Genomic DNA, 72,089 nt, shown 5'->3' with positions numbered 1-72,089 from the left:
ATGTGGTTTTATGTGGACTCAGAAATGGGGCAATTGTCACGGTAGACATTCGTGAGAAAAGAGAAAGGCTTTCTGGTAGACTTATTTCACATCGTATATCTTCTATATCTTCAGATAAGAAAGTTGGAAGTTCTAACAAAGAATGGTTCAAGGTATTTTCTTCATTTTTGAAATTAAGAATTACGTAGGGACTAGATAGACTGTAAGGAACCCATAAATGGGTTCTGAGTATTGTAGAGAGAAGAACTGAGAAAATTAAAAAGAACACTTCTGTATTGATAAACTGAATCCCAAACATAGACCAAAGGAGAAAAATCTCCCCCTAGGGTTTCTCCTTACAACTGAGCCACTACTCTGTTTTTCGAAAACTAACCAATAGGGAACCTCTTTTCTAACTTTTCCTGCTATTTAAACTAATTTTCTAGCTCTAACAACTTTAACCTCCCAACATAGCTATTCAAATTTACTAACGATTCTATCTAACTAATGCTCTCTGACCCTATTAGAGACATAATAGGATTTCAAGAAATAATCGAAATAGTGCATAAGAAAATTTTGATGGTACCTGTATGTAAACGAATTAATTAAGAACACCTGCTCAGCTTAATCACAGAAACGAACCAGAAATGCAGCAACGATTCCAAATATATTGTAATGGCATAATTGATAATCTAAATTACATATTTTGTCCTTCCAGATATATTGTAATTAATTTTTTTTTCTGTAGTGATTAAAATGTGTTGGACAATAAAACTAGTTCGTTAGATTTTGAGTTTTTACTTGACCTACTGAGACTAATCTTAATTTCTTCCAACTTTAGCAGTTCCGTTGACAACCTTCACTGTGAGGACTGAATTAAAAAAATTAGACTATAAGGACTAATTTAAAAATTGGGTGAAACTGGAAGAACTATGTTTTCATAACAAGTTCTTCAAACCCCGAATGACTTTTGTATGCTTTGATGGAGTCTGTTCCCCTTTACATATTTAAAATTTTGACTTTTGTTAATTATTTTTTGTTTAACGTGCTTTAGTAGTAGTTTTTTCTGTATTTGTGAATCTACGTTTAAGCCCCTGTATAAATTTCTGATTTGGTGGAACTTGTTATTTCTTGTGCTGTAATCGTATTGAGATTTTCTATTCTATGACTGATGATTCACTTTGTGAATGTCATTACACTATTAGCTGTGGCTATTGTTTTTATGGTTACGCCCCTCCCCTTTTGCAGCTCTCTGGAGACATATATCCTTCTCAGACCGTTAGAATGCCTTCATCTATATCCTGGTTAGTCAGCCTTTTCCCTGCCAGTTGTCTTCTTGACTTATATATTGTTTTATCTGAATTTTATCTATTTTGACTAACTATTTTCCGTAATTATCTTGTGGATGTGAAACTAGTATGGTGTCACTTCAGTTTGATGATCAGTACTTCTTGGCTAGCTCCATGGATGGATCGGTTAGTTTATTCTTTAGGAAACTTATTGCCTATATTTATCGTTTATATCTGCTCTTACGTGGCATAGGATACTGATAGTTTGCAGTAGAATCTCATGATTAGGCATTTGTATGAATTTATTCCTAATATTTAAATTGAAGACTAATTATTGGTATTTGAAGAGCACTTAGTCTAATAGATCCTGTTTAATTGAATTTCTTTTTTATCTGGAAATTATCTTTTCTTAACCCCTTTGGTCACATCATTTGGTCTTTTTTGTCAGTATTGTAAGTTTCAAACATATTTGGCCTTATTTTTCTTTTTTGTCTGCAGTCTATTTTCTTCTTTTAAGAAGGGTAAAATAGATATATTAGTTAAGTTTTTAATGGTGTTAAAGATGGACTTGGATGGAAAAAATTTAGGGAGTTAAATGATTAAAACAAAAATATAGGGGGATAAGTGATTCGAAGGAAAACCATGAGTTTTTTTTTAAAAAAAAACGTTTCCTTTGATATAATGACCAATGAAGGCATTACAAACACAAACCAAATCTATTTACTATCACTCTTTATGATGGAACTCCTTTTATGTCACTACAACTGACAAGATGATGAAGGAAATGTTGCCAGAAATGTCTTGGTGGTAACCATTTTTTGCAGACTGCACATAATGGGAGAAATTACTTCTTCTTAATGACCTGTTCTTTTCCATTTTAGATGAGGCTCTACGACCGTCGCCTACTCCAGAGGGGTGCTGTTCAATCTTATGAAGGACATGTGAATTCCCATACTCGTATACAGCTTGATGTTGATCCATCCGAGAGATTTGTTATGTCAGGTGGAGAGGATTGCAAGCTACGGTTATGGAGTATCAAGTCTGGCGAACTGCTTTTTGAGGACAAGTTCTCTGATACAGTTCTCTCCACTGTGTGCTATCAAACACACAAAAATAGTGAGCACAATATGCTTTTGGCCTTTCTGCTTTCAATTTTTATAAATTCTCCTATATTTTTGCTATCTAACTTTATAAAAATAGGCGTGGTTTTACTGGTTGCTTATTTGAAACTGTATTATATGGGTGTATAGGTTTTAAAGCAGAGGAGGAAAACCAATACAAGCATGATTTTTCTCTGGGTGCATGGCTTGGATCAGATGAAGGACTATTTTATATGCACTGGTTATGAGTTTTAAGGGTCTTTCTGAACTACCATGTTTGACTTAGCATGAGGTGACCAAATAGCTTGTATATATACTGATATGGTGTAGTTCCTTATTAAAGGCTTTTATGGGATTAGAGTTAGCATTTTGATACAAGCAAATGGCATAGGTGACCAGTTACCATTCTAGAAATAGTGGTATTAAATATATATACACACACAAGGAAAACGAGGGGGGAGAAAAAACAAAGCATTTTGTGGTTATGGCTTTTTTGCACCAAAGTTTCTATGTTGACCATCTTGTGTGTGCTCTCTGAGAAACATCATGTACTGGCCAGCCGTAGTTGTGCTGTTAATTGGCTGTGGTTATTCTCCGATTTTTATTTATTTTTTAATTAAATTTTCAAAAACAAATGGGTTGCTACCAGATGAAACGTGGTACGTACAAATAAATTCTGCAAATTTTGTTTAAATAAATGTAGTAATAATTTGTTATTTATTTTAAGCGATAAATTATTCTAGCTATATTTTTTTTTATGTCTACATTACATGTTATTCTTTAATACCATTAGATCAGAATTTCAATAGGAGAGAAAAATGATAAAGATTAGTTGAGATTATAATATAACAGTGCTAAAAAATGACAGACAAAGTAGGCATGAAAAAAATGTGAGTTTTTTTATCACTGTAATCTTTATTTAATAATTAATTACCAAATTGACGTTGATTTGAAACTATTTCAAAAATTTAATCTCTCCAGAAAATATAACACTAATTTGTCCTTGTTTGACCGTTGACCATCAAGTCTATCCTTGATGGGTAGCCCTCTTCTTACTCGGGTATTTTTTGAAATTTTTTCTCTACCTGAGTAATCAAGGGGATACCCTATTATACTTCAAAGTTCTGGAAAAATATTTGAATTATTTACCCGGATAGAGAGGGGGTTACTCGGAATCATAGCTTTTTTAGATGAAGATGAAGAGGCAGAGGGCACTTTTCTTGCTTTTTCTTTTTCTTTTTCTTCTTCTACTTCTTCGTGATCATCATCATCATGATCTTCATTAACAGGCAAAAGAGGCATGGATTTTGGGTTGGACCAGGAATAGAAGGATGATCTTCTGGACCACTTAGATGCAATCAGAACCCTTCTTCTCTTATTGAAAGGACTCTCTTGTTTCTTCAATTCCTTCAAGGTGCTAGATCCGTGAATGACTTTGATTTTCCATCGAAATGGCTCGACAATCCCCTCCTGCATCGCTTACCATAAAGTCCAAAACATCCCCCATCAAAATCAAAATGTTTTAAAACACACATAAAGTCCAAAACGACGGAACATCGATGGTAAAGGTTGAACCCATCAAAATCTCCATTTTTTACTTCTTAAAATTCTTAAGAAAAAATGAAGCCCCACAAAGTGTGCTGAGATTACTGATTACCCTTGTCCTCTTCGTCTTCTCCTTCTCTTGGGTTTCCAATTAATAGGTTGCTAGTCATCAATTTGCATTGATTCCGGGGTTACCAGACGAAATTGCAGAGCTGTGTCTACTTCATGTTCCGTATCCATATCATTTTTCCAGAATTTTAAAATATACCAGGGTATCTCCTTGATCATTCGGGTAGGGAAAAATTTTCAAAACATATCCGGATAAGGAGGGGCTACCCGGATAGGCTTGATGGTCTCAAACATGGACAGATTGATGTTATGTTTTATAGAAAAGTTAAATTTTTGAAATAATTTAAAATCAAGATCAATTTGATAATTAATTATTAAATAAGGGTTACAATGATCAAAAAGCCAAAAAATGTGGGTAGAATAATTTATCTTATTTTAAATATAAATAAAAAATGAGTGCAAATGAAATATTTGGCTAATTTCTCAATTTAGTTATAAAATATATTATAGTCATTAATTTCTGAAATATGAGAATTGTTATATAGGTGGGATGATACGTAATCATTAATGTCAGATATTATGAAGGAGCTGCAAGAGGAAATCGTGGGCCGGAGCTGCAATAGGTATTACGTTTAATTTTCCCACTTATATATAAAGCGCGCACAAGATATTATATTAATGTCAGAAATTAATTTGACCAACCATGTTATATGCTCCTAAACTTGACCCTTTTTTTTTCCATTAAGAACCCAAAACAAAAAAAAAAATAAAGAAAGAAAGAGAAATTAATGGGTCGGTTTTTCTACGGTGAATTCAGATAAATTATTTGCATTGAGTTTAAAATAATGTCGTTTTGTGAGAAAAATTAAGGTATTTTTATAATTATAATTTATTTCAAGATTATAATAATATTTATTATTATAATCTTTTAATCTTTCAATTTAAAACGATATTTTTTTAAGAGTAAATATAAATAATTTATCTCTATTCACCTAAAACATTAAAGCCAAAGTTAATATATCTTGAATGATGATAGGAAAATATTTTTCTCATGTTGCATGAGATACATAAAAAAATGAGTGAGACCCACTAAGAAGAAGAGAAAAAAAAAAGTGGATCCTACTTACTTTTTGTATGTTGCATAAGACAATTTATGAGAAAAACATATCCCATAAAAAGGAAACCTAAATAACCAAATAAAGAAAACAGTCGTAAAAAGGAAAGCTGTCAAGGCACTTTGATTGCTTTTGTCAAAGCAGAATAGCAATTCCATCTTTTTGGTTTGACAAACATTCTCTAGCCTTACTCTTGCAAAACATTTGAGTCTTGGTAACAAAATAAAGTAACTAATTAAAGCGACAAGACCCCTTAAAACCAAAAGTTGAAAGCAAAACCATGTCCCACTGCGTTACCTACCTCTCTTTTAGCTATGCTGTCTAAGGTGAACCTATATTTTTTCATTATTTTGGGATAAAACAAAAGTTTACATGGGATGGGGGTGTGGTAGAAAATGTTGTAACATGATTTAAATTTAACAATGAATTTAGTAAATGGTACTATGTCACGGTTTTTGGAATGTGAATGTTTTGCATTCCATAAGATGCTAAAAGATAATTTATGATACACTGAGGAATCTTTGTAGCAATATTCCAAAATTTGAAATCATAATCAAAGGGGGGGCTAACAATAATAGAGCTTCTAAAAACCCAAAAACATGTACTAGACAAGCAAAGCAAAGTAAAAAGATCCAATAATTAGTGCAAATCAGTTAAGTGAGTTTCATGTGATAATTATTGATAAACAAACAAGAGGGTACTAACAAGAGGAAAGAGACACTGAATTATACATATAATAATTGAGTCAGCTCGTAATGGTTTGTTTCAGGTTTAAAGAAAAGAGACAAAGGATACTATGGGAGTCTAGAAAAAGTGATGAGGATATTTTGGGTAATTGAGGAAGAAGGATATTGACCTTTCGGACACTGCTTTAAATGCCAAATTCGTGTAACCTTTTCACGCAAAACAATGGTAGATGAGGTGGTGTTTCTTCCTACTTTTTATAACCCCAATTCTCCTTTCATTATTGTGTGCAATGAGCAACTCCTCGTCGTAAACAAAACCCCAAAACCTTCATTGCAACTTGAATCATTATGTCCCCTTCCCTCGGCGTTTTTATACTTTGGATTATTACCAATAGGTACATGGATGCCCCTTTTTAAATAAGCTTTAGAGGGTTTGGTCGAGCAGGGAAATCTATCTTCTCATGCAAAAATTTTACATGATGGTGACGTGAAAATTTATGTAAATTTTTTTTTGGACTTTTTTAATAAACATTAAATAGGTAGAATTTCATTAAAAAAATTTTAAAAAAGAGAAAATATATAAAAAAAAACTTTACATGGCAAAATCAAACAAAAATCTGATCATAAGAAGATTAATTCTACCTATTTAGTGTATTTTTTTCTGTTTTTTATTTTTAGTTATATGTTAGAAATAAATAAAATAAAATAAAAATTTTCCTTTTCAAATAAAATGACAAAAATAGTCTTCCTATTTAATTATTTTGTTAAACAAAAAACACCTTATTTTAATTCTTCCAATATTCCAGTTTTCAATCAAGTCATTCACAAAAACATTCCCAATTTAATTTTTTATCGATCCAAATTTTGTTCAATATCTTTGAGGAAGTTTGAATACATGTCGCCAATAAAATTATATGTGGCGTCATATATATACATATATGAACACAATTTTATCCCAAAATGAGCCTAATTTGGGCTTTATAAAGACTATTCGGATGATCCACTGGGGATAAATTTGGTGTTTTGGTGAAAAAATGATAAAAAATTGAGAAAAGGATAGAAAAGGAGAAAAATATGATGACCATTCTGAAAAGAAGCAACCATATATATACACATATGAACACAATGATGAGTACTCGAAATAGAATCTCATGTACACATATTCTCATGTTTAAATGATTGGTACGTGTGGTTCATTTTCATGACAATAATATGAACAGATTTGCACTGATCGATCATGTCAAACTGCATGCTTTTGAATCCCTAGCACTCCAAATCAATTCTTTACAAATGGACAAAATTGAACAAATAATAATAATATATATAACAAGGGAAGATAGCATAAACAAAACCTGAAAACCACAAACCTCTGGGTTGGAAACATTTTTTTATTTTTTTTTGTGGGGTTTTGCCCTGATATTGAATATTTACCTGTTTGAAATGGGGTTTGGACCACTAGGGACTTCATGCTCACTGTTATTGAAGATCTTGTTTTGCCATCGCAATGGAGGCCTTGGAGCTCTAGAGCTTCCTCTCTGTGGACCCTGCAGTAGATCAGGATCATTATTGATACCCTTTAAGGTTTGTTTCTGTGTACTGTCTTCTCTTGCTGAAGCAGCTACTATGGTATTCCTCTTCTTGGCACCATTATCTTTTGTAGAAGTTAAAGGGGAGAATAAGCTTCGTTCTGGGACAGCCATAGCAAAGTGAAAAGCTAAAAGCAAAGAGAAGAAGAAGAAGAAGAAGGTCATGCAAGTGGTAGAGGGAAATGCTACATCACCAGCCATGCAAAACCAAGTGCCTTATAAAAATCATCCAACAAGCGTAACTAGCTTAATTATTATGTAGGCTCTCAACAAAATAAAACGAACAAGAGTTGAGTATATATATATATATATATGTGAATTGTTTTGAAGCTAGAGATGACAAGGTAAATAAGTGTTTTGGGGAAGATATCTTATGTAAGTTGTAGATTTTGTAATGATAAAGAAGTTCAACTCAGAAAGAGAGAAAGAGAGATATATGAAAAGAGGAAAGAGTAGATTGGTGAACCCCTCCTTTGACAGTGTGTTGAGTGTTAGGTAACATAGCTTTATCAATATGTTCTGACGTATAAAGTTACTAGTAAATAAATGGATACTAATAACAAATAAGACATTTCCAATTCCTTATTAACTGAACTAAATTAGAGGAGTGGAAGAGTTAAAATTTTGCTATATAGGTTGAGACAGTCTCGGGTTAACTTTTTTTACTTAACCACAAATGTGTGTGTGGAAATCAAGCCTCAAAACAGAGAGAAAGTTGCACGATTTACGATCTATAATAAGACAAGGAGAGAGTGGTCATATGGAAAAGAGAGAGAAATCATTGAATTATGGGAAAATGTACAAGTTAACTTTCCATTGTTGACCACTTTGGGCTAGTACCGTAAAGCAACCATTTCTAACATGCTCACACAGAAGTTGGGCTTGGATCGTAAAGCAACCATTTCTAACATGCTCACGTAAAAGTTGGGTGGATAATGTTACAAGCTCGTACACATGCTCACTTAATTTCACTAAAAAATGAGAATAGAATCGAACTCGTGATCTCTTAATTACAATTACTGAGATTTTTATATCATGTAAAACAATCATTTTAACCTAACAACTCAAGCTGATAAGTGAAGACTTCATCGATGATTTTATGTTATATCTCTTTAACAAAGACAAATCTACAATATTAGAGAGAAAATGAATTGCATGACGGGAAGCAGTGAACCTTATCCAATATGTTGTTGCGGGAGCCTTAATGCAAACACTTATGGGAGAACTCCAGTTGAAAAAGGATAGTAAAAGGAGTGGAAAAGTAATACACCCGTTAAAAAGAACGCAAAAAGTGAAGCTCATTTGAGAAAGTAAGATGTATTATGCTTTTGAGAGGTTGTGCATTATGCATATATACCATTCCTTTGATATATTTTACAACATCTATTTCTGATTAAGGAAATATGTTTGGTAGAAACGATCACGGAGGAAACGTGTGATAGAAGGGGTGCAAAATGAAAATGAAAATGAACTTATGCATGTTTTGAATCTTGATATTGAATAATATATAATGATAAATGGCCGGTACAAATTACTTTTTGACAAATGCAACTACGATTATTAATTAGCATGTTCCTATTTAATTTTAGCAGTTATATTTGAAATTTTGACCAAACTCATAACAATTCTTTATATGTAGAAAATATTGTACACCAACTTAATAACATTACTCATATTTTATATGAACAAAGAAAAATCACTGTCAGTTGTATAGGACGTAGTATATATGCTAATTAGAGTTTTATATGCTATATAATTATAATTTAATGGAACATAATTAAAGTTTTCTTCTTATAGATCTGACAAAATTCATGCACCATTTTTCTTCTGGAAAAAAGAAAAAAAAAGATTCACATAGATGGTAGAAAAAAAAGAAGAAGAGAAAATTATAATAATTTATGTTAAATTAGGGTCAAACGACGAGAGTTCTCTTTATATTATAATAAGTTTAGTATCATTTATTGTTAAGTAACAATTTTTTTCTTAGTCTTAATTTTCTTTGCGGTGTGATTAAGTTAATTATGAAAATATTTTCTTATTTAAAATTCATAAGAACGTTTATTGTCTAATTATTATTATTATTATTTGTGAAAGTACACCGTTTTGATTCTACGAACAAGATTTAATTCTAGAGATGAAGTTTGATTTAAAAAAGTTATTTTTTTTTCTTTTCTCCAAATCAGAAACGAACACGAAAAAAGGAAAATAAGATCTAGAAAATAACACAATAAAGGAAACAGTGGGTAAAAGGAAAGCTGTCAAAGCAATTTGATTGCTTTTGTTAAAGCAGGAAAGCAGTTCTTTTGTTATCTTTTAGGTTTGACAAACATCATGTAGCCATACTTAGAAAGCATTTGGGTTTAGTCTTGGTAACAAATTAAAGAAGCCAAATAAAAAGTGATAAGACTCTTTCAAAGCAAATATGAAGGCACAGTCGTGTGTGTCTCACTCACTGCCTTCCTCTCTCTTAGTTCTCTTCTCTCGAGTCTTTTCTAACATAAAAAATATTTTCATTATTTTGGGTTAAAGGAAGAAGTTTTGAGTGGGATGCCAATATCCCATGCATAGGGTCAAAATTTGAAAATATTCAATGTCTTTGCGTGTGCGTAGTAATGCATTGCGTCAGCATAAGCATTTCACTTTAATGATGGCATTTAGTTTACAATTCTTACCGGGGAAAAGTTTAAAAATTTATTATGATTTACTCTTTTATTACTTATTCTCCAATAGTTTCTTTTATCACTTATATCCTTTATAGTTTTTTCTATCTAATTTTATCTTTAATATCATTAAAATTTAAACTAAATTACCCATTTTATCCGTAATTTAGCCTACATTAATAAAAGTATTAATCTATCATAAAAATCTTGGCCACTAAATTATTAAATATACTCTCTTCTTTAATGGTACATCCTCCTTATTAATATTGTTTGTTCTCTTTAAGATATTGATTATTTGAGAAAGTCAGTCGAGATATTTGTACAACACAAAAGGCAAAATGAGTGTCAACATTACAATATACAAATCAATTGTTCTACTAAGACAATGAGCCATCATCTTTTTCTAAAGATTTTCTTCCATTGCCAGAACAAAAATTAATATATTAACACTAGTGAAAATTTCACAACTTAAAAAAATAGTAATGGATGAGTACACTTCCTTTCCTTCCAAACTAATAGAGGGATTGGTTATGCGAAATAGATTGATGGGCTCTTACAAGGTGTATTGGATTGAGATTTCAAAGAATTTTAATGAATTGTTTTTGGACAAAAAAATCCATTGGTATTCGATTAGGATTTTAATGGAGTGAAAAAAAGTAATGTGATATTCGATTAGGATTTTAAATAATTATTTTAGAATCCGTCCAAATACGTTGGTATCCAATCAGGATTTTAAACAATGGAATCACAATCTCGTGGTATTAAAAAATCCGACGATTTTAATAGATTTTCGTGGATTTCGTGAGACTTTTTAGTGAAAAATATAAATAGGATGTCTCTCTCACAATCTCACCCTAACCCCTAGGATTTCTTGAGATTCTTCTATTGCAGTGTTTTCTTCTTCCTTTGGCAGGTTGACTGCTCGAAATTAGGTTCCAGCATGAGAGCTTCGTCAAAACTATTTTAAACATATTTTTGAGCGATTTTCATCACAAAACAACCCAGAAACAACAAACCAACGAGATTTTAATATAATCTATCTCAAAAATAACATATTTTGAGCCATTTTTTGAGAAATTTTGGAAGTTTAAAAAGTGATTTTTCAAGTTATGGGTCGCGATTTTTCTTGGCACAAAAATGTGTGATATTTGTATTAAAATCCTTTAAAATCCAATCTTATGAAATCTTGATTGTAAAAAAGTCTTTTAAAAAAGTCTTTAAAGTCTCTCCAATTAAAATTCAAAAGATTTTTTAGCTCAAAAAAATCTTTTAAAATCCTAATCCAATACACTCTCTTAGATTACAAAGGGAGTTTAATTGATGCTTATGAACAAGATTTTTATATCATATTAACAACTTTTTATGCAGGCACAACATGAATAAAATGCACAAGTTAGTTCAAATTTTAATGGTGCTAAAGATGAATTTGGATTAAAAAAAATATAAGAGAAGTAAGTGATAAGAAAAAAAAAAACATAACCGGGTAAATGCCAAAAGAGTAAACATAGGAGCTTTTTAACTTTTCCCTTCTTAATAAGCATAGAATTAATTTAACTTACATATGCATGAGCAGTTCACTTTAATGACTTCGTTAACATCATCCCCATAAAATAGAGCCAGTAACCACATTATTGAAAATTTTAAGCTTTAAGTTTAAAGGACAAAATTAATAAAAATTTACATGTAAATGTTACTGTTTGTTTAGAAAAAGCCCAGGATCGGAACTGTTTGGTTTCCATTTTTAAATTTTTTTTTTATATTTTAAATAAAAAATAAAAACTTAATAAAAAATATTTATTTTGCAAAAATATTCTCAAAATAATAATTGTGTCTAAAATTTAAATTTATCTTTTTAGGTGTATTTTCAAAAAAATAATAATTTTATTATCTTTACCATGACAGTTTTGTAAATATAAAAATTTATTAATGATACTTTAGTAAATAAATTCAAATTATTTTAACTTTAAGTGATCAAGATGGTGCGCCGCCAGCATTACTTTCCCTCACCGCCGACTACCGCTTCAGGGAACTGAGGCTCGCCAAATATGTTGGGAACTTGGTTCCTTCAAGCTCGGCTCAAGATCTTGGGTCTCGGATCTCGACTATTATCTCGGCCTGAACTTTACCAGGTTGGGCAGCGCAATGGAAAAACTAAAACAAAGGGGAGAGAGAGAAAGAGAACATAAACAGATTTTAACGTGGGAAAACCTTCTCCAATGAAGAAGTAAAAACCCACGAGACCTAGTCCAGATCAAACGTCCACTATGAAAATAATGGATACAAAGAATCAAAATACACCAATGTGGTGGTTAACACAACATCTCCAACAATAGTGATAATCAAACTACCCTAGAGATGTTTCACTCAAACTCTCTCTTGAGATCTCTTAAATACAAAACTTAAAGATTTGCTCTCAAATATCTCAAATAAAATTCTCTCATCTAACCTACCATCCACCCACAACTAATGAATATATAGAGGAGGTGAGATCTAGGGTTTAGGGTTTTTAGGAAACCTCTCAATGGGCTTGGGCTTAGCATTGAAGGAGGAAGTCCAACAAATCTCCCCCTCCGACTTCAATGTGTTGGCTTCAGCATCAACCCGGCTCCTTCACAGCAGTCTTCAAATTTTCTTGTTGGAACCGGCTTTGTCATCATGTCGGACCAATTTTAGTCAGTATGCACTTTGACGAGTTCGAGCTCTCCACCTTTCACCACATCCCAGATCCAGTGATACCTCACATCAATGTGCTTAGTGCGGGAGTGATAAGTCGAATTCTTCGCAAGATGGATTACGCTTTGATTGTCACAACCCAGCTCGTACTTGTCTTGATCATGGCCGAGTTCCATGAGGAACTTCTTCATCCACAGCATCTCTTTGCTTGCCTCAGTAGCGACAATGTACTCAGCCTCGGTTGTCGATAGTGCAACACACTTCTGAAGTCTTGATTGCCAAGAGACAGCTCCTTCAGCAAATCTTATCATGTATTCTGTCGTCGACTTCCTCGAGTCAGAATCTCCCCCTAAATCAGAATCCGAGTAGCCTTGCAACTCGGCTTTGCCTTCTCCAAATCAGAGACATAAGTTGGTCGTACCTCAGAGGTACTTGAAGATCCACTTCACTGCTTCCCAGTTCTCTTTGCCGGGGTTTGACAAATACCGACTTACCATTCCAACAACATATGTCAAGTCGGGTCTAGTGCAAACCATTGCATACATCAAACTTCCGATTGCAGATTGGTACGGGACCTTCATCATCTCATCTTTGTCTTCATCAGATCTCGGACATTGCTTCTGGTTCAGCTTTATATGTCCGGTTAGGGGTGTGCTCATTGTTTTTGCTTTATCCATGCTGAATCTCTTCAGAATCTTCTCAATATACTTCTCTTGACATAGCCACAGTAGCTTCTTTTATCTATCTCGAATAATCTTGATTCCGAGTATCTGCTTTGCAGGGCCGAGGTCCTACGAGATCAACGCCTTTTTCAGGACGGCTATACTCGATTTGTCTTTCCCTACAATAAGCATGTCGTCAACATATATCAATAAAATAAAAAAATCTCCGGCCTTATACCTCTTCACAAATACGCAGTAGTCGGCTTTTGTCTTTTCAAACTTGTGATCAGTCATGAATGATTCAAACTTCTTGCACCACTGCCGAGGTGCTTGCTTTAAGCCATAGAGTCTCTTCTTCAACCGACATACCAAGTTTTCTTTGTCTGGAGCTCGGAACCCCTCATGTTGCTCCATATATATTTCTTCTTTTAAATCACCGTGAAGAAATGTCGTCTTCATGTCCATTTATTCTACCTCGAGGTCCAAAGTAAGTTGCCATGGCTAACACGGTTCGGACCGAGGTCATTTTAACCACAGGAGAAAAGATCTCCTCAAAATCTATATTTTTCTTCTGATTGCAGCCTTTCACTACAATCTAGGCTTTGTATCTCAGCTTCTGCCCGTTCTCTTCATTCTTAATCTTGTAGACCCATTTGTTTTTCAGAGCTCGTCTCCCTTTTGGCAACTCGGTCAGCTCATAAGTCTGATTCTCGTGCAAAGACTTTTTCTCGTCTTGCATTACCTTTTCCCATTCTTCTTTCTCTATGCTCGTCACAGCCTCATCATAACTCTGAGGCTCACCGTCTTCAGCTACAACGGTGTATTCATCAGATGGGTACCTTGTAGAGGGTCTTCTTTCTCGAATTGGATATCTCGGTTGTTCTTCAGCTTGAGAACCCGGTTCATCATTCTCATCCCGGATCTCATCATCAACTCGAACCTCATCATCAGCTTGTTGTTGGTCATCAATTTCTTCATTCTCTTGATTTTCTTCCCCTGCTTCAGCTCGGACAGAAGAACAGGTTCTTCACATCTGACAGTAACCCGGACTTTGGGCTTCGAGATGTCATGAATGGTCTCATCTTCATGAAAGATCACATTTCGACTTCTACTATCTTCTTATTGATTGGATCCCAAAGTCGGAACCCGAACACACATATCAGAGAACCAAGATATATGCATTCTTTTGTCTTCGCATCAAGTTTTGCCCTTTCATCTTTAGGGATATGCACGAAAGCTCGGCATCCAAACACCTTCAGTTGATTATAGGCCGCTTTCTGACCTGTCCAGACTTATTCTGGGATTTCTCCTTCAAGTGGTCGTGATGGTGAGAGGTTGATTAAATCAACAGCAGTTCTAACGGCTTCTCCCCAGAATGATTTCGGCAATCCGACATTGGATAGCATACTTCGAACCTTCTCTTCAATAGTCTGGTTCATCCTCTCAGCAAGTCCATTCAACTGTGGAGTCTTGGGGGGCGTCTTCTCAAGTCGAATTTCGGCCGCTCTGCAGTATGCATCAAATGGGTCGCAATACTCACCACCATTGTCAGATCGGACCACCTTCAATTTCTTGCCAGTCTCCCTTTCAACCATTGCATGTAATTCTTTAAAGGATTGAAGTACCTGGTTTTTAGACCTCAACAAATAAACCCACACTTTCCAGGAGTGGTCATCAATAAATGAAACAAAATACTGAGCTCCTCCAAGAGATCTCTCCGACATGGAGCAAACATCAGTATGCACGAGGTCAAGAATATACTTGTGTCTTCTAGGTTGATCCGATCTCACAAAAGAAACCCGGTGCTGCTTTCCAGCTCGGCAGTGCGTGCAACTCTCCAACGCTTGGCCTTTCAACCCAGTAAAAGATCCTTTCTTGTTCAGGATTTGGAGCCCTTTCTCGCTCATGTGGCCGAGGCGCTTGTGCCATAACTCCAAGCTAGGTCCATCTCGGACAGAATTGGCTTCTATGCCATTGATCTTTCCTTACATCACGTACAAGGAGCCTTCCTTCTTACCTCGGGCAACAACCAAGTTTCCCTTGGCCAGCTTCCATCTAACACTATCGAAGTAGTTCACTAACCCGACATCGTCAAGCTTGCCTACCGAGATTAGGTTCAATCGCATGTCAGGAACATGCCTTACATCTTTCAACACAAGTCGGCACCCAACATCCGTAGTCAGGGTTACATCACCGACACCAACAATCTTCCTGGTCACTTGATTTCCCATATTCACGACTCCAAAATCACCCCTTCGGTAAGAGGAGAAAAAATATTTGTGTGGAGTAACGTGGAAGGAGGCACCAAAGTCAACAATCCAGGTACAGTCATCATATGCAACATTCAAATAATTATCCTCACCAAGGAGAAATATCTCGGCATCCGAGTTGGCAGCCACAGCAGTGGTGCTCTTGTCTTCCCTCTTCTTGGAAATAATCTGATCCGGCTTCACAGAGCCGTCCTTCTCGTTATTCTGCAGGGTCCAGCAGTCTTGCTTCTTATGACCTGTCTTTCCACAGTAGAAGCACTTCAACTCATATTTTGGCTTTGACCGACCTCTAGACTTTCCTCTTCTATCATGATCTCGACCCTGGCTCTTGTTTCTACCTCGGAAGTCAGATTTTCCTCTATTCTCAGCAACGTTGGCCTCAGACGTGCTCGAAACACCTCGTTTTCTTCTCCTGGCTTCTTCATTCAGGAGACTATCTGGTACGACATACATCTTTAATTTTCCATCTGGAGTCGAATTACTCAAAGTCCCACCAGAGTATCCTAGCTTTTTGGCAGCGAGCTTAACAGCAGCAAAGCCTGCATCTCGTCATCAATTTTCATCTCAGCCTTTGGCAGCTGATTCACAATACCTTTGTAGGTGTTGAAGTGTTCAATCATGCTCATGTCATCCTTGTATTCCAGCTTCACAAGTCGGCGAACCAGGTGTGCTTTGTTCCTGGGAGTCTTCTTCTGAATCATGGACTTTAACTTCGTCCACAACTCGTACGCGTTTGTGAACTCGGACACGTGCTCAAAGAGGCTTTTGTCTATATATTTTTTTATTTTAGCTACCGCCTTACGACTCTGAATCTCCCACTCCTTATCGGTTTTGCCTGCCAGTCTCTCATCAAGAATAATGGGCTCATGTAAATCTTTACAGTAGAGATGATCTTCCATCATCGGTCTCCAATAGGTAAAATTGTCTGCGGTCAACTTGAACATATCTTCATCATGGGTAATGCCACTGGTCTCCATATCGTCCCCCTCAGAACCCGTTGAACTCGGGATTTGATACCATTGTTGGGAACTTGGTTCCCTCAAGCTTGGCTTAATAGCCTTTTGCGGAAGTCAGTCAACAAGATCTTGGGTCTCGGATCTCGGCTATTACCTTGGCCTGAACTTCACCAGGTCGGGCAGTGCAACGAAAAAATTAAAACAAAGGTGGGAGAGAGAAAGAGAACACAAACAGTTTTTAATGTGGGAAAACCTTCTCCGATGAAGAAGTAAAAATCCACGGACCTAGTCCAGATCAAATGTCCACTATGAAAATAATGGATACAAAGAATCAAAATACATCAATGTGTGGTTAACACAACCTCTCCAACAATGGTGATAATCAAACTACCCTAGAGATGTTTCACTCAAACTTTCTCTAGAGATCTCTCAAATACAAAGCATAAAGCTTTGCTCTCAAATATCTCAAATAAAATTCTCTCATCTAACCTACCATCCACCCACAACTAATGAATATATAGAGGAGGTAAGATTTAGGGTTTAGGGTTTTTAGGAAACCCCTCAATAGGCTTGGGCTTAGCATTGAAGGAGGAAGCCCAACAAAATCAACTAACCTTTTTGGGGTTTGTTTTCACCATCTTCAGGCACAGATCATTGAAAATTGGAAAGGTAAATTGTTATTTTTTTTTGGGTTGATATTAGATTATGAGATAAAAAAAATGTTGAAATAGAATTTAAGTCGTGGGTCTGATATGGGTTAGGTGGCACCTACGAAACTTGTCTTGCTGCCGATTTGGAACATGTGATGTTTTTATGATTGCTCCCTAGTGTGAAATTTTGGTTCATCTTGTCACTCCAATACTAATTAGAGTATGGGAAAAATGTTTATGCAGTTAATGCAGATAAGTTATCTGCATTTATTCTTAAAATGACGTCGTTTTGATATTGAAATCTTAAAAAATTATAAATATAAAGACTATTATAATTCTGAAATAAATTAAAATTACAAAAATACCATGATTTTCGTCTCAAAACGATGTCATATTGGGCTTACTGCAGATAACTTATCTGAGTTATCTGCAGAAAAAGTGAACCCTTAGTATATATGTCTAATTTTTTTTAGGTACGAGTAAGCTAAATAAAACAGACAATTTGTTTTAGGGGTTGTTTGGGAGAATTTTTTTTTTATCTGGGATTACGGTTCCCGATAATATTATGGGAAAATGAATTTTTCGATAATGTTACAAAAAATTTATTTGGTAGGCCAAAATAGTCTCGGGAATGTTGATACTATGTTTGGTTACTTTTGTTTGAAAAATTAATCCATATTTTCTTATCGTTTGGAATTCCTGAAATACCACCCTCTAGATAGTAATTTTCGGTGGTATTTTGATTTAAAAATACATACAAAATGGAATCTAGGGAAAATAATTTTCTCGAGAAACTTTTCTCCAATATGCTAACAAATAGGGGTGGTAAACGAATCAGGGGCCTTTGAAGACCATTAGGCATCTAAAAATAATCCTCCTACCGAACACTCCTTTAAAGAAAAGATGCAAATGATCCTAATGGTTTTCTCTAGAGTGTAAATGGTTTGGGCTAGACTGAGTTTTAGCTTAAATAGGACAGACCTATGTAAATACTTTAAGCCCGGCCTAATTAGCCTTGTGTAGGCCCAACTTAAGATTGGGTCCGGCCTATATTTAAAAAATAAAATTTTTACTTGTTTAAGTTTATTAGTCATTCAATAATTAAAAAAATAATCAAAATAATATCATTTTATATTCAAAATCATTAAAATAATTTTATTTAAAATAAATAATATGATATTGATCGACCTATAGGTTTATAGGCCAGACGTAGGGTTGTGCAAAAAAACTGGTTCACTTGCCCTGCCCTTGATCCGACCTTGACCCGACCCATAAATACCCATATTTTTTGAACTGGTTTAAATACTGACCCACTTTTATTTGGGTCAGTTTTAGACCTGACTCGTTTTAATATTGACCCACTGACCCAAAACTTGACCCATACCATTATGTGAAAAAAAAATCACAATTACATTAAAAGAAAAGTTTTAAAGTAAAACAATTACGTCAAAATTTTTTATGGAAAATATTTTCATAAAAATTTTACAAATTTCAAATTTCTGCGAAAGTTTTCAACGGAAATATTTCCGTCATCAAAAAATTTTGACGGCAAAAAATTTCATCAAAATTCTTTACAGATTTCAAATTTTGGCGAAAGTTTTCGACGGAAACATTTTCGTCATCAAAAAATATCGACGGCAAAAAATCTCATCAAAATTCTTTACAGATTTCAAATTTCGGCGAAAGTTTTCGACGGAAATATTTTCGTCCTCAAAAAATTTTGACGGCAAAAAATTTCATCAAAATTCTTTACAGATTTCAAATTTTGGCGAAAATTTTCGACGGAAACATTTTCGTCATAAAAAAATATCGACGGCAAAAAATTTCATCAAAATTCTTTACAGATTTCAAATTTCGGCGAAAGTTTTCGACAGAAATATTTTCGTCATCAAAAAAATTTGACGGCAAAAAATTTCATCAAAATTCTTTACAGATTTCAAATTTTGGCGAAAGTTTTCGACGGAAACATTTTCGTCATCAAAAAATTTTGACGGCAAAAAATTTCGACGGCAAAAATATTCATCAAAATTCTTTACAGATTTCAAATTTCGGCGAAAGTTTTCGACGAAAAAATTTTCGTTAAATTTTTCGTTAAATTTTTTGACAAAAAAAAATTTTCGGCGAAATTTTTAGCGAAACACATTTCCATCGAAAATTTTCAACTAAATATTTTCGTCAAATTTTTTGATAAAAAATTTCCATCAAAATTTTCAACGAAACACATTTCTATAAAAAAATTTCGTAAATTTTTTTGACAAAAAAAACATTTTGACGAAAAAAATATTCTGTCAAAATTCTTTAGAGAATCTAAATTTCGTCGAAAGTTTCAAATGAAACATTTCCCTCGAAATAATTTTCGTCAAAATTTTCGTTAGAACACATTCCCATCGAAATTTTGAACGAAAAACATTCCGTTAAATTTTTTGACAAAATTCTTTTTTCGTTTAAAACATTTGATTGAAGAAATCATTTTCGTCAAAACTGTTGACGGAAACTAAATTTCAATAGAATTGTTTTTTTTTGTACAAATTTCGACGAAAAAATAATTTTGTGACGAAATTTTCGTCTTTTGCAACGTAAAAATTTCGACAAAATTTTGTGAGAAAACTAAGTCAAAAACGGGTCAGGTCAGATTTGACCCAGTTTAGAAACCTTGTCAGATCCACTTCAGAAACCAAGTCAGGTCAGATCCAAATTGGTTCTGAACTAGTTCAACAAAATCCAATCCAAGTCAGATCTGACTTGGATCAAATTAAAGCGGGACGGGTCAAAATACCTGACCTATAAAAACTAAGTTGGGTCCAGTCGGACAAAAACCTGACCCGACCTGACCCATGCACAGCCCACATATAAAAGAAAGCCTATGATATGTTCTTTTAAGAGACTTTTTTAAAAGGTTGAGTCTGTTTTATTTGATTATATATAATAGATTTAGTCTTATCTAATATAGGCTCGATCATGATCCCTGTTAGACCGCCGATTCCATTTTCACCCGTAGTTTTCTCCATTTAAGGCTAATAATAACGAAAAAATTTAAGGAACTAGTGTTTTAAATTCTATTATCGCAATTACGATCTTAACTTGCAATTTCGAAAGTTTTTAAAACATGTCAATGCAACCTTATTTGCGGTCATATCAGCTACGTTTTTTTAGCAATTATCTGTTATTTTTATGACAATGCTGTCCTAACTCTTACTGCAACCATAATTTAATAACATACCAAGGATTGTTGTAAGAAAAAAAAGGTCAATGAGAAGAAAAGGAAAAGAAAACAGAAACAAAAATACAGATTAATATTGATGTAGTAATTTCAAGTATTAATTAGGATGCAAAGAAAGTTGGATAACAAGATCCAAGTACAAATTACAAGTTATTTTAAGTAAACAGAGAGAATCAATCAATAAGCATTGACAAAATTGCAGTTGGTCCTGATTTCTCCTTCATCCTGGCCCGTGAGAACTTCAACGTTACCAAGCTTTGCCATGGACACCGCAAACTGGTTCTCGAAAACATAGGGTGTGACAGTCAATGCAGAAACAAGGGGAGAAGTCCTTGGATCAGAATATAACAACTGATCCGTAGATAACAACCCCATTTTCTTCTTAAGATTTATATAATACACATTGTCAAAGGTCCTTGGCGTTGTACCATCAAGATCAACATACTCTGAGGCCCATCTACACTTCCTTTGCAAGAAGTTGAGGTATTTTGGATCTATGGTTGGGTCTGGTTTCCCAGTTCCTTTGTAGTTATACAGCCTATATTGAATGGAGCCACATGAAGTCCTTCCAATAGTATGAGCCCCTAAACACATTCATCATACATATAGTTATAAATATAGCAACAAATATAATATAAAAATCATTCACGTGTCCTTACCTAATAATTTAAGTTATTTGAAAGAGCTGATTAATGATATAGTAAAGAGGACAAGTCTAAGATTGTTCCTTTGTGACCGAAAGGTTACGAGTTAAGATCCGAAAAATAACTTTTTTACAATTATGTAAAATCTTTTACATAAAAAATTGCCTTGATCCCACGCTCGTTAGTCTCGAATGCTTGAATTAATTTAGTTACCTGATAGAACAACTAAGTCAAGCACAGTCAAGCCTTTGGATTGGAAAAACTCAACCAAGGAAGTAATGTTTTCATGACCCATTGGAACCATTTCAGCTTCCTTATTAATGGAGATCTTCCCATCTTTCCTACCATAAGGAACTGCCCAATATGGTCCACCCAACTCAACCGTGGCATCCCTTGCAGTAGCTGTTAGAATGTCTGCACAAGACACAGTCTTGGGGCATTGCTTCTCTAGCTCTGCCTTGATATCATCAATCACTTCAAACCCTCTCAGTGTCTTGCTTGCCTGTGCTGTCCTCTCACTTCCATCATGGTTCAACAGAATGGACCCATCACATCCCTGCATGAATAGAATAGTCCAAATGAGTATAGTGCATAGTCAAAATCAAAATCAAAACCAAAACCAAAACCCCATTTGGAGAGCAAGAGATATAGTATGTAGTGCTTATAATTATGTACCTTGACAGAGCAATCATGGAAGTGCAACCTCAGGAGACTAGCTGCTAAAGTGTAATCCTTCCGAATCCATTCTTTCACTTTGTTGTGTAGGATGGATTCCAATTGTGGACAGCTTTTGCGGTAGTAACCAAAGGATAGGAGATTATCCAAGGTGGTTTCATCTAATGTTGGGACTTGGAGAGTGAAAACATTATCATCTGAGGAATCTTCATGAGAATAGGCCAAGGCTGGAATGGTATAAAGAATCAAAAGAAGAAGCAATGGGAGGGAAATGTTAGACATGTTCATTCTTTTTGTGTTATTAATCTCAGTGACACCCCAAATTGGTAAGGCTTCTTAGTATAAGATATATGATATATACGTGCATAGAGGTCTGGGTAGTTTTATACATAGAGAGGTAGACTTTGATATTATGATTTTGTTATTAGGCTGAGGCAAACGTGGGGCGCACCCAATAGAACATAGATGACATGTTAGCATGTTGCATTGTTTTGCTTTTATTTTGTTCACTGCAAAATCTAGCATGACACTTTTTTAATTGATATTCCTCCTCCAATTATTTGTCAAGGACATGATTAGGGAATGACTGCATAATTAATTATGTATGAGAGTATTCTCCTTTGAACACATTCAATTGATTGAAATGTTTGTGCATATATTTCTTGTAATGCTTGACGTTGACTAAGTGTTTGATAAATTTTCTTCTTAAGTTTTTTATTTTATATTTAGAGTGCATTTCTTGAAGTTGTTACTAAATATTAAATAGAAATATAAGCATGAAGGGCCAGGAAAGGAAAGGCCCAACTGAATAATAACTATATCAGATGAAGGAGGGTAATTCTAACTTAGCCCAAGCCTTGGACTTTAGGTCACAATAATTGAAAGCTCATAAAATCACCGTGAGAATAAATGATCCATATTAAAGCAAAATACTGTAAGGGCCCAATGGAAACGTGGTATTAGAAGGAACAACAGATGCCAACTTTTGTAAGATCCTAATTTTCTTTTAAATAAAAATAAAAAATGCCTCTAAGCCTTAGTTCAAATTATACCAGAAAATAGAAAATTTCTAGTTTTGTGAAATCATAGACAGAGACTCTGTTTAAGCCTTGGGATTTTTTTTTTCTTTGGTATATGAAAGTTAAGGTTGAGGGCAAGCTGCCCTTATTTCAAGGTAAAAGATAAAACTACTAACCTCAGGTAAAGGTAATCTACTAAGCTGTGAGAATTTATAGTTGAACTATAGGTCATTGTTGCGAAATCGGCAAGTATATCGTTCGTTTCAAGTAATAAAATAATAAGTAAGATATCGTCCCACGAGGATTAATGCACTAATGACTAATTTTAACTATTCCTTTTTCTTTTTTCTTTTTGGTAAAAATGGAGGGCCTAGCACAGAACAATTAAAGAGAAAGCTGATGCATGCTGGAGGACACATGCTCCATCAGCAGGTACTTACAAAAATCACTCCAAAAAGGAAAGACACTAACAGGGGGAGAGGAAAAACACATCAACTCTCCACCCCTACAATTAAAACCAAACTTAGCCAGACTATCAGCACAAATATTAACCTCCATAGGAACAAACTCTAGGTGAATATAATCAAAAACTTGAAGTTCTCTATTTAATCTGGTCACCACAGGGGAGAAGGCAGCAGTTTCTGTCAAGGGATCAGCACACAGAAGGGCTTCCTTACAATCACTACCCAAATTTGAGCCCATGAATGATGCCCCAAATTTCAGCTTCCAAAGGAGTACAAGGACCAATGTTGTAAGAGAAACCTCCCACCTATTCACCTATAGCTATACAAATTACTCCTCCACAAGAACCTAACTTAGAGGATAAGTTGACTGCACCATCAACATACAATCTGAGAACCTCCTTCGCAGCACAACCATTACCTCCAGTTTGCTTCCTAGAATCACCAGGATCGTGAGGAATCTCATCCTTAGATCCTAAATGGTCACCTTCCCAGCTCTGTTTCATATCCCGAAGGTAAAACAGAATCCTAGCCATAGGGTCACTAGGCCAAGAATTAAGATCATCGTGGACCACTGAGTTCCTCCACTGCCACATAAACCAACAAGAAACATAGAAGAATTCTTTCCAGGAATGCCAAAGGCTAGAAGGAAAAGACTTGGAAATATTACTTTTGAACCAATCAAGCCCATCAATCGACAGAAAGGAATTAGGGATCCTACCTGCAAACCAAATTTCCCAAACCCCCTAGCACCTTTGCAATCTCTAAGAACATGAATAATTGACTCCTCATAAGAATGACAGATAGGGAAAAAATTATCCTCACCACTCCAATGACATGTTAAGCTCTTAACCGGGAGTTTATTTAGGCAAGCCAACCAAAGGAAAACTGCAATTATGTATGGTCCTCTCCATTTCCACAAAACAGACCATATTTTATCCTTACCCACAGAGGGATCATCAGAGAGTTGACAATAAGCATTCCTAACCAGGGATTTATTAGGAGTACTCCTCCTCCAACTGATACTATCTTCTAAGTTGTTAGCGCCATGAGGAGAAATGATCTTGAATTTGCTAAGAGTTTCTGCATCAAGATACTGCACCAGAAATTCCCAGCACCAGTCACCTATTACAGGATCAACCAGGTCACTAACCTTCAAATCCAGGTCTGATAAAGGGGGTTTAACCCTTGCAAGCTCATAAAGATTAACCTTCCATTATCCCCATATGTCAAACCAGAAACTTGTAGACTTACCATTACCAACCACCCAGAATAAACTTTTAGCTAATTTTCCTCTTGCTGCACAAATGTTTTTCCACAAGATGGAGTCACTATTTTTGGCAATAAGATTTCTTCTAGGGTCCTGCAGTCTACCATATTTGCCGAGAAGCACCTTAGCCCAGAGGCTATTCTGATATGAAATGAGCAGCCAAGAGATCTTTTGCATAAAAGCTTCATTTTGAAGTCTCAGATTAATAACTCCAAGTCCACCACACTCCTTTGGGCTACACACCTGATCCCAGGCCACATAATGAGCTTTTTTCTTCTCATCTGTGTCTCCCCAAATAAAACCACGTTGAATTTTCCCAATTTCCTTACACACATGGATGGGCAGAATGCTATTCTGCATGTGGTAGACTAGAATGGCAGATAGGACACTTTTTGCTAGTGTAATTCTACCAGCCATTGATAAACATCTAGCCTTCCACCCTTGAAGCCTATTCTGGACTCTTGCAATCACATCAGCATAGTGATTTCTCCTTGCTCTCCTGTGCTTCGTAAGAGCTCCTAAGTATCGGCCAACATTCCTAACCTTCCTGAAACCACTGACATTCGAGATTGAGTACACTGTCAACTGATTTACATTCTTGAAAAAAAAATGCAGGACTTGTCCATGCTAATACTTTGACCAGACATCCTGGAAAAACTATCTAGGCAGCTTGTAATATAGTTCAGTTGACTTAAAGAAGCTTCTGCAAAAAGAATAATGTCATCAGCAAACATCAAGTGAGAAACTAGAGGGCCTGACCTACCAACTTTGATTGGAAGCCAATTCTTCTTCTCCACCTCATCCAAAATCAAATGAGTCAATTTCTCCATACAAAGGACAAAAAGGTAAGGGGAAATTGGATTCCCTTGCCTTTTCCCCCTCTCAGAATAAAAACCTGGAGTTCTCGAGCCATTCCATAAGACTTCTAGGCAAGGGCTAGTAACACACCCCATTATGGCAGCAGCTAAATCAGAAGGGAGACTCAACTCTTCCAAGACAGATTTAATGAAACTCCAACTAAGCTTGTCATAAGCTTTCTCTAGGTCAATCTTGATGGAGAAAAAACATTTCTTACCTCTCATCCTATGCATTGTATGAATCAACTCTTGAACAATTATAATGTTATCCTGGATATGCCTCCCAGGCACGAAACTGACCTGATTGGGGGAAAGGTCTATCAACCTTAGGAATAAGAGCAATCAAGGTTTGATTAATTTCCTTAATCTGGTCAGGATGACTAAGGTAATGCTTCATGCTACCAAAAATCCGATTCCTAAACAACTCCCAATTTTTGTGATAAAAAAGGGCAGGAAAGCCATCAGGGCCAGGGGCTCTCGAGGAAGGCATTTAAAAAAAGGCCTTCTTAGCTTCTTCTAATGTTATATCCAGAGACAGGGAATCCCTAACCTCATCCTTAATAACAGGCCAGGAGAATGAAGTTTGACACCAAAAATGTGCACCTGGATCCTCTTTATACAAAGACATAAAGTAACCCCTAACAAGCTCAATTAGCTCCCCTTCACCAGAAACCCAGCCACCACTACAATTCTGGAGCTTGAGGATCTTGTTTCTTTTTCTACGAATCAGGGTACTTGTGTGATAAAAACGAGTATTCCTATCACCATCTTTAATCCAATCAGCTCTAGACTTCCGATACCACAATTGTTCTTCTTGGTCCAGAATGTCTTTTAACTCCCTCCTCAAAGAGACTTCTAGATCTTCAAGATGATGATTCCCAGAAAAATTGAGAAGCCTTTGAACACCCTCCAGTCTAGCAATCACCATATTCTTCCTGAACTCAATGAAACCAAAGACATTTTTATTCCAGTGTTTAATGCCTGCAAAATATCCATCAACTTGGAATCAAAATCCCAGTTAGCTTTGAGGAAGGGATTAAATCTAGGATCCTCCTGCCAAGCAGCTAAGAACCTAAAAGGTCTCTCCCTCCGAGAATTAGCATCCTTCTCCATTCTCACAACAACAGGACAATGGTCTGAGAACAATCTAGGAAGAATCAACACATCAGCTTCCTCAAAAATAGACCTCCACAACTCATTGGCCACAGCTCTATCTAGTCTTTTAAACACTCTATTCAGATGATGAAACTTAGGCCCTTTCCAAGTGAACCTATTGCCACCACCCCCTAAATCCAAGACACCACAAGCATTGAGAGTATTATTGAACCTATTACACCTACTGATATCCACAGGCCCACCTCCTCTTTTTTCAGACACAGAAGAAATTTCATTGAAATCACCTGACATCAACCATAGATCATTCATACTCCTCCCCAAATGTTTCAGATCTTCCCAAAGAAATCTCATTTTATCCTCCTGAGGACTAGCATACACTGTTGTCCAGAAAAAACCTCTGTTATCTCGAAACTCAACCCAGCAATGGACAAATTAGTCCTGTTTCTGAATAAGAGTAATATTCACTTGAGTAGGGTCCCACAAAACCCAAATACCACCTGCATATCCCTGAGCATCAGCAATGATGTAATTAGAATAACCCAACTTCCTTATAATACTAATAGCCTTCTTCCCACTCACTCTTGGTTCCAAGATTGCTGCCAAGCCAATCCCATACTTCCTTCGGAATCTACTAAAAGTGCTCCTAAATTGACTTTTAATAGTACCTCTACAATTCCAAGTCATAACATTCATAAGACTGAATGGGGTTGTTGCAAGATCACTAAGTCCTTGCTACTTATTTCAGAAGATACCTTTCCAGAAACCTGGATAAAAACCTTTTCCTCTCCATTGCCTAAATCACTAGAAACTTGTGAAATTTTAGACACGGAATCACGAATAGAGTGATCAACTTCCATACCTAACATGTTCTCCCTTAGCTACTACATCTCCCATTTCCAGGTCAAGAGGAACCTTAAAAGAATTGTCCAGCAACATATTGTCAGCTGGCCGAGAGACATCAGAATGGTCTAAGAAGGCTGCTGAAGAATTGTCTTCCATTGCTGACAAGAGGTCATCCCATAACTTACCCTTTTGCAGCTCAACCACCTCCAAGGAAGTTACCTGACTTACCCTTGTCTGACCCAAACTGCTACTGGCAGCATGCGTAGGTCCAGGAGGCTGGGAAATTCCCTTACCCTTTGCACTATGGGCCTAAGGAACATACTTCCTAGAGTTTGCAGCCAGTGGTTTAGATCCCACAGCCTTCTTCACAGGGACATAGGCAGAAGCCGAAAACTGCATCCCTACCACATGAGGATGGGAATTGCTATCCAATGAAACATTTTCCTTATTGACCAAAAAGACATTCGGATTCTCAACAGGGACTGTAACAAGACCATCCTTCTGGCTAACAACACTACCAGCACCTTTCTTCCTATTGGAGATATCTTCTCCAAATGTTCTATTTGAACTAGTTTCTTTTTTCTAGAATCCTTGAACTCCTTTCTTCTTGCGTTGGACCATTGTCCAGGGTCCAACCCCATAAAGTACAGGCTGAGCTACTGGCTGATTAGGAACCTTAGCTGAACTTGCCATTGGAACTGGCTTAGCATAGTCGGGACAGGATTCTGAATTATGTCCATAACGCCCACATTTCAGACAGATAAGGAACAAGCCCTCATACTCTACTCTCTTTATACAACCATCCAAGATATATTCCCCACGAAGAGGCTTGGACAAATCAATTTCAATACACACCCTTGCAAACCTAGCCATGTCCCCAGTGGAGGTTGTCCTATCCACTTCCAACACTTTACCTATCACAGTCCCTAATTGACTTAGGAAAGGGAACTCACAATACTCTTGAGGAACTCCTGGGAGGCGAACCTAGGAAGCTACCTTATGTATATTTGCCCTTTCCGGATCAAAACAAGGCTCCCATTTACGTGTAGCAAGGTAGTGACCTAGTATGATCCACGGCCCTCCAGTAATAGCCAAATTTAAATCCTCCAGACAGATAAATCGCATGGAAAAAAATTCATTACCTAAATCAGCCACCGTGATGCTCCCAGCTCTCGCCCAAAGCGACTCCAACTTCTTCTTCATAAATCCTACACCAGTCTTTTTTCCCAGGAGCTTTATGATCAAGGCATTTTTCCAACGTTGCCTCATTCTGATACGAGCCTCCCTATTGCTCCTGATCTCCATAGCTCCATCCTCCCTGAAGATAGTTTGAAAACCCTATTCTGAAATCTCACCCGGACTCGGGTCAAGAGGCTCCAAATCGGGTTCCTCTTCTTCGATCAGCCATGGAATAGTCTCACCCGAGACACCATTCTCCACCCCTATGACATCAACAAACATTCTCTGTTTCTCTTGAGGAGCATCACCAGCTTGAAACTCTCTAATCACATCTCTCATTCGAGCCTCCATCGAAACTTCATCACCACTTTTGGTACGCTTTGTACTCTTTATGATCATTGACAACAACTCAGAATTACTCTCCATCGGATCCCCCATAGCACCAGCAAAATGAAAAATCAGTAGGAAAAAAACCCTAACAAAACGAAAAATTTTCGTGCGCGTGCAACAACGCGCCTAACCCATCCCTAACTTCTTGCACCCAAACAGACTCTTAGCATTCAATACTATTCCCTTTTTAATTGGAAAAGAAATCATTTTGATTGTGAAGGTGATTGTTTGTTGTAATTTAAAAATAGAATTTAAAAACAATAATATTCAAAAGCATTCAAGAATATCAAGAAAATATGAGTTATGAAAAATTATAAAAGAGTTGTAGCCAGGATACACTTCACCTCTGATCCTCCCTTATATTCCTAAATTGTATTTTATAATTAACTAATTTATTAGCTCAGACAACTCATTATTTCTCTATTAAATAGTTGAACCTTAATGTCTTAGTGTTTTCAATCCTTTAACCCAATTAGAATCCTAGTGTCCTAGTAATTTCTCTTGAATTAAGCATTAAGCAAATGAATTAAAAGTCTGCAATCTATGTAAGCCTATGTCTAGGTCATGCACGGATTGTTATTCTACTCTTTTCCAGATTAAAACTCCAATATGTTTATTGTGAGCTCTAACCCTCAAAACCCTATAATAGATCGATCAATTTTATCAAGAGTATGGAAGAATTAACACATGCAGAATAAAATTAATTAAACTAATTAATTTATAAAAACAATATAGAAAATATAAAGTATTCACATTAACTACAAAAAGAAAACTAGCCAGACATATCCGACTTTAACAAATCAAAATAGTAAAAAGAATTCATAACAAAGAAAAAAAAGTAAAAGATGAAGAAGAAAGATCAATGGTCTTCAATCTTCAAGTTCTTCGGAATCGTGATCTCCAGCGTGAGTCTCCTCCTCTGAATATTGTTGCCTCTGTCGAATTGTGCCTCTGTGTCTCCAAGAGATGCCTTTTTATAGGGATAAAATCATATCTTTTAATTTTCCATAATATCTTCAATGGAATCTTCACTAGAATCTCTAATCATATCTTTGATTCAATCCTTCAAATCTTCCTCTTTTTATTTAATGGAAAACTTTTCTTAAAAATATTCAAACGAAGATTTGAAAAGATCTTGAATGATTCAGAAATCCAAAGCAATTCTACTTGATTTCTCCAATTTATCTCTATATTGAGCTGAAATTTACTGCAAAATATAAGAAATCTTATGAAAATATTATTGAAAATAAAATAACAATTTAATTATAATTCTCTTAACTTTTAATTACTTTTAAATCAATTACATGCTCATATTAACCTTTAATATATAATCATTTGGAGACTCATCAGTCACTTATGTATTAACAAGGACTTCCTGTATTTGAATTCAAATCATGTAGCTATCAAGCATTTAGGTTAAATGATGGAAAAAGTTCAAAAATTCTAGTGTGATATTGCTTTGAATCACTTACACCCCTATGCTTTTTTTTAATCACTTAACTCTCTGTGATTTTTTTTCATCCACCTTCTTCTTAACACTGTTAAGAATTTGACTAAATATATCTATTTTACCTTTCTTAAAAGAAGAAAATAAAGTGATAAAAAGAAAAACAAAAGAAGACCTAATATTATGAAGAAAAAATCAAATGTGTCTAAATAAAAAAAATAGAATAATGACCAAAAAATAGAAGAAAAAATAAGAAAAAATATGTTAAAAATCACAACAATGATAGATATAAAAAAAAAAAGTCTAATGAAAAATATATATACTTAGTAAAAACAATAGAAGAAAAAGTTAAGATAAAAAATAAAATAAAAAAATAGAACAAAAAAAGCATAGGGGTGTAAGTGATTCAAAGTAATATCATAGAGATTTTTTTGAACTTTTCCCTTAAATGAATATAAAATAAGTAATATTGAAGCTTTAAGGGATTATTTTCGGTGAATATAATAGTTGCACAAATATTTGGCCAACCATAAATTTCGAGGGAAAGCTCATAAGCTAATGATGGCATGTTAGCTGCTTATTAGCATATAAACTTTGCAATGGTTATTAGCACGGGCAAAAAAATTAAAATATTATTATTTAAATCCGTAGTAATTTGGAACAAATTTATGGATCAACAACAACTAGTCACGCCCAAAATAAGCGTGACTGGTCACGCTAAAATAAGATGCATTAGGGTACTTATTCGGCGATGACACGTGACAGTCAAAAGACAACAATTTTACTGTAAAATTTAGGAAGGCTATAACTTTTAACTTGGGTGTCAGAATCATGTGATTTTTTTTATTTCGCATAACTTTTGAGATCAATGCAATAACACTCATTGAAGGGGATTTGGTCAAAAAAAATTCCAAATTTTTTACGAATTTGAAACAATGGTGCCACCACAAGAGCATTTTATCTCCCAAAATTTTCCAAAAAAAGGACAACATACATTTATTTGCTAGAAATGTTCATCACAGTGATTTTCTCTCTATCCACACGCATAGGCAACAAATGACAACAACAATAATATTATTTCTTACAAAAAGCCCTAAAGTACTTATCTTGTTGCCGAAAAAACTATTGGTTCAGAGACTAACAATAGCGAAAAAGGAGTGCCAAATTGCTGGCTCGAGTTAATAGAAGTGGGTAGAACAGTTGTAACGAGGTAATAGACTTAGATGATGAATTTCTTGTAAAAGAGATAAAGAGACGAGGAAGTAATACTATTGAAGTGGGAAAACTAGGCCAAGAAATCGATGGCACATGTTATAGGTCATCATATTGGTTCAGGGATTTAAGGTTTAAACGCTCTTGTGGTTATGGAACCATTATTGTAAATTCAAACTGTGTATGTGAGAAACATAACTTCAACTCAAACTTAAACTTAAATAACAACATTCACATTCCCAAAGCTAAAATATGCCAAACGAGGCACAAGGAATCATTTTTTGGTAAAATTTTCCTTACAAATTTTGTCTTAATAGTGATTACAGTTATATTCCAGACTTGATTATTATCCTAATAATCAAAACTATATTCTGTTACAAAATCATTCAACATTCAACATTCACCTCAGGAATTTTAGTTCATGAAAATGGATACACAAACAACTATCCATGAAATGCAGAACCCACACCATTGCAATTTCGCTTAAGACTAAAAGTCACCTAAAATAAAGGTTAAAATATAATAATTGAGGCCCAAATGTAACCCAAAAACAGAGAAAATAAAGAATAGCATGTTTGGAATGATTATTGATGATGTATGCATATATTTGAGTTTTTCTTATGTTTTGTAGGTGAATTGGATTTGATTTGGAGCAAAAGAAATATCTACCAACTAAAATTGATGTGAAAAGTAAAAAGAAGAATTCAAGACCAAGATCGTATCAATCGGACATTCGTAGCTCGAGTTATACTTGAAACACTGTTGTTGTCTCAGTTTGCGCCAAAAGCACAGAAAGCATGCTTAAATCACAAAATGCAGGGTTCTCTCATCTAAAGCTCGTGACCATATCGCTTAAAGCGCAAGCTACTGGGAAGTCATCTCGCTGCCCTTGCGCTTTAAGCTCAAGATTTACACTTAAAGTATGACATTTTGGAAATCCCTTTTATATATAGTATCCAAATGTAAAATACTTTTTAAAAAAAAAAATTATTCATCTACAAAAAGTTATATATATAAAAAAAATGGTTCACGATAAGCCCATCCAAACACCTTTATTATTATTATCAATATAAATGACTTCCTCATTGTTGCAACCCAAAAGGTCTATTGAAGATCATTTTGATTTTGTTATTTTATTTGAACTAGTTTATCTTTATCTTTAGTTAGGTTTGTCATTTTTATCTTTAAATTAGTTTGTTTTAGGTTAGTTTATCTTCTTATGTAATTGGCTACAAATAGTTATTGATCAATGAAATAAGAATAAGAAAATATGACTCCTTCTCCCAAATGTCTTTCTCTATCTCCTATATTCCATTTTTCTTCACATATACCTAAGTATATTTTTCAACATTCATCCTCTTCAGAACCCATTATAGTTGTTCTGTGAGTCTCATCGTCGACCACACAGGTGCTCTCTCGACCCACCACCATCTTTCTCGTCGTTCTCTCTTCGTCATCCTTCTTCTTTATTTGTTTATCTCTCTCACTTCTCTCTCTACACACACACAAGGTACGTTCTCTCTCCACCTTTTCTCTTCTAATTTTGTGGTTTTTGTGTTGTTCATGTTATTGGTCTTCCATCATCCTAAATCACAAATTATGTGATGCCTTCATACTTAAGGTTCATAGAACTTTGGGGGGTTTTAGGATATCTTTGAAATTCGTAGTGGAAACCCAAAGTAATGACTTATATCATGTGAGTCTTATCTAGAACTCCCTACATTGTCATGTAATTGGATTGCCTTGGTTAAAAATAGTGACTTGCATCAACGAATGAACCCTAATTTTTCTTATTTCTATATATTGAGATTTTCGATTTAATAAATGAACCTTCACGCGTTAAACCCCTGATTATTGTTGTTCATTATGAGTTTTTGGTGATGGATCCCATTTTGTGCATGAGAGTGAAATGGCCTCAAGAACAGCTCAGCCTATTCCGGAATATTGTCCTAATTCTCCTGTCTGAATCTTGCTAAAGCGATGTAATACCCACAATCACTATTTGGCCGAGGCATGTTTATTTGAAGCCCTCAATTAATACTTTCTGGATTGTAAGCTACTTCCTTCGCTCTAATATAGCTCATGCGCTTGTCTTGGTCATTTATAGGGGTGAGGAATGCATTGGCATAAAAATCCTTGCACACCTCAATGGAACTTGGGAAAGGTGTTTAGCAGAGTTGTTGCCACCCTCTACGCTCTATGACTGCATGAATCTCCGAAATTTTATTTGCTTCTACTTTCAATTGTCTCTCTCCAACAATTTTGTCTTTGGAAGCCTTCACAATCTTCCTGTAACGATTAAGATGTATCAGGTATTTTCATAGGTGGGTATTGTATGTGAACTCTTTAACGGATTTTCTAACTCGTGTCTGCTTGCTAGTAGCCATACCTGAAACTCAGAAAAATATCAACCAACAACAGATGTGTAAGTGGCAAGCAATAAAAATCTGATGCAAGTAACATTAGAATTAAACCTGAATATGTATACATAGTGTAAGCATGAAAGTCCCAAATTCATTCCCACAATAACATCTCAACAATTTAATTTCATGTAATTAAAAGAGAAAACAAACCAATATCTTAACAAAAAAGAATTCAAAAAGGGATGGAAATGTAGGCTATGTATTGATATTATACTATTTGTAAGGGTATGTTTTTATAGATACCATTTCTTTAGGAATTTAATGTTTCTCCAACAATAATAGCTCAACAATTTAAAGGTTATGGATTATGCAATTTGAAAAACGTGTTTACTTTGGAAAAAAAATTTGAGCTCGTGCAATGCAATTCAACATATACCCTTACATATAAGTCTAAGTCCTAGAAATATAATTCTAAATAAAATTTTGGACTTAACTTCTTATCTTAGTGCTTAGACCTTGCTGCTTATCTTGACTTTTGCATTTGACTTGTTAGATTGGAAATACTTGGTCCTTTGTTGGTTTTGATCATTTTTTACAATGGTTGTGATATTGAGCTTCTTTAGATGTTGTCCATAGTTTGTTGCCTTTGATCTTCAATGCTTATCTTTGTTCTTGCCATTTTGATGACTCATCATTCTTCTTGTATGACTTTATCATATATCTTTAATCTTCACATAGTCATGATACTTTTTGCTCTTGATTAAGGTTGTTTTCTTTTTGTTATTGTCACTTTGTTATCATTAAAATATACCTTGTATCTACAACACACGTAGCCAAATTAAACATAATTTATCTCTTTTTACAATGCATGTCAATTTCCTACACGATCTAGTTAGCAATACCAATTCCTAACCCAACTCTAGATTTTTTTATCATAGAAAACAATATGCAAGTCACATAACATTTGCATTTCTAATATTTCAGCAAGAATTACCTTGGTCCAATTCGTTTTATATTGCTTCCTTTACCTCGATTCTCACTTTAATTTGGTGTAGAAACGGTTCACCAATCGATTCTACATAAAAAAACTGAGAATTTAAGAAAACCCTAGAAAGTTAGGGAAATGATTTTCTTAATCATTAACTTTTTTCCCGTCACAATCATCATTGGGTAACTTGTTAATTTTGTAGAAAGTCATTTTCCAAAATTAGGACCAGAAAATCAGAAAAGAAAATTGTGACAAAATTAACCCTAGGTAGACAACGCTACTTTCTAAAAGACAACAAACAAGAAAGACAACTTTGCTTCCTCCTCTCCCTACACCCACTGAGGAACAAGTTTTTCACCAAAACCCATTCTCACATACCAATTACTGTTCCGGCTCCCACATAGATCAACCATCCTTTCATCTATTTTCCTTTTTTCCAGGTTCCTATAAACCCTCTTTAACACCATCTAGTTCCCTTCATCTCCTCTGAAACAACCCACCATAAACCAACCATCTTTGCACTCCCATCATCAGCAAGGATGCTCTTCTTCGTCAAATACTCTCTGTCAAGATTGTTCCTAGTCAGCCCCATAAAAACCCCTTTCCCACAGCCTCCAACATTCCCTTTGGTCTATGATCGAAGGGCAAGAAGAATAAAAAGAAGAAGAAATGCACCGTGAAACACCACCTTTTTAGAAAGAAAACAAAGACGCAATGCTGTTTTTTTTTTTTTCATCATGTTTGAAAAGTCACATATGGTGAGGGTAGTTTCGTAAATTCACCGCATATTTTCCATTAAAATTTTACCATCAACCAAACGTAGACTCAGGAAACTTAGTCAATATTTTCAGTAATATTTTTGACCTACCAAACAACTTTTTTTATCACATTCTCGGATATCTCATTTTCCCGGGAATCATGATTCCCGGATAAAAATAATAATTCTCCTCTACCAAATACCTCATAAGAAGAAAATAACGATCAACTTATTTATCCAAATTAAAATTGCTCGGTATATTTGGATACAATGTTATTCCGGCCAGACTCAACCGGTTCAACCAATTTAATCGACAGATAACTATTCGATAGGATCCAATTAATTAATTGACCATGTATAAAAATTATGATAAAATATTCCATCATAATTACACTTGCGTGATTCAAACCTAGCACCTAAAGGAGAGAGAATGAAATGCTAATCACTAAATTATATCACATTGTTATCATATTACTTCTATTTATATATTTATTACATATATTTACATAAATTTAATTTGATTTATTCGATCAATGACTTATCGGTTGAATCAATATTCATACTAATCCGAGTTTAATAATATTGTCTGTATAGACATAAATAAAGCCAAAGATTCTAAGGAAACATTAGCTTAAAAAATTTTCGATCATTAATTAGGTCAACAGAACATGATTACGTTGGCAAAACAGAAAAAAGACCCAACATTTGGAGTATCCAGAAGGGTTTACACTACAGCAAACAACATGCAACCAATCATAAAGAGGAAACGCTACAAAAGGACATCTTGGTTTGGTAGATCAAACCAATAAGATTGACAATAAAACAATACTAACAGGAATATAGAAATTAAATTGATCCTCCTTTTGTTTTCATGCAGAAACTATAGAGTTCTTTAAAATTTGATGTGTTTTATCTTTTGGTGAAACGCGTTGCTTGAAGAATTGTATAAAACACCAAGTGTACTACGGAATTTAGCTTCTTACGTGGCTTGCGTGGGATATGACATTGCCTTGTGGGGACTCCATTGACTTTCTAAAGCATATAGAAAGTACAAATGTATAATTCCAAAGTTCCTAAACTCAAACCAACAAGTTTTAAATAGGGAAATTGAACTGCTCGCTTTCGCATCCTTCATGTTCAGTAAGAAATCAAGCAAAATCCACAACTATTTTTATCTGTTGGTTCACTCAATCACAGTATCATCCTTCTTCTATAATTCGGTATCTTCATGACTATATATATATATATATATATATATATATATATATATATATATATATATTTTTTTTTTTTTTTTTGAGATTTCTCCGCGGATCATCAATTAATCGATTAATCCGATCAAGTTAGGTAAGATAATAAGAGTGCCAAAACTCTCCCAATCAAATTTTTTAACACAATTACCTATTCTAGACTCAAACTCGAAACAAATAATTAAGTTGGAATAACCTTCTATCAGTTGATCCATTGTTTCATAATCATGTCTTTTGCTTTTGGAAAAAATGTGTGTCTTTTTAAATAACACATATTTAGGTTCTTTTAAGAGAGATAAATACAAAGAGATATGAGTTCCACTAAAAAAAGGACAAAAAATATAAAAATATGGGTCTCATATCTTTTTATCTTATCTATCTCTCTATTAAAAGCACTTAAATTTATGGGAAAAAGAACTATCATTTAAAAAGACATATGTTGTGTCCTTTTAGATGATTTACACAAAGTATGACCGGTCATACTTTGTGTAAATCATAAAAGTTGCTTTTTTTTTCTCTCCTCAGTCACATTGCTGACGTGTAAAGTGAAAAAAAGTAACTTTTCAGAATTACACAGAGTATGACCAGTTATACTCTATGTAAGTCACTAAAATGACACTACTTGTATCTTTTTAAATGACACACACTAAACCCTAAATTTATATACATACAAACAAACTTTTGTTTTATTGCGCACTCAAATTACAAACTCTTTATAATCTGTATGATATTTATTGGTTCATTTCCTTTTCTTATATTTCCCATGTCCTTTTCCTAACCCATTTTGACCTTCTCAACGTCCAGCTTATCTCTTCTACATTTAATGACTCCGCTGGAATTATAATGGGTTACTGACACAGTTGCACTCTCATTTATAGTCACTGATATGCTTTGAATAGCAATATCATCTCCTATACACGCCATGCATGATGAACCTATCAATCTGCTTACACATACACACTTCCAAAGAATTACGTGAAAGGATGATTTCCCTATGCAATAATATCCCTCATCACATGACTCCTTTCTCTTCTTCTATAAAACACCACGCCTTCTCACAATCCAAGAACAACCAACACCACCATAATAAATTTGCACTAGTCTTCATTTTTGTCCATATTAAGAGCAACAATTTGCAGTTTTAAAATTCTCACTTTTGTTAAGTTTATTATTATTAGTGTGTTTGAACATTGTAGAAGCAACAATGAGGACTTCAACACTTGCAATTATGCTCCTCTTGTGCTTTTCTTGTGACATACTAGTCTTTTGCCATGGAAGCTTGGACAGTGAGACTGAGAGCACTTTGAGAGTGCTTTTGGAAGTGAAATCATCGTTCTTGGAAGACCCAGAAAATGTTCTGAGTGATTGGTCAGAGAATAACACAGAGTATTGTAGTTGGAGAGGGGTGTCATGTGGGTTGAACGAGTTGAACTCAGAACCTTTGAATGACTCGGGGAAGCGAGTGGTTGGACTCAACCTGTCCGACTCGTCACTCACTGGGTCAGTATCACCTTCACTCGGTCATTTGCAAAACCTAGTCCACCTTGATCTCTCTTCTAACCGCCTCAACGGTATCATTCCAACTACCCTCTCTAACCTCACTTCATTGGAATCTCTGCTTCTCTACGCTAACCAACTCACTGGTCACATACCCACTGAGTTCGGCTCGTTACTGAGTCTCCGAGTTTTGCGAATCGGTGACAATGGACTCACGGGTGTGATTCCCACGTCACTTGGGAATCTGTTTAACCTTGTCTATCTTGGTTTAGCCTCATGCAGGTTCACTGGTCCGATTCCACCCCAACTCGGGAAACTCAGTGAGTTGGAGAATCTGATCCTGCAGGACAATGAGTTGATGGGTCCGATTCCGTCCGAGTTGGGGAACTGCTCAAGCCTTATCGTCTTCACTGCTGCTAACAACAGACTCAATGACTCGATCCCGAGTGAACTGGGTCAACTCAGGAAACTCCAGACTCTCAACCTTGCCAACAACAGCTTAACAGGGCAGATTCCGAGTCAACTCGGTCATATGAATGAGCTTGTTTATCTGAATTTCATGGGGAACAAACTCGAGGGTCATATTCCAACGTCTCTATCTCAACTGGGTAACCTTAAAAATCTCGACTTGTCCATGAACATGCTTAGTGGAGGAATTCCAGAGGTGTTAGGCAACATGGGTCAGTTAAAATACATGGTTCTCTCTGGGAATAAACTCTATGGGACCATTCCAAGAACCATATGTTCCAACGCAACAAGTTTGGAACACTTGATGATATCAGAGAGTGGACTTTATGGTGAGATCCCATCTGAGTTGAGTCAATGTCAATCACTGAAACAACTTGATTTGTCCAACAATTCTCTTAATGGATCAATACCTTTTGAGGTTTATGGGTTGGTGGGGCTAACTGATCTCTTGCTTCACAATAATAACTTGGTTGGTTCAATCTCTCCCTTCATAGGGAACCTCACTAACATGCAAACACTTGCATTGTTTCACAACAATTTGCAGGGTGCTCTGCCTAGAGAGATTGGGATGCTTGGGAAGATGGAAATACTGTATCTTTATGATAATCAGTTATCAGGGAAGATACCTTTGGAGATTGGTAACTGTTCAAGCTTGCAAATGATTGATTTCTTTGGAAACCATTTCAGTGGGGGAATTCCCTTCACTATTGGAAGGCTGAAAGACTTGAGTTTCCTTCACCTTAGGCAGAATGAGCTTGTGGGTGAGATTCCTTCCACCCTTGGAAATTGTCATAAACTGAATGTGCTTGATTTGGCAGATAATCAACTCTCAGGTGGCATTCCTGCAACATTTGGATTTCTCAGAGACTTGAAGCTTCTCATGCTTTACAACAATTCTCTTGTAGGTATTCTCCCTCACCAACTGATAAATGTAGCAAACCTGACTAGAGTTAATCTTTCAAAGAACAAACTGAATGGTAGCATCTCTGCATTGTGTAGCTCTCGGTCGTTTCTTTCTTTTGATGTCACAGATAATGCATTTGACAGTGAAATCCCCTCTCAATTGGGAAATTCACACTCCCTTGAGCGGCTAAGATTAGGTAACAACAAATTTTCTGGTGAAATCCCAAGGACATTGGGGAAAATCATTGAATTGTCATTGTTAGACCTCTCGGGAAATTCACTCAAAGGACCAATACCGGATGAGCTTTCTTTGTGTAATAAACTTGCCTACATTGATTTAAACAATAACCTTTTATCTGGAAGCATACCACAATGGCTTGGAAGTTTGCCTCAGTTGGGAGTGCTTAAGCTCTCCTTCAATCAATTTTATGGGTCTCTTCCACTAAACCTTTTCAAAAGACCCAGGTTGCTAATTCTTTCCCTCAATAGCAATTCTCTTAGTGGAAGTCTCCCAGGTGATATTGTTGATCTTGCATCCCTTAATGTCCTTAGACTTGAACATAATAACTTCTCTGGACCAATTCCTCATGCAATAGGTAAGTTAAGCAATCTTTATGAGCTTCAGCTATCTAGAAATAGCTTTAATGGTGAGATACCAACTGAGATTGGAAATCTCCAAAATCTTCAAAGCATTTTAAACCTCAGTTATAATAATCTCTCTGGTCATATCCCACCTTCTCTTGGTATGCTGTCAAAATTGGAAGCACTTGATCTTTCTCACAATCAACTCACTGGAGAAATCCCTCTACTAGTTGGTGAAATGAGGAGCTTGGAAAAGCTTAACATCTCTTACAATAACTTTCAAGGTGCATTGGATAAGCAATTCTCTCGCTTTCCATATGAGGCATTTGAAGGGAACCTTCATCTTTGTGGAGCCTCTCTTGGGCGTTGCAATCATGTCGATGCTTCCCATAATAAGCTATCAGGTAAGACAGCAGTGGTTATAGTCTCTGCCATTTCAACTTTAGCTGCAATTGCACTACTAGTACTTGCAATGAGCATGTTCTTGAAAAACAAGAAAGAATTTTTCAGGAAAGGCAGTGAAGTGAATTGTCTTTACTCCTCCTCTTCATCACGAGCACAAAAACGACCACTCTTCCCACTAAATGCTGCTGGAAAGCGAGATTTCAGGTTGGAAGATATCATGAATGCTACAAACAATTTAAGTGATGACTTCATAATTGGTTCTGGAGGTTCTGGGACAGTCTACAGAGTTCAATTTCCCACTGGAGAGACTGTGGCTGTCAAGAAGATTTCATGGAAAGATGATTATTTGCTAAACAAAAGCTTTATAAGAGAAGTTAAGACTTTAGGGAGTATTAAGCATAGACATCTGGTGAAACTCATAGGATGTTGTAGCAATAGAAACAAAGGAACAGGTTGGAATCTGTTGATATATGAGTATATGGAGAATGGGAGTGTATGGGATTGGCTACATGGAAACAAAGCAAAGGGTAACCTTGATTGGTATGCAAGGTTCAAAATTGCTGTGGGATTAGCCCAAGGAGTGGAGTACCTCCATCATGACTGTGTACCAAAGATCATTCACAGGGACATCAAATCTAGCAACATATTGTTAGATTCCAAAATGGAGGCACACTTGGGAGATTTTGGACTTGCAAAAACACTCATTGAGAATCATGACTCTATTACTGAGTCCAATTCTTGTTTTGCTGGGTCTTATGGTTACATGGCCCCAGGTAGTGATCATACTATTGATTTGAATTGTTCTTGATCTCAATTTTTTTTGGTCCAACTTTTAACACTTGACAAACTTGATTAACATTTGCTTATTTTCAGAGTATGCATACTCAATGAAGGCAACTGAGAAAAGTGATGTTTATAGCATTGGAATTGTGCTTATGGAACTTGTTAGTGGTAAAATGCCAACAGATGAAGCTTTCAGAGCTGAGATGAACATGGTGAGATGGGTGGAGATGCACATTGACATGCAAGGCACTGCATGTGAGGAATTGATAGATCCTGAGCTGAAACCCCTTTTGCCTGGTGAAGAGTTTGCTGCATTCCAAGTACTTGAGATAGCCATACAGTGTACTAAAAATACACCACAGGAGAGGCCATCATCAAGACAAGTAAGCGATCTTCTTGTGCATGTATTCAACAACAAAAAGGTGGACTTTGAGAAGATGAATTTGGATCATTACAAGTGAATTTATTTCCAACAGATAAGCTTGTTGTTTTTTAATAGTTCTAACAAATAGCCAAAATGGCAGCACATGCCATTTATTTCAATCAAGTATGTTCTAGTTCCAAGATTACTCAAGTAGATTTTAAAATAGAAATGTGATTTGAAATGGCAAACTTTTGATTTTATTATCACCTAATGTTTCATCTTATGCCTCCTTTTCACATTGTTGGATGCTACACACGTTTGGATATCCAATGATAATTACAACATGGTAGCCTAATATTTGTGTCTCGAATTATATTAACTATATAAAATTACCTCTAGTTAATATATAAATTGAAATGTAATTTATTTCATAATTAAATCTTACTCATATCAGTAGAAATGCTACAAATTTAGTCTACTATTTTACAATATGACAACCTAACATTGGCCTCTAATTTATTTCAGAATTAAATTTTAGTCATATCAATCGCAATGCTATAAATTTAGTCTAATACTTTACAACATGACATAACCTAACAATTGCCTCTAATTAATGTATTCAAATTCAAATTATTCCACAAGTTAACGTACACATATCAATGAGAAAGCAACTACAAATTCAAATTCAAAATTATTCCAAAAGTTTTTTTTACCTAAAATTTAAACTAAATGATTCTCTTATAATTAAATTTTATGCATGTTATCGTTTCATAATGTTCGTGACAACAAGTTCTTGCCACATTCACAATTGGATTCTTATATATATATATATATATATATATATATATATTGACAGGTTATTTTTATACCGGTATAAGAATAACAAGTCTTACATCATATCTTAACCGTTAATTTCTGTGCATCCAACGGTAAAGATTTATTGAGTCATATTAATTAATTATTATGACCCAAAAAAAAACTTAACCGTTGGATGCACCAAAATCAACGGTTAAGATGTGGTGTAAGACTTATTATTCATACACTGGTGCAAGAATATATATATATATATATATATATATATATATATATATATAGGGTCAGGATCATTTTACACCAGTGTAAGTTACACTCTCAATCTTGTCCACTGATCTCACTTATATCTAAGGGCTCAAATTTTTTAGTAATGTGAATCATTGGATACAAGTGGATCAATGGTCAAGAATGAGTGTAAGACTTCTAACTCTTACACCGGTGTAAGAATATCCTGCCCCATATATATATATATATATATATATATACAGAAAGAGATAGAGAGAGATAGAGATAGAGATAGAGAGATAGACAGGATCAACTTACACTGGTATAAGAATAATAAATTTTACACTCAATCTCAACCGTTGATTTCTGTCAATCATATATATAACTGTTTAATTGATGAAATTAACGATTAAGATTGAGTATAAGATTTATTATATATGTGTGTGTGAGTGAGAAATTTAGCGGTTCATATATGTTCTGTGACTTAATTTTCCATGATTTCTCTCAAAGGATTACATGTTAATTTTTTTAAAAATTAAATATCTGACATTTTGGCAACTTTTAAGCTTTAAAAGTAGTGGAGTAAATGTTAATTATAATTAACAATCATTTTATAAATCATTATTACAAAAGGATTGAATATGAAGTTTTTTTTTTTTATCTGACAGAGAATATGAGGTTTTTTAAGCAGAAAATGAATATTACATGTATATCACAAATAAGTGGCATTTTTTTATAAGATATTCTACTTACCTTTTTTCATGTCTACTCTATATTTATCTACAACACTGTTAGATCAGAATCTTAACTAACTTTTACTCTTTATCTCTACTCTTGAGATTCTAATCCAATAGTATTGAAGATAAATAGGTAGAGTAGGCAGAAAAAAAAAAAGACATAATATCCCATCCTTTTTTAAAAAGGTTTAATTTTGGGAAGAGGTTATAATTACTACCTTTTTTTCTTACTACTTGTTACTACCAAATCTTAACCGTTGATTTTCGTCAATCTAACGGTTATAATTTATTAGAATTAATAATTAATAAATAAATGTGACCTAATAAATTATAACCGTTAGATTGACGAAAATCAACAGTTAAGATTTGGTAGTAACAAATAATAAGAAAAAAGGTAGTAACTATAACCTTTCCCTTAATTTTGATACACTAAAATTTTATGATATCGTTCAATAATGTAATATTAAATTATTTAGTAAGTATGATAACTCATATGTTATTAAATTCATTAAATGATTGAAATTGCATTATTAAATGATATTATAAAATTCATTTATATGAATAATGTAATACTCTTTTTAAAATATAAAAAAATTATCTTAAGTTCGAATGTTAAAAAGATTTAATAGGAAGATTCACAATCCGGCTCAACTCGAATCAAATCAGTAGTCAAATAATTAATGAATTGATGAAAAAAAAAAACAACGTTGGTTAGGTTTCCAAGGCTTACTGCAACTATTATTAGAGGGTCACGGATATTATTTGGAAGGAAAAGTTTTGTAGAAAAATTGGTAATTATCAATCATGTTTAAGAGGAAAAAAAGTTAAAAAATAAATAGTTGACTAAAAAGGCAACATTTTTATTTTATTTTATCTGTTTATAAGCCATTTTATAAAATAAAAAAAATTATAGAATTTAATATTTTAACTACTGAAGTATTAATTAAGGTGATACTAAACTCAATTAGGGAAAAATTATTAAAACTAAAATTGATAATGAATAATGAATATGTGTGTAGGGCAGGGGTGATAATTTAATACACAACCTGCTAACACGATACAAGATTTTTATCTTCTAGTTGACCCTTATTCACATTCACGTTGTATTTATATTGGCAAAAAAAAAAATGGCATGAAAAATTCATACTATGTTGTGCGTCGACCTACATTTACATCCTCATCGTTTTTGTATTGGCAAAAAATGATATGCAAAAATTTGTGTTGTATTGCATTTCTTAGTATTCATCATTGTACTTTGTAGTCGAGTTTGTATTCTCCTATACAATAAATATTAATTAATCGAAGCTAAATCTTAAGGTATATACATATACTTACCCTAGACCTCATACCATATCTAAATAAGTAAAATTCACTGCATAAAGTTAATAAATTATGCAAAACAATTTAGTATATTGTTGTTGACTCTCTTTATGATGTAACGTCTGCAGTTCCAAGAATTAATGATTATCCCCACATACTAATACGAGACTTTTCAGTATGCTTTTTCCTCACTCGCACACTTCATGGGAAAACTTTTCAGTGTGCTTTTTCCTCACTCGCACACTTCCTGGGAAAACTTCCTAGGAGGTCACCCATTCAAGAATTGCTCCAAGTCAAGCACGCTTAACTATGGAGTTCTTCCGTTCCAGGCTACCGAAAAGTAGATGCATCTTGTTAGTATAGGTAGTACCAATTAATTCTTATAAGCTATCCCAAACTATGCAGTCTCACACTTGCACGGTCTTTGGAATCTCTCTCTTTCGGAAGTCGATTCGATTCATTCATCCATGTAACCCCTGCTGGAAGCCTGTCAGGAGTCGCTCCTTGTCCGTACCTCTTTGCACCGACGATCACTCCCTGCCCTCGTCAGCACTCGGGATGTTACATGCCCACCAGCTTCTGCCTGGTTCGTCCTCGAACCACACCGTACTGGAATAGAGGCCTGCTCTGATACCACTTGTAACGTTCGGCCGCTTCAAGAATCAATGATTATCCCCACATACTAACACGAGACTTTTCAGTGTGCTTTTTCCTCACTCGCACACTTCCTGGGAAAAAAATTTCAGTGTGTTTTTTCCTCACTCGCACACTGCTTGAGAAAACTTCCCAGGAGGTCACCGATCCCAGAATTGCTCCAAGTCAAGCACACTTAACTATGGAGTTCTTCCGTTCCAAGCTACCAAAAAGTAGATGCATCTTGTTAGTATAGGTAGTATCAATTAATTTTTATAAGCTATCCCAAACTGTGCAGTCTCACACCTACACAGTCTTTGAAATCCCTCTCTTTCGGGTGTCGATTTGATTCATTCATGCATGTAACGCCTGTTGGAAGCCTGTCAGGAGCCGCTCCTTGTCCGTGCTTTTTTGCACCGACGATCACTCCCCGCCCTCGTCAGCGCTCGGGATGTTCATAAGACCTTGTCACGCAACCACAAAATTGACCCACGTTTTCTTGTGGTTAATCATATTTTTTACTAGCTGGTTGTACAACTCGTTTTGTGTAATTGTTTGGTTATTATTGTTAATTGATAAAAGCAACATTTAATACATACGTTATTTGTATTGTATCTTGTCAACTCGCACAATAAATGAATCGTATTAATGTAGAAAACATATAGACTTTAGTAAAATGAGCTGATTGTGTTTGTCTTGAAAATTTTGTATTTATGTGTAATGTTTAGGTTAATTGTAATATTCATATCAAAACTCACATCTACACAACTCATTTGCAATAGATTAGATAAAAGGAAAAGTATGTCCTTTTAAGGGACACAGACTTAAATCCTTCTAAGAGATATAGATACAAAAAGATGTGGGTTCCATTGGGAAAAAAGATGTGTGGATCTTACCTCTGTGTGTCTATCTCTTTCTTAAATGACCTAAGTTTGTGTTCACTAAAATGACACACATTTTTTTCTTCGATAAAACATTATATGTATAAAGAATCAATTCAACCCAAAGATTTAAAATACATTAATAATTTTTATATTTTATAATATATTTCTCTAAGACGTCCTACTCACAACTAGGGGTGTTAACGGGTCGAGCCGAGCCGAGCTTTGGTCTTAAAAGGCTAAGTCTGTGTTTAAATGTGTCAGCTTGACCGATCCTATTACCTGTTATAAATATAATTATCGGCTTGTAGCCTGACTTATTTACAAAAAATAAAATCCTGATTTAGCCTGTTAAAAAAAATAAAACAACAAAAATTTATCCAAACAAAATATACAATAAACAACATTATAAATTTAATAAATATTCATAAATTCAATGTATATCCTAACAGTATAATATAGAACAAAATCATTCAAAAAGTCTGTTTAGCCAATAAAATGAGATGAAATGTATTGAGGAGAAAGAACAGGCTATTACAAATAGTATAAAAAATATAAAATATAAATAAAAAATAATATACTAGATCAGCTTGAAAGGCTCTAAGGCCGAGCTTTTGAATTAGAGCCTGAGGCCTTTTTATTAAACGAGCTTTTATACTAGTTCAAGCCTAATGCCAACAACCAATTTTAGACATGTAAGCTCAGGCCTTCACTAGCCGAGTCAAAGGCCCCTGGTTTGTTTAGCACCCCTACACACAACAGTGCATTAAATTTGAATGATGAGAAATTAACAATGTAGAGGCTCACCTAATTAAGTGATTGTACATTAATAGTTTATATATATATATATATACATATATGGATAAATATTTCTACAGCCACTTTAGATAAGGTTATCTACAGCTACCCCAAAAACTACGTCGTTTTGATTAATGAATGGTATTTCTGTAATTTTAGGTGAATTAATAAAGAGTGTTTCCGTAATTTTGTTTATTTTTTTATCATATATATTTTACAGAAACATCCTCCATTAATTCACCTAAAATTACAGAAACACCCTTCATTAATCAAAACGACGTAGTTTTTGGGATAGCTGTAGATAACCTTATCTAAAGTGACGTAGAACTATTTTTTCCTATATATATATATAAGGGGAATGTTATACTTACAACCATATCCTAACCGTTGATTTTCGTCAATCAACGGTTTAGATTTTTGCAAATTAAATTTATTAATTAATTATTAATTCACAATAAATGATAACCGTTGATTGACAGAAATCAACGGTTAAGATATAGTTGTAAGATTTTGTAAACTATTTGGATTATAAATATAACTCCTCCCTATATATATATATATATATATATATATATATATATATATATATATATATATATATATATATATATATATATATAGGGGTAAATATTTCTACAGCCACTTTAGATAAGGTTATCTACAGCTATCCTAAAAACTACTTCGTTTTGATTAATGAAGGGTGTTTCTGAAATTTTAGGTAAATTAATGAAGGGTGTTTCAGTAAAATGCATATGATAAAAAGATAAACAAAATTACGGAAACTGTAACATCCCCGTCTCGAGCCGGTTCAATTAACATACATATGATACAAACAGAAACAACGGAAGACTTAACTTTCGAAAATACAAGCTAACTTTTTTTTCCTTTTTCATTAATTTTAATTCACATGATATCTCACATTGCATACTTCTCCTAATTTAATTCGTATTTGACGAAGACGAAAATCGGGCAGAGTAACCTCTGTAAATTGGACAACTGGGGATTTGTCAATCCCACTCTCAAAGGTTCCTGATAAACAGTTTATACCATATATAATTTCAGAAATACCAGATACCTATAAAGGACTATATACCCATCCATGGGTGCATGTATAACTCGCTCCATGCCACTATGTCTAACAACATACATATTTCAGCACATGCATATATCTGAATACACAAATGTACATGCATCAAATAGGAACACATGTACAAAACATATACGGAGCATATATTGTATAATGGATCAAACATCATGATCTCAAAATGAATAGAACACTATACAACAGTACATATTCTCCAAAAATAACATCTATAATAAATAGTAGCGTCTGGCCACCCAGAACTCTATATCCTCATACTAGTACCTCTAGCCACGGGTAGTGTCCTTGTCCCATGAGGGCTCTTCAATTAACTGTGTTCCTGAAATCATATCCTCAAACGGGGTTAGAGGCGAATCTCTAGTAAGCTCTAGGTTTATGAAAAACTCTCCATACCCTGGGCTCACTTCCTGCATGACAATCATATATATAATATACAAAACATCATATAAGCAAATATCATAGCTGAACAAAGCATATACACATATCTTATCAGAGACGTACGCAGTAATTCCCAAGGGATAACCCCAAACGGAAATCAACGCACGTAACAAATATCATATACAAAATCATCACAATAATCACATCAGAACAAAACATAACTTATCAGAGAAATACGCAGTAATTTCCAAGGGATGACCCCAAGCGGAAATCAACGTACGTGTTCCCAAGGGAGGACCCCAAGCGGAACCAGAACATATCAGAGGTGTACACCATCAGTCCCGAGGGATGACCCCAAGCAGACATCAGTGCACATAGGATCAATGGCCAGAGATCATCACATAACAGAGGTGTACACAGTCAATCCCAAGGGAGGACCCCAAGTGAAAATCAGTGCACATGTTCCCAAGGGAGAACCCCAAGTGAAACTCAACATATAATGGATATATACACAGTCAGTTCCAAGGGAGGACCCCAAGCGGACATCAATGCATATAGAATCAATGGCCAGAGATCATTACAGAAATCACATCAAAACATATCAAAGTAAACACATGAAAACATATCAAAGTAAAGACATCAAAACATATCAAATTAAACATATCACATCACATCATCATATAGTTCTATATGAATGCATCTATATCATATATCTCATACATATCATACAACCTGACCACAGTCCGTACACTTTGGCGGAACACAAAGTAGGAGCAAATCCCATAAACATAGAGCTTACCTCTCAAAGCTGTATAGATGGCCTACCCAACAACCGAGTTACCAAGCCTCATCTGATGTAGGATCCTCGACAAGATTCTTAGGCGAACCTAGAATAGGGAATCCACACAAATATCAATAAAATGGTTCAAAGCCAAGTAGTTTACTAGACATACCATTTATTGATTTCATCTTTTACTTATCAAATTATTTTTTTCACTATTCATACATACGGTACTACTCATCTCTACAGTACTATTCACGTATACGTCATTATTCACGTATACGGTACTATTCAAAAATACGGCATCTTAAATTTTTTCTTACTTTCACCGATCAAATTCAATTCTCTATCATTTCTTCCAAAGGAGCATATACAAATTCAGTATGTATAGCAAGTTACAATTCATTATTCATCCAAGTTACTATTCACTATTCTTCCAAAACTATAAATCCAGATCTACAACAAAAACTCAATCAAAACAGAGTTTTCTTACCGTAGATCTGTTCCTCAGGTTGCACACTTCAACTTTGGTTTTGGAATGGATGAATTTCGTTAACTCTAGCTCGAGATATGATCCTTGGAAGATTTTGAATCAAAACCATTATCTTCTCTCTCTCGATGTCGTTCGTCCGCAGAATTGAAGAAAATGAGGAATAGTAACTCCCTTGAGTTACTTAAGCGAGTTTCCTATACCAGCGGGTATAAACTTATCTATCTATACACCTCCATTCATTACCAAACGTTACCCACTGGACTGAAATATTTTTCTAGTCATATTACTAACTTTACTTTCACTTTTTGGGTAACTTAATTTATCCGTATTTTTACCCCTTAACTGTCATTTTAACTCCTTTTTCACCAAATGTGACTTTATTTCTTTTTCTTTATAATTATTCTTCAATCTTAAATCCATAATTAAATGTGAGGGTCATTATAGAAACACCCTTCATCAATTCATCTAAAATTACAAAAACACTCTTCATTAATCAAAACGACGTAGTTTTTGGGTAGTTGTATATAACCTTATCTAAAGTGGTTGTAGAAATATTTTTTCTATATATATATATATATATATATATATATATATATATATATATATATATGGGTTAGGATCATTTTATACTAATGTAAGTTACACTCTCAATCTTAATCGTTGATCCCATCAATATCTAAGGGCTCCAATTTTTTAGTAATTTGAGCCATTGGATACAATTCGATCAATGCTCAAGATTGAGTGTAAGTCCTCTAACTATTACACTGGTGTAAGAAAATATTTTGCCCCTATATATATATATATATATATATAGGATATTCTTACACCGGTGTAAGAGTTAGAAATTTTACACTCAATCTTGATCATTGATCCACTTGTATCCAATAGCTCACATTACCAAAAAATTAGAGCCCTTTGATATAAGTGAAATCAATGGACAAAATTGAGTGTGTAACTTACACGGGTGTAAAATGATTCTGACCTATATAAATATATATATATATTGGTGCAATAGTTTTTATATTTTTAAACTCTTATCACTAAGTTGCATATACTATTTTCTTGGCAAAATTTTCACTACCACTTAATTATATGTTATATTTTAAGGTGATGCAATATACACGAAGCAGAGCATTAAAAATTGATCTCAAAATGAAGGAACGAAAGGTGGAGAAGATGAGAAAACAAAGTTGCGTGTAGAGAGCCATGAGAATAAATAAGCCTCAGTCAACGTAAATGATAAAGGAGGCAATGAATATATACAAAGACGCTCTCTTAGGTGTATTTTCCTTTTTTTCTTTAGGTCCATGTACTTTACTACCCCACCCCACAATCTCAACGGCTCAAACCCAACGTCTCCCTCACTCCTATCTCTCACACTCACACTCACACACAGACACAGACACACTCTTATATATTTATATCACCACTCATTTCCACCCTTCTCAGAACCTTACAAAAATCAACACCAACGACGCTTCTTCCATTTTTAGCTACACACACCCCTCTCTACCAATTTAAACCAAAACCAAACGGAAAAGGAAACAACGTTAAAAGATATAAGGAAAAGAAACACTTACCTTTTTTTTTTTTTTTTCTGTGTCAGTTCATATCGGTTACGCAAGAGCTCTAAATATAGGCAAAGAAAACGGGAATGAGGTAATGACAATTGTTTTACCATTTATTCTCCATAAACATCTCCTTTGTTTTCGTGTAAAAAACGATTGTTTCTCCTTCATCTTCTCCACCTCTGTTTTATGTTGTTGTTGTTCTGTTTTTCTTTTTTTCCCTTTTTCCTTTTTCTTTTTCTATGTGTTTGCTATGTTGAAGAGTTTCGTGAGATTGTAATGTCTTCAATCTCTCCACTCGCTACCCTGAAAAGGGTTTCTCTGCTTTCAGGTTTACACACACCATCGTGAAGTTTTAAGAAGAACAAGAGAAGAAAACCAAAAAAATGGCGTCGTCCCAAGTTGAAATCGCTTCTTCTTCTCCCTTTGGTTGTGTTCTGAGGGACCGTAATCACCGTGATGGATGCAGGGAAAGCAACGTTAAAGCCACGCATGCCGCTTTACAAAGAAACATCAAGAACTTCGTCATGGACCATATCAACACGTGCATGTCCATGTCTTCTGATTCTGCAACAAACGAGAACAGCAACCAGAATCAGATGAACAACGATGGTTCTTGGGTTTCAAAGGCTGCCAAGAACAACAACCACCACCTTGAGAGGCTTCGTTTCGCAAGAAACAATGACGACAACAACAACAACAAAGATGAATCTTCGTTGGCTTCATTGATCAGTCCAAGACACTCGCGGCTTCTTGATCGATGGTCTGCAAGACAAGCTCGAGAGATGGTGTCACCATTGGAGAATGAGCCTGAGTTGTTAGCCATTGACAACAACAACAACAACATGATGTTTGCAAGGACAAGTAGTTTTACCTCTGATGAATGCTCATCAGAAATCTCAAATCTTGGTGCTTCTTCCCTTGTTCAGATATGGGAAAAGAGGCTTAACATCAACCAATCCAATGGCTCCAAACCAAACACCCCAGTCTCTAATGTTGAAGAGCAATGCAGAGGATCAGAAGCTGTGGAATGTTTCGATGGACCTTCAGGGAATGAAGAATCATTCCCTGATTGGGAATCAGGACAGAGTGATCATTCGGTTTCGCCAAGAGGGAGGTGGTCTTCTTCAGAGAGTGATAGGGTAAGCGTTGCAGATATCATAAAGAAGCTCACTGCTACAAATCAAGCTCTGAGTCCACCACCATGCTTTGGTGATGATAATGAACATGAAGGGTCTGGTAGCAGCGTCACAGGTTCTCCTTGTAGAGACCGTGACTGTGGTGGTTTCACACCAGAACATTTAGAGCAAAGAGCTTTTCCTCAGGTTACTTGTTACCCAAGAATTAGAGGGCGCCGTGCATTCAATGATTTGCTTATGCAGTTGCAGCGAGATCGCCATGGTGAGCTCAAGAACCTGGAAGAGCGTAGAGCAGTTTCCAAGTTCTCACAAAGAGGTCGCATTCAGGTAGAAAAAACAAAGGGGTGTTTCTTCTTTTTTGTTTTGTTATGATCTGTTAATCCTTGATCGCCACGGTGAGTGGTGGTAAAACTGTTCTTTCATGACTGAAAGGTCATGGTTTCAAATTCAAGAAACAGTCTCTTTGCAATTATGCAAGGTAAGGCTGCATGCAAGGATTACCTCCACTTCACACTCGCTAGATGGGCTTAACTAGGAGTGGTTTTAACCCTACACTCCTAGTCCGGTTTAGTAGGGAGTGGATTTGATTTTTTTGGTATGTTATGCCTTGAATTTTTCATTGAAGTTTTCATTCCAACTCATTTTCTCTGTGTCACGCTATGCATGAATGCAGTCTTTGCTTCGGCTTAGATTATTACAACGTGGCGTGGCAGCTAATGATCAATCCCGCCAAAAGTCAACAGCATCTGAAGTGAACAGACAACCACAGGGATCTGCAATTATGCAACTAAGGTTTGATCGTTTCAAAGCAAATGTCAACATTCTTATTTCTTTCGGGATTGATACAACACTTTAATGAACTCTTTTGTTATAGAAAGTTATGACATTTCAAGGTAGTGGAAAAATGCATTGAAGAGAATTACTGTCTGTTTATACTCGTGAACTGTCTATTTGTCTGATAAAAATTACATAAGTGGAATTTGGGTAGGAATCTAATGAGAACTGAGAAAAGAGTATAAATGCAGAGTTGAATCAACCATTTCCTTTTATAACTGCTTATTTTTTTCAAGAATATTCATTAAGTGCACCATGCGGCCAAGGTATACAAGATGCAAGCAGTTGGTTGCATTTTTTATATGCACCATTTCTTATCTATAAATGCTATTAGGATATAAAACTGATGCATAAATAACTTCTGCTATTTTATATAAGCATTTGACCCTTTAACTCATCAGTGGTTATCATCCTTGTATCTAAGGCCAAGAAGAAGTGTAAGGATGCATGAGTAGGAAACACTTGTGGGCACCTAAGTCTAGGTTTACATAGCACAACACAGCAAGATTCATCATAATTTAAGTTATCGTGTAGTATTTTAAATGATAAATGCTTGCATAAAATTCAGGACAAGATTTAGCACTGGAGTTGAACCTAGAACTACAGTCCAGGCAGAAGCATCTGACCCAAGAAGTCCTCATAAGGAGAAAGTAAACAACAGCACCAAAATGGATAACTCTCCCACTGCTAATCAACTCAGCAAAGACACAAGCAGCCAAACTGCTCAAGGCACTGCTAATCACACTACAGAATCCACACAAAAGTCAGTATCTCAGACTAGTGTGGATCATAAAAGAGAAGAGGCTCATCTAAATTCAAATGCCACGTTCCAAGAAACATGTTTTAAGGCTCAACATGATAACTCGCAAGAAACAGCTGAGGCAACAACAACCCTGACTGATTCAAATCTAAATGAGATGGCAGATAAGGTAGAGACGAGCAACCAACAGTATGCTATGGCTGAAAGAAGTTATGATGGGACAATAGAAGAGGAAGAGGAAAGTAACCAGCATTATGCTGAAACTAGTAACTATGCTGAAAGCAATTATGATGAGATAGAGGTCATTGACCAGAATTATGATCATACTAGTTATGACTGGATCAGTGAAATTTCTCGTCCTAGGAGCTATTGGGAAGAGCGCAGACAAGCATGGTATAGAGAGATGCAAGACACTGGTTCTCAAAAAGAGGATATACGGAAGCTTCTTGAAAGGTATAGACTTATCTGTTAAGTTTTTTCACTTTCTTCTTTGTGTATGTATTCCCATGAATGTCAACTACAACACAGTTCAAATGCATAAATGACTGGATGAATAACTGAACAAGGAATTATTATTATTTAGAGCAAAAAATAAGTCAAATTATAAGATAATTATTACATTGTGAATTGGTAACTAAACTCAAGAAAATGTTTCTATATATACTTTACTGATCTGAATATAAGTGAATTGTGTTTACAGAAGAACAGTGTCAACTTTCCTTTCTAGTGACTTCCGGGAAACAATGGATAGATTGATGGAAACTCATAGGGGAACACAAACACATTTAGTCAGCGATCAAGACGATGATGAAGACAACCAAGGGTTGATAGCATTTTTACAAGAACACTTGCATTCTAGAAGCACTCCTCAAGAAGATGGAAGAGAGAAAGGAGAAGAGTTAGAGGGAGAAGAGGAAGAGGAGGAGAGGAGAAATGAGGAGGAAGAAGAAGAAGAAGAAGAAGAAGAAGAGAAGGTAGAGGAGCAGGAGAGGGAGAGCTTGATAAGTGGTTCATATCATGAAGTTGGTGATTATTCTAATCAATCATTATATCACGAAGTTGGTGATTATTCTAATCAATCCTCATCATGGAGTTACAGAGGCATTGAAGCCCGTGATGATTTTGATAGAGCTCCATCTACATCCCCACAACCTTATCAATCTCAGTCTTTATATCATCAGGATAGCAGGCGATACTCTTCTTCCACCAATCATCATTCAATTGTGAGTTTTAGTTTAGTATTTTACCTTTTTGTGAGATATCTGAGCACAAGGTTCTTAAATCTCTTATTAAACTAAACACAATATTGCTGTGCTTACAGGAAATGGAACTCATATATGATTTGAGAGGGCATATGGATCAACTTTATCATGAGATGTCTGAGCTAAGGAAATCAATAAAGAGCTGCATCGATATGCAGATGCAATTACAACAATCCACGAACCAAGAGCTTCACACAGGTCTGTGCTCATTTTATACCATTTTAACTATATGCCAATGTGACTGTCATACCTCAAAATTGCCAATGCATAATTAAAAATTTCATGCTCAAATTCCTGAACAGTGGAAAAGAGGTGCCATATTAACAAGATTGATATTCTTGATTAAATAAATAAACTTCTTACCCCTCTATGCATAAGTTTAATTTATAACATGGCAGCTATGTTGGTTGAAATTCAATCAGTCTACAAGTTCAGAAAAGAAGATTTCGCATCAACCAAAAGGAAAATCAAATAAATTTTTAGGGTTTAGTGTGCGTCATTTAAAAGGACACAAGTTGTGTACTTTTAGTGACTTACACAGAGTATGACCGGTCATATTCTGTGTAATTCTGAAAAGTTACTTTTTTTTTTCACTTTACACCTCACTGAGGAGAGAAAAAAAAAACAACTTTTCAGATTTACACAAAGTATGACCGATCATACTTTATGTAAATCATCTAAAGGACACAATTTGTGTCCTTTTAAATGATACTTCTTTTTCCCAAATTTTTATTATACAAATCTCCCCCTTGGGTCACTTCTAACCCAAGAAAAAGCCTTTAAATGCATACCATACTAATTATGAACTTACTTTATTCACTTGCTGTCCTATCCTTAGTTTTTTTCAAACAACATTACCTGTGTCGAAGCTGAATATTTCTTGAAGATTAAGCTCCCAATTATTATTATTATTATTATTTTAAGCTCACTATCCTTTCCTGTCTACCTCTCAATAACATTAGTCACGCAATGTTTTGCATAAAACACTATTACAGTTAAAAAAGAAGAAAAGAAGTCCCATAACAGGGCTCCGAAGAAAGGCAACTGCTGCATTTGCTATGAGATGAAAGTAGACACAGTTTTATACAGGTATTTATTTGCTCCTGAATGAAAGAACGTTTGTTAGAAATTATTTATTTCCATTTTCGGAGCAGAGTAGTACTCATGTTGTCACCAATTTTCTTATAGGTGTGGACACATGTGTGCGTGTCTCAAGTGTGCCAATGAGTTGCAATGGAATAGTGGGAAATGTCCAATATGTCGAGCTAAAATAGTAGATGTTGTTCGAGTATATGTTGATGGTTAGCCTGTCTTGGTAGACAGAATCTTACTCCTAAGGACTATCCTTAGTCCTGTTTAGTGAACTGCTAAGACAACAATTTAACATTGTACATGAATTTCTCCTTTTCACATATACTTTTCAAGTATATGATTTTTTTAGGAGAAATTCGTTGAACAATTATTGTACATTTAATAGTTTCAAATCTAACCTTTTTTTCCTGCTGATGTTTCTTTATATTACAACGATTTTAGAAGAAGAAAAAAAAAAAGGCACGCACACACAAATATGCCAACAACATTTGATTTGTGACCAGTGGAAAATGTTGTACATGACTTTCTCCTTTTCACATATACTTTCAAGTATATGATTATTTTTAGGAGAAATTCGTTTGACAGACTTCATTGTACATTTGATAGTTTTAAATTTAACCTTTTTTCCTTCTAATGTTTATATCGCAAGGATTTGAAACGCACACATACATTGAAACAACATGTGGTTTGTGACCAGTGGAATATGTTGCTTGAGGCCCGGAAAAAAAAATCATGCCAACAATAATTTTCATCACTTCCAGAAAGGGGATGAAAAAACACAAAATGAATCCAGAAGACTGTTTAATGAATTTATGAAAGTATTTCCATACGTTAGTTCTTTAAAAATTAGAAATTCTAAATAACATTGAGGGAGATTATATTTACCACCTTTTTTATTTTACTATCTCTTACTATTAAATCTTAACAGTTGATTTCAATCAATCTAACGGTTATAATTTATTGAGAATTAACAATTAATTAATAATTGTGACCCAATAAATTATAACCGTTAGATTGACGGAAATCAACGGTTAAGGTTTGGTAACAAGAGGTAGTAAGTATAACCTCTCTCAATAACATTAATGGTTGAGCCATTAGAACTACATGTAGATAGTTCAAAAAGTTTTGTTGGAATTTTACATGTCTAAATGCAATCTCATAGTGCATAAAGTTTCATGTGAGACAAGAAAAAAGGAACAGATTGTGAAACATTACGGGGGTGTTTGGTACCAAGATTCTTTTTGGGTTCATTGAAAAGCTGGGTATGGAGAATTGGAAGACCACGTTTGGTAGCAAAAATATTACACTACACTTTTCTGAGAAACAACGTTGCCCAGTTTTTGCAGTTCATGTATGAAAAGTGATACTAAATATCTCCATCCAAAAGTTGGAATAGTGGTTTGCCCGGGAAGTAAAAAAAGGACCAAAATGTTGTGGACAATGATAACCCTACTTTTTGGTAGCAAATGGACTTCGTTTACTATTTATCGTCAAATGATTACGATAATAAATATTAAATGTTTAACGTTGAATATAATATAATATTAAAAAGTAAAAGTAGGGTTATTTTCGTAAAATAACTTTACATTCTCACTAATATTTCATAATCAACCAAACACACACTCAGTAAAATAAACAACAAAATTTCGAGAAAATTTGGCCATACCAAATAACTTTTTAGTAACATTCCAGCAAAATATATTTCCTATTATATTCCAGTAATCTATTGTTCCCAGATAAATAAAAAAATTTCTTCTACCAAACGCCCCTTACTCGTCAATCTCATAGTGTCTCGGTCTTTTTGAAGAAATATCTGGGTAGAAGTTAAGTGTTCAGAAAACCAGCATTTTTTTTCTCCAAGAATACCCTAGAGGAATTGACAATAAATATTTCAGAGAAGAGTGGCTTCAAGAGAGTTCGAAGTGTGGGGTGCTTTCTAGGTGCTTGGATAATTCATGGTCGTGCAACAAAGCATAATTATGTGGCCATTATTGATAGAATCCGAGATAAGCTTGCTAGTTGGCAAGAGCAATGCCTTTCACAAGCTGGTCGTATCACTCTTGCACAATCTGTTATTTCATCTATTCCTTTCTTCCATATGCAACATGGTCAAATTCCACTCACGGATTGTGAAGAAATTGACCGGATTCAACGAAAGTTCATTTGGGGTGACAAAGAGGGTAAGCGGCGGTGGCACACCATTGGCTAGAATACACTGACACTCCCAAAAGACAGCAAAGGACTGAGAATCAAAAGACTGGTGGAGATGAATTTTGCTTTTTTTGCAAAAGTGACATGGAGACTACAGAATGACAAGGAAAGTCTTTGCGCTGAAGTGCTAAGGGGTAAGTATGGTGGGTTGGTTAGTGATAACGACCCTTTCCCGGTAAAGGTGGGTTGTTCAAGGTTTTGGACAGCTTTATGTATGGTGTGACGTGAATTGGCGGACAAGCTAGTGTGAGAAATAGGAGATGAGAGATCTATTTTCTTTTGATTGGACTGTTGGGTAGGAGGATTACCATCTCTTATTCAACTTACCTTTTGCTCAATTCCTGTAGATATATTTTAATGGAAATGGCAATTGGTAGTTGAGCTTGTTGAGAGATGTTCTTCCTGAAGAGGTTGTTCAGAGCATCCAGAGCATTCTTCCTCCACAAGCGGGTGATGGTTTGGATAGGAAATTCTAGCTATTAGAAGGTGGTTCTTAGGTTTCGGTTAAAAGTTTGTATCAATCTTTTACAGCGGACAGAGAGATTGCATCTTTGAGGGTAGAGGAAAAAATTTGGATGTGGAAGGGGACGCAAAGAATCAAGTTATTCATGTGGAAGGTGGTGCATGATCGTATTCCGACGAAGGTAATAACGGCGGAGTGGGATGATGGCAATCCACTTTGTCCTATTTGTGGGATGGAGAATGAAACACTATTGCATGCTTTACTTGACTGCTCTCTCGGGAAGCAATTCTGGAAAGATCTTTGGCCCTCTGCATGGGGGGTAGACTTCTTCTCCGCTTCTTTGGAAGATTGGCTGGTTATGAATATGAATTGCCAACGAATAGTTGGTAGGGACATTCATTGGCTTTGGTTAACTTATTAAATGTGGAAGCTCGTGGTTAACTTTTTCCTTACGTATTAAAATTTTTACACATCATTGGCCCAAAATGAAATGGACGACATTTCGTTTGTATTTCGGACCTCTAGGATATTTTACCCATGAAAAAAAATTCACCTGATTAGCATGTCAAATACACATCAAGCCTAACACAACATAGATAAACATAATGCCTAGCTATCCATGGCTTAGGCTATCTCATAATCATACTGTCTCAAAATAATGTCCATAATGTTACTTAAATAATTACATCAAATAAACAAAAGAGATGCAATTAAATAAGTAACATAAACCTGAGCATGCATCACTACAACATATATAGACTAGCAGCATGGCATAGACATCCCCTATGCTCTCAAAATAATGATATGGCATATAGATACATATCCAAAATAAAATCATGCCAAAAACATATCAACATATCAATCAAATCATACTATCATGTTAGATAGTATCTCTTCTCTGGCCTCTTGCCACGCGATGCCTCAGCATAATCAACTCTTGTACCTGAAATGGAATTCCCCGTAATGTGGGGTGAGATAATAGAAATTATCTCAGTAAGCTAGGGACCCTTGGAGGGCTCCTCCACCCCTAAGCTCACTTTCGGTATAATCACAGTACATAAAATATCCATGCATCCATCAGAATATGTATGACAATGTTGTGTGCAAATATAAATCCTACTGGCCAGAGAATATAACAAGTATGCATTACGCAAGGAAACACCGTCTTGCAACATACCGTATGAGGAAATACCGTCTCATACTATACATAATAAAACAGTGTCTTATGCCTCACATAAGGAAACACCGTCTTGTGTAGCACACAATCATACATACACATACATGCAACATATAATAAATCATTTTCAACATACCATATCAAAGAACCATCCTCTCTCGGAGTCTGGTGGAACAAACGGGGGATTAACCCCAAGGACCAAAAGCTTACCTGTCAAGCACTGTCCTCCAACAAATCTCGTATCCACAGAGTCACAATCACGATCTCTCACAAGGTCACAGCCTAGTTCCAAGATGTGAAGACAATTAGTACATAACTAATCTATCACATTCAATTTTCAATACTACAGATACAAGACACATACACTTGATTTTGAGTCCAATTTATCAAAGTGTTCTAAATGGCGATTTCATAATTTTTCCTTTTACGGGAACCAATCCCAAGCATGTTTAATGTAAGAACTCACACCGTTAATTAAGGAAATTAATTAAGTAATTGTGCGAAATTAGAAAATAATTTCATAATTGACCTTTATAATAATGAGAAGGCTTAAATAATATTGGTAAGTATTATACTGCTGAAAGTCGTTTTTCTGACGAAAAGTGCAGATACTGGTTCTGCTCCTCGGTATAAATGCGTACCGATGAAGTATTCCGAAAAATTATAATAAGTGCATGAATATTCCTAGAATAATATATAGGACTGTGATTTCAAGTTTCAGGTCAAAATAATGAGAACTGGTGCCAGAACTGATATTGGCTATGGAAAAGCGCGTACCGAAAAGGTGTTGCGAAAAATAAAATAAAAATATGATAAATCTTAGAAAAATGAGTAGGTTCAGAATTCTAAGTTTGGGATTAAAATGCTAAGCGTAGCTATTAGTGCTTATATTGTGTGTTTAAGACTTAAAACACTATATATACAACTTTAGGCACATAACCCTACGCATGCTCAGATTTTCTACGTGAAGTTTCTGAAGTGTGGTGCCTCCACCTTGTCACCTTCCTTGTTCCTCTTGAAAATTCAAGCAAAAACTCATTCCTTCTCTTGATTCTTCCTCTTTATCTTGCAAACACTTGGTAGGGTGGGCTGTGAGAGTGTGAGGTTGTCTTTTACTGAGTGCTCAGCCACTTTTTGGGAAGGTTTTTGGTGCTGGCTTTGTTGTTGAGTGGTGGGAACCTTAGTGATGGCACTTGGAGCTTCAAGGAGCCATCTTTGATGCAAAGAACCAACCTTTGGTGTGTCATTTTCGTTTCCTTGTAAGTCAGAACTGTGGGGACTTGGTGGTGAGCTCCAAGAGCATTCCTTTTCATAGTTTGAACCTTGGGTAAGCTTCACCAACCTTGATCATGAGTTTTATATGTTAAAAGTTGAGTCTTGGCATGTTTAAGGAGTTAAACAAGTAACTAACCTGTATATGAACCTATATGTGCCTAAAAATGGAGTCTTAAACGTATGTAATTGGTAAAAGTTGAACATTTGATGGATATCTTTGCGAAATGCAGAATTTGCATTCTGTCGCGAAATATCCAGATATGATGGGATATCCGGATATGTCCCCAACATATATCCGGATATTCTGGGTTTTCGAGGACAGTAAAGGTGTTGTTCATACAGAATGTCATTTTGGGTTTGTGGACCCTAGATTGATGAAGTAGGACTTCTGTAATAATTAATCTAAGTTAGAATCAAAGTGATTAAGGGCTTGTGGCTTTGTGAGAAGCCTAAAGACATGAAACGTAAAGGAAAGACGTTGTCTTTATGTCATATGCTTGTATGTTTGAATATTGATATGATGTTGGTCCAAAACAGATTGTGATTCTGTTGTGTTTGGGCTTTGAGATTGCTTGGACTCTTGGCTTGGATATCTAGCTTGTAAGGTAAGCTTTTGTGTCCTCGGTTTAGCCATTGTGTGGTTCCACCATACCCCATGGGGGGATGGTTTATATGCACGATGTGTTTACATGCTTTGATAATTGAAAATGCTGTTGAGCTTTATGTGCAATTGCTTATAAATATGTATGTGTTGTTCCACTTAGACGGTAAGCCCGAGTATGTGGTGTCATACAAGGCAGTGACACTGTGGGTGAGTGTAAGTGGCGTCTTGCACTAGTGTGGGTAATAGACGTATTCCTGCATTCCTCTGGCCAGTAGATTAGTTATAACACACATGACATGATTATCTGCTGCATTGCACTGTTTTAGAACTTATACTATTTAACTGTTTTTAGAACTTATATTGCACATGTAAGTGAGCTTGGGGTGGAAGATCCTTGAGGACCCCTTGTCTTACTGAGATTTCTGTTTAGAGATCTCACCCCATGTTTAGGGCGCTTATTTCAGGTTCAGGTAACCCAGGGGTTGAGACCTCTAGGAGCTTAGCTGATATTTCTGCTTATGTTGTTTATGTTTGGATGCTGGATAGGTTATTAGTTTCATGTTATGGATCTTTGAGCTGAGACTCTGTTGATTATGTTGCTATTTGGTGAGCATGGGGATTGTCCATGCCACATTGACTTGACTTTATGTTTTTAGTTTTCAGTTGTATTAATGTATCAGGATATTGTCCGGACTACGTGTTGTAGATCCGTGACTTAGATACTCACTTATTTATCTGTTGATGTATTTCAGTTAGCTGTCTTTTGCAATTTACATACATGCGATGTTTTTATAAAATGATTAAGTAATCAATTTGGCTAAGTTTAATGACGTCATAATTGAAAAGAAAAAGATTTATCGCATATTTAATTAAGCGTGGCTTAATACAATGACATGTTAACAAATCGGGTATACACGGGGTGTTACATTTAACAAAGGGACTCACCTACAAATCACCCTCCAACTACTTATATAATTAAATTTACGAAATTGACGTATAGCCAAAAACCATGATTTTCTATAGTGAGTTGAACAGTAATTTCTTTTTTTGTCTTTCATCAATAAGCAATCCTAAGCATATTTAACAAAGGAAACTATATCCAAATCACTCTCTAACTATCCATATCATGACTTACCTCAATGTGAAAAATTCACAAATCTCCAACTCAAGCGAATGTGAATTCCAATCCGTGGAAATCGCTCAAAACAACGTTGGGATCAACTCTACAACATTAATATACCACAAACAACCATCACAATCCATAAAATCCTCACATTTTCGTGCACTATTTATCACAAAACCTAGAATTATTAAAATATCATGGAAACAAGAAAAGAGAGGTGATTCCTTACCACAATATACCCAAAAATGAAGGAGAAAGCTTACTTCAAACTTCCATGGCCTCAAGCTCCATCAAAACCCATATTTTCCATGAAACCCAAAATCTTAGGGGAATTTCAATTCTGTGCGGACAGTAGGAGGCAAAGCTATGGAGATCCATAATACTTTACAATTGGTTAATCGAAAGATTGTGAGGGGAAACGTCTTGAGCAGGGAAATCCGTTGGCAGCCACCAGAAGTTGATGTGGTGAAACTTAATACAAATGGTGCTGCCAGAGAAAATTGAGGTACTGCGACTTGTGGTGGTCTATTGTGAGACTCACAAGGAAGTTGGCTAGGTGGTTTCTCCTACAGAGTAGGATGATGTTCAGTGGTACAAGCAGAACTTTGGGGGGAGGGGTTGAGAGGTTTGGAATTTGCCTGGAATATGGGGTGGAAAAGTCTGATTGTTGAATGTGATGCGGAAACGATTGTTTCCTTGCTCACCAAGCCTGGTGATGATGCCTGTGAGTCGCATTTGCTGACTCGGATACAGGAATGGTTGGAGCGTGACTGGCATATTTTTCTAGTGCATACCTTCCATGAAGCGAACTGCTGTGTAGACTGGTTGGCTAATTACCTCTTGGATCACTCGGAATTGGATGATGCTTGGCACTTCGTCAGATCGCCTTTAACTCTTGCTTTGCTCTTACAGGCTGATGCAGCAGTGGTCTCCAGACTTAGAGATTTCACTTTGAGATAATTTTTTCTTGGTCTTGTTTCTTTTAATTTGTTGTTTTCTGTTTTGTTTTGTTTTGTTTTGGGCTTAGCCCTCCCTTGTTACCAAAGAGAGAGAGAGAGAGAGAGCATAGGACTTCCATTTCCCACATCTTTCATCTGCCTTCCAAATTATCTGAATATGTTGCCTGCCACAGGTGATCGAATCACTGGGAATTTAGCCTATTGCTTGCTTTGAAGATGAACATGATTTGCACCAATTTTTATTTTTGGGTACAAATTTGCACCAATTTAAATGATTATGAATAATGATGTGCAATTTTAATAGTGCTTGGTAGGGTTTAATGGGGGGAAATAATGTAGTATAAGTGGCATGTTATTTCAACATATACATTTGATGGTGTAACGCCCGACCGCTTCAAGAATCAATGACTATCCCCACATACTAACACGAGACTTTTTAGTGTGCTTTTTTCTCACTCGCACACTTCCCGGGAAAACTTCCCGGGAGGTCACCCATCCTAGAATTGCTCCAATTCAAGCACGCTTAACTGTGGAGTTCTTCCGATCCGGGCTACCGAAAAGCAGATGCATCTTGTTAGCATAGGTAGTACCAATTAATTCTTATAAGCTATTACAAACTATGCAGTCTTATACCTGCACAACCTTTGGAATCCCTCTCTTTCGGGTGTCGATTCGATTCATTCATGCATGTAACCCCCCGCTGGAAGCCTGTCAGGAGCCGCTCCTTGTCCGTGCCTCTTTGCACCGGCGATCACTCCCCGCCCTCGTCAGCGCTCGGGATGTTACATGCCCACCAGCTTCCACCTGGTTCGTCCTCGAACCACACCGTACTGGATGAGAGGCTCTGCTCTGATACCACTTGTAACGCCCGACCGCTTCAAGAATCAATGACTATCCCCACACACTAACACAAGACTTTTCAGTGTGCTTTTTCCTCACTCGCACACTTCCCGGGAAAACTTCCCAAGAGGTCACCCATTCCAGAATTGCTCCAATTCAAGCACGTTTAACTGTGGAATTCTTCCGATCCGGGCTACCGAAAAACAAGATGCATCTGCTTTTCGGTAGCTCGGAACGGAAGAACTCCATAGTTAAGCGTGCTTGACTTGGAGCAATTCTGGGATGGGTGACCTCCTGGAAAGTTTTCTCGGGAAGTGTGCAAGTGAGGAAAAAGCACGATGAAAAGTCTCTCTCGGGTTAGTATGTGGGGATAGTCGTTGATTCTTGAAGCGGCCGGGCGTTACAAGTGGTATCAGAGCAGGGCCTCTCATCCAATACGGTGTGGTTCGAGGACGAACCAGGCGGACGCTGGTGGGCATGTAACATCAAGAGCGCTGACGAGGGCGAGGAGTGATCGCCGGTGCAAAGAGGCATGGACAAGGAGCGGCTCCTGACAGGCTTCCAGCAGGGTGTTACATGCATGAATGAATCGAATCGACACCCGAAAGAGAGGAATTCCAAAGGCTGTGCAGGTATAAGACTGCACAGTTTGGGATAGCTTATAAGAATTAATTGGTACTACCTATGCTAACAAGATGCATCTTCTTTTCGGTAGCCCGGAACGGAAGAACTCCATAGTTAAGCGTGCTTGACTTGGAGCAATTCTAGGATGGGTGACCTCTTGGGAAGTTTTCCCAGGAAGTGTGCGAGTGAGGAAAAAAAGCACACTGAAAAGTCTCATGTTAGTATGTGGGGATAGTCATTGATTCTTGAAGCGGCCGGGCGTTACAGATGGCATGGCATCCCTCATGTCCATTTCTTCAACCTATATATTTTTTTTTTCCCCATTCTTACTCCTACTAAATAGTTGTCTTTCTTTGAATTTGAATAGCAATTATCTCTTATGAAATGGAAGGTTTTTCCAACGACAGAAAGAAACATATTGATTCGTCTACAGGGCAGAAACATCTTGAAAACTACATACACTATCGCAACGACTGACTTGCTTGGTTGCAAGTGTCTGCAATTGCAGACATAAAGTTAGAGAAAAAAAATTTCATGGGTGGGTGGTCAAGTAAAAAATAAAAAAAGAAGTAAATATCCTTTTTGATCCTAACAAAAAAATATGATCTCACTTTAGTCACTTATAAAAACAAAAAATTAATCTCGAGGTCCCTAATAAATTCAAAGTGAAGCCATTTAGTTGAAATCGTGGTCCCTGACAAATTCAAAAAAGATCCACATTAGTCCCTCAAAAAGACTAAAATGGTTCCACTTTAAATTTCATAAGAACCAACCAACTAATTATTTTTTGTAAGGGACTAAAGTTAGGACCGTATTTTTTGTTATGGACCAAAAAGAGTATTTACTAAAAAAAAAATAGATTGAAAGGAAAAAGTTAAAGATAGGCTCAACCCAATCAACCCCTACAATTAAAAACTTAAACTTTAGCTCGTTGCTTTGTCCCTTTTTTTTAAGCATAAATCTTATTAGTTCTAAATCTTAATAGACATCAACGATTCCTGAAATTCTATCTTCATTAAGTGAAGGAGAATCGCACGGGATTTTTCACATTTTTTTGTGAAGCAAAAGTGGCCAACTTTGAATCAAATAGACATAAACAGAGATGGTTTTTGATTGATTAACCCTACAATTATACTATATTTTACAAATATCTTTTGTGGTGTTTATTTTTTATTAAGTATCATTATCTATTTCTTTAAAATTTTGGTTTATTCGCCAAAGCTTTACTTTTGAAGTGGAAGCAAAAATTAAATCATGATCTTTAAAAAAAAAATCGAGGCTGCCTCCGAACCCCTGTCCCTAAGTGTGCAGACATAAAAAAAATATTCTGGGTCTGCCATTGCACTATCGTAATGTATGATCATCAAGTTTAGAAGATATAGTGTAAAACAATATTGTTAAAATTTTAGCGGAGATGAAGTAATGTTATTTGGAGGGTTGGCCATATGGCCTATGCACATCGGGAAAAGTCTCGAATAAAACTCATCGTCACCTGTTCTAAAAGTCAAAGATGTAAATGGATTTGACACTAGTACTTATTAAAATTTTATATAACCTCAATCTCATTCACCAGTTTATTCTTCGTTGGCTCTTAGAAATATTAAACTCATTACTATTCAAGAGTGTAAAAATCGATATTGTGCCGTGGAGATGGACAAAGGCATGTTGCTAACAAAATATATTTATAACATACTTCTCTATTCCGGTGGTTATATTTGTTGGGCTTCCTCCTTCAATGCTAAGCTCAAGCTCATTGAGGGATTTCTTAAAAACCCTAACTCTAGATCTCACCTCCTTTATATATTCATTAGTTGTGGATGGAGGCTAGGTTAAGAGATTAGAGAAAAAATTGAGAGATAATTATTTGATTGTTTGAGCAAAGCTTTATGCTTTGCATTTGAGAGATCTCTAGAGAGAGTTTGAGTGAAACATCTCTAGGGTAGTTTGATTATCACCAATGTTGGAGAGGTTGAGTTAACCACCACATTGGTGATTCTGATTATTTGTAACCAATATTTTCATAGTGGATTTTGTATCTGGACTAGGTCCCGTGGATTTTTACTTCTTCATTGAAGAAGATTTTTCCACGTTAAATCTGGTTGTGTTCTTCTTCTCTCTCTCTTGTCCCCTGTTTTTCCATTTTGATTTTTTCGCTGCGTTGCCCGACCTGGTGAAGTTCAGGCCGAGGTATTGCCGAGATCTAAGATCGAGGATCTCATTGACTGACTTCCGCAAAGGCCCCTGAGCCGGCTTGAGGGAACCGATTTTTTCCCAACAGTAGTATCAGAGCCCGAGTTCGACGGGTTCTGAGGGAGACGAGATGGAGACCAGTGGCATAACTAATGATAGAGACATGTTCAAGTTGACCGCAGACAATTTCACATATTGGAGACCGATGATAGAAGATCATCTCTACTGCAAAGATTTGCATGAGCCCATTATCCTTGATGAGAGACCGGCAGGTAAAACTGATAAGGAGTGGGAGATCCGAGTCAGAAGGCGGTAGCCACGATCAGGAAATATATTGATAAAAGCCTCTTTGAGCACGTGTCCGAGTTCACGAACGCGTATGAGTTGTGGACGAAGCTGGAGTCCATGATTCAGAAGAAGACTCCCAGGAATAAAGCATACTTGGTTCACCGACTTGTGAAGCTTGAATACAAGGACGGCATGAGCATGATTGAACACCTCAACACCTATAAAGGTATTGTGAATCAACTGTCAAAAGCTGATATGAAAATTGATGATGAGATGCAGGCTTTGCTGCTGTTGAGCTCGCTGCCAAAAAGCTGGGATACTCTGGTGGTGACTTTGAGTAATTCAGCTCCAGAAGGAAAGTGGAAGATGGATGTCGTGACAGACAGTCTTTTGAGCGAAGAAGTCAGGAGAAGAGAACGAGGTGTTTCAAGCACGTCTGAGGCTAACATTGCTGAAAACAAAGGGAAATCCAACTCCCGGGGTAGAAGCAAAAGCCGGGGTCGAGATCGTGACAGAAGAGGAAAGTCCAGAGGTCGGTCAAAGCCGAAATATGAGTTGAAGTGCTTTTGATGTGGAAAGACAGGCCATAAGAAGCCAGACTGCTGGACCCTGCAGAATGATGAGAAGAACGGCTCTGTGAAGCCGGATCAGATTATTCCCAAGAAGAGGGAAGACAAAAGCACCACTGCGGTGGCTGCAAACCCGGAGCCGAGATATTCCTCCTTGGTGAGGATAATTATTTGAATGTTGCATATGATAACTGCACCTGGATTGTTGACTCTGGTGCCTCCTTCCACGTTACTCCACACAAAGATTTTTTCTCCTCTTACTGAAGTGGTGATTTTGGATTCGTGAAGATGGGAAATCAAGTGACCAGCAAGATTGTTGGTATCGGTGATGTAACTTTGACCACGGATGTCGGATGCCGACTTGTGTTGAAAGATGTAAGGCATGTTCCAGACATGCGTTTGAACCCAATCTCGGTAGGCAAACTTGACGATGTCGGGTTAGTAAACTACTTCGGTAGTGTTAGATGGAAGCTGGCCAAGAGAAACTTGGTCGTGGCCCGAGGTAAGAAAAAAGGCTCATTGTACGTGATGCAAGGAAAGATCAATGGCGGAGAAGCTAATTCTGTCCGAGATGAACCTAGCTTGGAGCTATGGCACAAGCGCCTCGGCCACATGAGCGAGAAAGGGCTCCAGATCCTAAACAAGAAAGGATTACTGACCGGGTTGAAAGGCCAAGCGTTGGAGAGTTGCACGCATTGCCTAGCTGGAAAGCAGCACCGAGTTTCTTTTGTGAGACCAGATCAACCTAGACGATGCAGGTATATTCTTGACCTCGTCCATACTGATGGCTGCTCCATGTCGAAAAGATCCCTTAGAGGAGCTCAGTACTTTGTTTCATTTATTGATGACCATTCCCGCAAAGTGTGGGTATATTTGTTGAAGTCTAAAAACTAGGTACTCCAATCCTTTAAAGAATTTCATGCGATGGTTGAAAGGGAGACTGGCAAGAAATTGAAGGTGGTCTGATCTAACAATGGTAGTGAGTATTGCGGCCCATTTGATGCATACTGCAGAGCGGCCGGGATTCAACTTGAGAAGACGCCCCCCAAGACTCCACAATTGAATGGACTTGTTGAGAGGATGAACGGGACTATTGAAGAGAGGGTCCGAAGTATGTTGTCCAATGCCGGATTGCCAAAATCATTCTGGGGAGAAGCTGTCAAAACTGCTGTCGACCTAATCAACCTCTCACCATCACGGCCACCTGAAGGAGAAATTCCAGAAGAAGTCTGGACAGGTCGGAAAGCGGCCTATAATCAACTGAAAGTGTTTGGATGCCGAGCTTTCGTACATATCCCTAAAGATGAAAGGGCAAAACTTGATGCGAAGACAAAAGAATGCATCTATCTTGGTTCGCCGAGATGTGAGTTCGGGTTCCAACTTTGGGATCCAATCAATAAAAAGATAGTGAGAAGCCGAGATGTGATCTTTCATGAAGATGAGAACATTCATGACATCTCGAAGCCCAAAGTCCGGGTTACTGTCAGACGTGAAGAACCCATCCCTCCTGTCCGAGCTGAAGCAGGGGAGAAAATCATGAAAATGAAGAAATTGATGACCAGCAACTAGCTGAGGATGACCAAGACATTGAGGTCCGAGTTAATGATGAGATCCGGGATGAGAATGATGAACCGGGTTCTCAAGCTGAGGAACAGCCGAGATATCCAACTCGAGAAAGAAGACCCTCTACAAGATACCCATTTGATGAATACACTGTTGCTGCTGAAGACGGTGAGCCTCAAAGTTATGATGAGGCTGTAACGAGCTCAGAGAAAGAAGAGTGGAAAAAGGCAATGCAAAACGAGATGAAGTCTCTGCACGAGAATCAGACTTATGAGCTGACCGAGTTGCCAGAAGGAAGACGAGCTCTGAAAAATAAATGGATCTACAAGATTAAGAATGAAGAGAACGAGCAAAAGCCGAGATACAAAGCCCGGATTGTAGTGAAAGGCTGCAATCAGAAGAAAGGAGTTGATTTTGAGGAGATTTTTTCTCCTGTGGTGAAAATGACCTCGGTCCGAACCGTTTTAGCCATGGAGACTTCGATGGACCTCGAGGTAGAACAAATGGATGTGAAGACGGCATTTCTTCACGGTGATTTAGAAGAAGAAATATATATGGAGCAACCTGAAGGATTCCAAGCTCCAGACCAAGAAGACTTGGTATGTCGGTTGAAGAAGAGCCTATATGGCTTGAAGCAAGCACCTCGGCAGTGGTACAAGAAGTTTGAATCATTCATGACTGATCATAAGTTTGAAAAGACAGAAGCTGACCACTGCATATTTGTGAAGAGGTATGAGGCCGGAGATTTTTTGATTTTGTTGTTATATGTTGATGACATGCTTATTGTAGGGAAAGACAAATCGAGGATAGCCGTCCTGAAAAAGGCGTTGAGCTCATCCTCCGCAATGAAGAACCTCGGCCCTGCAAAGCAGATTCTCGGAATCAAGATTATCCGAGATAGACAGAAGAAGCTACTGTGGCTGAGTCAAGAGAAATATATTGAGAAGATTCTGAAGAGATTCAGCATGGACAAAGCCAAAACAGTGAGCACCCCCCTAGCCGGACACATAAAGCTAAACCAGAAGCAATGTCCGAGATCTGATGAAGACAAAGATGAGATGATGAAGGTCCCGTACCAATCCGCTGTCGGAAGCTTGATGTATGCAATGGTTTGCACTAGACCCGACTTGGCGTATGCTGTTGGAATTGGTAAGCCGGTATTTGTCAAACCCCGGCAAAGAGCACTGGGAAGCAGTGAAGTGGATCTTCAAGTACCTCCGAGGTACAACCGACATATGTCTCCGATTTGGAGAAGGCAAAGCCGAGTTGCAAGGCTACTCGGATTCTGATTTAGGGGGAGACGCTGACTCGAGGAAGTCGACTACAGGATATTTGATGAGATTTGTCGGAGGAGCTGTCTTTTGGCAATCAAGACTTCAAAAATGTGTTGCACTATCGACAACTGAGGCTGAGTACATTGCCGCTACTGAGGAAAGCAAAAAGATGATGTGGAT

General features: G+C 36.1%; 3 protein-coding genes and 1 long non-coding RNA gene across 5 annotated transcripts in view; 3 read left to right on the top strand and 1 right to left on the bottom strand.

Annotated features, from left to right (window-relative positions):
• The window catches only part of LOC133300983 (uncharacterized), a 10,853-nt gene extending 7,894 nt beyond the window's left edge, over positions 1-2,959 (top strand). For both annotated transcript variants that reach the window (XM_061500575.1, XM_061500574.1), the window contains exons 8-12: positions 1-152; positions 1,228-1,283; positions 1,397-1,454; positions 2,150-2,384; positions 2,519-2,959. The exon at positions 1-152 is cut by the window's left edge and continues 4 nt beyond it. In XM_061500575.1, coding sequence (XP_061356559.1) covers positions 1-152; positions 1,228-1,283; positions 1,397-1,454; positions 2,150-2,384; positions 2,519-2,616 — 599 coding nt within the window. In that variant the 3' untranslated portion in view covers positions 2,617-2,959. The remainder of the gene's footprint in view (positions 153-1,227; positions 1,284-1,396; positions 1,455-2,149; positions 2,385-2,518) is intronic.
• A 35,176-nt stretch (positions 2,960-38,135) lies between these two features.
• LOC133300980 (LRR receptor-like serine/threonine-protein kinase GSO1) lies at positions 38,136-42,037 on the top strand. The gene is made up of 2 exons (XM_061500569.1): positions 38,136-41,559; positions 41,660-42,037. The coding sequence occupies exons 1-2, from the start codon at positions 38,136-38,138 to the stop codon at positions 42,028-42,030; spliced, it is 3,795 nt and encodes a 1,264-aa protein (XP_061356553.1). The 3' UTR covers positions 42,031-42,037.
• A 6,311-nt stretch (positions 42,038-48,348) lies between these two features.
• On the bottom strand, positions 48,349-50,253 carry LOC133300989 (uncharacterized). Its single transcript, XR_009750121.1, has 3 exons — positions 50,095-50,253; positions 49,620-49,707; positions 48,349-48,761 (listed from the first exon to the last, which is right to left on the bottom strand). It is a non-coding gene; the product is annotated as an uncharacterized LOC133300989 (long non-coding RNA).
• A 1,320-nt stretch (positions 50,254-51,573) lies between these two features.
• LOC133300979 (uncharacterized) lies at positions 51,574-57,124 on the top strand. The gene is made up of 8 exons (XM_061500568.1): positions 51,574-51,753; positions 51,977-53,128; positions 53,475-53,593; positions 54,204-54,848; positions 55,096-55,618; positions 55,717-55,844; positions 56,684-56,746; positions 56,846-57,124. Exons 2-8 carry the CDS (start codon positions 52,049-52,051, stop codon positions 56,961-56,963), a joined length of 2,676 nt encoding a protein of 891 aa, XP_061356552.1. The 5' UTR covers positions 51,574-51,753; positions 51,977-52,048; the 3' UTR covers positions 56,964-57,124.
• Positions 57,125-72,089: the final 14,965 nt, after the last annotated feature.

The sequence above is a fragment of the Gastrolobium bilobum genome, unplaced genomic scaffold (assembly GCF_033153095.1).
Source record: "Gastrolobium bilobum isolate Gb01-03AN ecotype WA unplaced genomic scaffold, APGP_CSIRO_Gbil_v1 utg5059, whole genome shotgun sequence".
In the NCBI taxonomy this organism is placed as follows: Eukaryota; Viridiplantae; Streptophyta; class Magnoliopsida; order Fabales; family Fabaceae; genus Gastrolobium; species Gastrolobium bilobum.
This window is presented reverse-complemented; position numbering and strand designations above follow the sequence as displayed.

What these genes read in the sequence shown, in the direction of transcription:
- LOC133300979 (XM_061500568.1), top strand. Translation starts at nt 52,049, where the DNA reads ATGGCGTCGTCCCAAGTTGAAATCGCTTCTTCTTCTCCCTTTGGTTGT. An exon ending in ATACGGAAGCTTCTTGAAAG is followed by an intron (nt 54,849 to 55,095) that starts GTATAGACTTAT and finishes TTGTGTTTACAG; the next exon opens with AAGAACAGTGTCAACTTTCC. An exon ending in GTAGACACAGTTTTATACAG is followed by an intron (nt 56,747 to 56,845) that starts GTATTTATTTGC and finishes ATTTTCTTATAG; the next exon opens with GTGTGGACACATGTGTGCGT.
- LOC133300980 (XM_061500569.1), top strand. Translation starts at nt 38,136, where the DNA reads ATGAGGACTTCAACACTTGCAATTATGCTCCTCTTGTGCTTTTCTTGT. An exon ending in TTATGGTTACATGGCCCCAG is followed by an intron (nt 41,560 to 41,659) that starts GTAGTGATCATA and finishes GCTTATTTTCAG; the next exon opens with AGTATGCATACTCAATGAAG.